Here is a 72,089-nt window from a genome sequence, read left to right on the forward strand (position 1 = left end):
CCAAAATGTCCTAAAGTTGTCCCAAAAATGTCATAAAATTTTTCATCTATTAATTTTAGGACAAATCTACAACCGTGCAACAATAAATTTTTTTTTTTTTTAATTATTTGAAAAACGTTCAAAATTGTCCTAAAAATATTAAAAAAATGTTCCGAAAATGTCCTAAATTTGTCCCTAAAATGTCCTAAAATTGTCCCAAAAATGTTCAATAAATGTTTCATCCATTAATTTCTAGACAAATCTACAGCTGTGCAAAAATAAATTATCTTCTTCAAAATCATTTAAAAACCGTTTAAAATTGTAGTAAAATTGTCATGAAATTGTGAAGTCTTCTGAAAATCTTCAAAAAAATACCTAAAATCTACGAAAAATTACTTAAACGCACTATTTTAAAATTTTTAATTTTTTTTTGAGATGTCCCAAAATTGTCCAAAAAATGTCCCAAATTGTGTCACGTTTGGATGTCCCACGCTTGGGACATTTTTGGGACAATTTTTTTTTACACGGGCGATTTAAGTATGACGATCTGATGATAAACTGCGAATTAATTTGAACTCATCAAGCTTTCAATTCAAGCGTCCTTTCATTTCAATTTTTTTGAAAGTACAGTTTAAAGTACAATGTATTTACTGCAGTTTTGTTAAAACCAAAAATTCCATAATTTTATTTTAAAAAATTTATTTTGCTTGCAATTTTATTTTTAAGTTTGATGAGTAAAAATTAGAAGAAATGAATGATCATAAATCTTCTGATTATAATTAAATGAATGATCATTGAGCCAAGGTTCTCGAAAAAGATCTGGACATTGATCATGCAAATCAAATAAAAAAAGAATCAGGCATATTAGTTGTCTTTTTTAAGAGTAATTGTGTTTACAAAAATAAGATTTATATAGAAAATTTCAAATAGGAATTTCAGAAAATATTATTGGCCCAAAAAATAAATTCTGATTTGACCTTGATGAGATTTAGTTATATTATAGTCTAGTTATTTTTTTTTTTCAGGTCTATAATTAGCAATATGATGATTAATTGCAGATAAAGTTTTTTTTTATTATTTTTAGGAATTTATCAAACATGTTCTTCGGATCTTGCTTGTAAAGACTTCGCCAATACTCATTGTTTCGAGAAAACATGTCAGTGTAAGCCGGGTTTTGACATGAGAGAAGGAAAATGTACTGCGGGATTATATTCTCCGTGTGACACTAAATCTAACCCATGCCAAGGAACCAATCAAGAATGTAGAGGTGGACATTGTATGTGCAATGGAAATTCCTTCCCAGAGAATCGTGAGTGCAAACTTTTCACACAAGGTGAGATAAATAAACATTAAATTAAATATATAGTGATCAATAAAAACATCATACACAAGAAAAATTGTTGAGACGACATGAGACATATTGCAGTTACAAATAAATATGTTATAACAAAGTCTAGGTTATGGTAACGGTCTCTTATTTATCAAGACGAAATTTCTTAGGTCATAATTTCTCAGTAATAAATTATCAGTTAAAAATTTATCAACGTCATAATTAATTTTTGCTTTGTCAAGATTGTTCTGTCAGGATAACAACAAATTTTTTGGTGATTCAATATAAACCAGTCAGTTGGTATAACAAATGTTGTTGTTAAAATAGCTAAATTATTTTCGACTAACTAATTATTTTGTTAGCTAAATTTTCTTAAAAACATTTTTCCAAGACAGTAACTAAATTTTTGAGCTCGAATTTGTATTTTGATCTTTAAGAGCTACTAACTTTGCAACAGAAAAGTTTTTGAGCGTTTTGAACTTTAATATCCCGAGAAAAAATGTTTCTATATAATTATACATAATTGTATATAATCATATATGATTATATATGGAATCACATATATAATTATATACAATTATATATGATCATACATAATTATATATAATCATACATGATTATATATGGAATTGTATATGAGGTTATATATAATTATATATGACTATATATGGAGCAATATACAACCATGCAGGATTATTTATAGTTCCATATACAATTATATATAAGTATATAGAATTATATATAATCATACATGATTATATATGGAATTGTATATGAGGTTATATATAATCATATACAATTATATATGACTATATATGGAGCAATATACAGCCATGCAAGATTGTATATAGTCCCATATATAATTATATATAAGTATATATAATTATATATGCTTATATATAATTAACAGACAAAAATTTTTTCTTTGAAAAAAAATTTTTTTTTGGTAATCACAAAAAGTGTAAAATGATTTTTATAATTACGTTTAAATAATTCTGAAATACAAAATTTGTCACATTTCCTATGGGATGTTTTGGTCTGCTCTGCTATTACCTAATAGTAAAATCATTATTTATTTTATTATTTAAATAAGTGTTATATTATAATGAAATTCGGTAAAATAAATAAATTATGAATAATGACTATCCAAATATATATTAAAATCAATTTTTATATTCCATTTATGATAAACTCATATGATACATTATGTAGATCATAGAATCATTATTATCTACGACAGCAGCACAGCAGACAGACACTTCAAGACGCACGGAGATCACCAAAGTTAAGCAGCATTGAGCAGGGTTAATAGTTGGATAGGTGACCGCTGGTGTTATAGCTATAAAATTATATCTAGATATTTTTTTTTGTATTTTAATTAGTTACATAGAATTGCGTAGGACCATATTAAATATTCTATCCATAAAATTAACCCAATAATTAATTAGATGTAATAAATATATAATTAAATATTGTTATATATAATTAGATATGATTATATTTGGCCATTTTTCATGTATAATCATATATAACCAATTTATATATAAATATATATAATTATATATAAATATTTTTTCTCGGGATAACAGAAAGTTTCGGGGATAGCTTGCAGAGTTAACCATATCTAGAATTTTTTAACTGTTACAATAATAAACAAAATTGTAAATTATAAATTTAATGATAATTTTGGAGAAAAGCTTCTCAGAATTTTACAACTATTTTTGGCAACTAAATCATTTTTTTTACAGCAACAAAACTATTTTGTTACTAAACCAAGATGAGTAATGGTAGCAGAATCGTTCTTAGGCGTGCAGTTATAAGCTTAAATTTCCTTTTGATTTCAGCTCTCAATAATACCTGTTCCCATTTCCGTGCTTGTGAAAGAATCAACCATGCAATTTGTTTCAATAATAAATGTCAATGTAATTGGAATTATTTTGAAGATGAACGGAGAAATTGTGTTGGGGGCTTGCATGCTATTTGTTCAGATGGTGACTGCCAATCACCGGCTTATAAATGTGTAAAGGAAAGATGTACGTGCGCTGATGATTATGTGGAGTCCGTAGGTAAGTGTGTGCCAAAGCCAAAAACTACAACGTGAACCTAAAAATTAAATAATCTCAAAAAAATCTTTTTTTTTTTTAAAAAAATGATTATCATTTTAGTCTCTGAGACAAGAAATAGTAGATATATATATTATAAAAAAAATCAATTTTAAAAATATTCTATTCCATATTCTGTAGAATGTCAATAAATATGCATTAAAAGAAAAATTATATTTATTTGAACTTTTCCACTGAAAATATTTTTCCAAGTGTTGGTTTTAATGTTTTAAACTATAATTGATCAAGTTTCTTACTACTACTCTGTGATTAGAGTGGATAATCTTAGTGCCTGCTGCCTTCCATGGATGTTGCCTTGCATCCGTTTCTCAGGCTTTTTCCCTAGTAACCTTAAAATCTCCAATCTTGACGATCCTGATCAGGAGAATGTATCAAATTTATTGAATTACTGTATTAGCATCGATTCTTGATAAGTATCGTTTCATTTGAATTCGATGTTCTGAAGTCGGCACTATCAAAAAAGTCCCAGTAGGTTTGTATAGGAATTTATATAAGGTATAATAAAGTATTGATTATTATAGGAATCCATAAGATTTAATGTACACTAAGAAAACAGTTTGTCTAATTTAAATTTGTAGATTTATTTAAAATAACTTAAAAATACGTATTTATTATGAATAAATTTGTTTCATTTAAATTTGGATCACTTTCAACTAAATACTATTTTATTTTGGTTTATTTGATTGAATTCGCCCGTTTATTTTCATTCAAATAAGATTTGTTAATAGTTCACCAATCTCGTTTGAAATAAATCATAAGACGTTTGTGTCGCTACTGTCGCTATTTGAGTTATCGCAATTTCAATACCTTTATCCTTGCCTGTTATAATTGAGTAATTTTGAATATATACATAAATTTTTTATAAATTTAATAATGGAGAAAAAAAACTATCAAAATCCAACTCGGATCTGATAATTATAGTTTATTAGAAGTTACCCCAATCTAAGTTATATAAATAAACTCATCCTCATTGCTTTGATAACCTTAAAAATATGTCAGATATTATTTACTATATTACAGAGCATGATTTCTTTATCGACATTCAAATATCACATTTTATTATAGTCAACAAATCTGATTTGACTGAAATTAATGATTTTAAAGTATTAAAGAAATATTTGTTAACTATAAACAAATAAACACACTTAATAAACCATATCTTTGTCTCAAATAAATTGATTTAATTGTGTCAAATAAGTATTAGTTGGTGATGTTTAAATAAACGATTTCTTTATAATAAACGAGTCTCATTTGATTCAAATGAATTGTTCTCTCAGTGTAGGAATACTTGGATTTATCCACTGAAAAAAAAAAATTAGGAAAACGGTTGACCCTAAAGGCCATCCCTGCAACTTCCCGCTAATTGCATCATACTTAAGCGCTCAAAATTGCATTTACTAAGTTTTTGAGCTCTTCGAGCTCAAAAATATAATTTTGATGTAATTTTATATAAATAACTTATTTTTATAAATTTATAATTTATATTATAAATTTATTTTTATAAATATAAATAATGCTGTGAAGCGGGAAAGAATAGGAAAGAATACAAATTTACAAAGAAAAAAAGAGTTTATTTCTAATGTATTTTTAATATTAAGTAGCAAGTAACAAGTAGCAAGTAGCAAATTTACTCCTAATTTACACCTAAGTTACACCTAAGTTACACCTAATTACTACTTTTTTGCTACTGACCGTATACCTGTCCCTGCATGAAAACACACCGCACGGGAGGGGTATACTGAGGTGGACCTACAACCCCGCTGTCCATCTTACAGCAACAAAGGTGGAGAAAAAAAAAAAAAGAAAAAAAAAAAATTATAATATTTTTAGAATTGAAACTTTATTGTTATTATTGTGAAGTTAGCAACCCGCTTATATAAGAAGCACAGTGCTACTCCCGTGTATGCCACGCACGGTTCTTTTTAGATAAGATGACACGCAGGATGACACGCAAAATCGTGAAGCGTTCCACATTTTTACAAATATAAATAATGCTGTGAAGCGGGAAATAATAGAAGTTACGGTAATTATTACGTGAAGCGTTCCACATTCACGTAACAGGATATTGGTAGGAAAGGATTGAGAAAGGAATGTGGAGAGGATCATCTTAATGTGAGTATAGAATATGCGAGAAAAAATTATTAGATAGCTCGGACTGGGATTCGAACCCAGAACCTTCAAGAATATGTCGGCTACTCACAACTTTTGAGCCATCTCGGTCTATACTAAAAGCAATGGCCACATTCGAGAAAAACAATATATTTTAAAGAAAAAATTAGGAAAACTTGGATTTGACCCTAAAGGCCATCCCTGCAACTTCCCGCTAATTCCATATTTAGGCGTTTAAAATTGCACCAATGATGTTTTTGAGCTCTTCGAGCTCAAAAATACCTTTATAAGTTATTTTTGAGCCTCTCCAAGCTCAAAAAGAGATTGCTTTCTATGCTTTTTAAAGCTCTTCGAGGCTCAAAGTACTGATAGGAGATTTGATAAGACACTATTTTAGATAAGATGACACGCAGGATGACACGCAAAATCGTGAAGCGTTCCACATTTTTACAAATATAAATAATGCTGTGAAGCGGGAAATAATAGAAGTTACGGTAATTATTACGTGAAGCGTTCCACATTCACGTAACAGGATATTGGTAGGAAAGGATTGAGAAAGGAATGTGGAGAGGATCATCTTAATGTGAGTATAGAATATGCGAGAAAAAATTATTAGATAGCTCGGACTGGGATTCGAACCCAGAACCTTCCGAAGACATGTCGGCTACTCTACCTTTTGAGCTATCCGGTCTATACTAAAATACAATACATTCGGAAAACAATATATTTTTAAAGAAAAAAATTAATATTTAATGAAGTTTGAAAGAAATATATTTATTCTCAAGTTTGTAGTTACCAATTTCGGTCAGTCGCTTAAAATGAGGCTAACAGCATGGAGACCTTTGTGACGTATCTCAACTTATTGCGTAGATTTCAACCGATAACAGATTGCAAACTAAGATTGCACATTCATTTATAAATTGCCTTCTAAATTTAAAATTGCCTCAAAGTTCGCCTGGGGTCCACTGGACCCCACGTGTCCTCAACGGGTTAATCTTTTCAATTACGAAGACGTGACAAAATGCAAAATTTTTCACTTATCTGCTGGAAAACAGTGCGTGACAAGTGACATTGAGAGTCAGTGCTAGCACACCAGTGGCTGGTACCTATTGTAATAGCTTTTATCACACTCCCCACCGATTTGAAAGATTTTTAGTATATAAACAATCGTTTTTTAGCACAACTCAGTATTTCCTGCCAAATATTTCAGGTAAGTTAATTTAAAATATTTACTAAGTAAAAATATCAAAAAATTGCTAAAATCCAAAATTTTGCGGATCATCACGTTCACTTTTTGATAAAATCTTGCTCTGATTTTTTAAAACAAATTAACTACCTCGAACACAGTCCCTGCAAGTTTCTCAAATTTTTAACAAATTTAATATTTTATTAGCAATTTTTCCAAAATTTTTTCAGCTTAATATCCCGGGTCGAAAAATTTAAACTGATTTTAAGCTAAATGATCTGCATTTGAACTTATTGATCTGTATTTGAACTTTTAAAAACATTTTCATCTGTATTTGATCTACTATTTAAATTATTGTTGATCTGTTTTAAGTCTAAATAACCTTTTAGTAAAATAATTGAGCAGCTATGAATATTTTATGCTGTTTCTAATCTGATGAGACTAAAAAGTTTTAAAATTTTGATCGGTTTTTAGTCTAGTTAATTTGTAGATGGACTTTATGTATTGTTTTTAAATTCAATATGAAATCTTTTACTGTTTTTGATCTACAATTTTTACTCTAAATGTTCGAAGGCCAAAAGTCGACTAAGATGGTGACATAATTTTTTGGACTCAAAAGTATCTCATTAAAAATTATAAGTCGCATTTACTTGAAAATAGTATATTGTGTGACTAGGGATAAACAAAACGATTCCAGACCAGAGTGAAGTTGCCTGCCCGAGCGAAGCGAGGGCTGGCATCACTAGGTCTGGAATCGTGTTTCATCCCGCGTTACACATTATATTTTTTATATAAGTTACATTAAAAATGCTAGTTTCAATGTCTGGAGCCAACCAGAACTCGATAGTTTCAGACTAATAGCGAAAATACCATTTTATTATAAAACTTATAATAAAATAGAAAGTAATGGTTTATTTTTTAATAAATATTATTCGCAATTTGAATAGTTTTCTTTTTTCATTCTTATTTATGCTTAGTAACAGAATTATAATATGTCAGTACGGTTAATGGTTAGAATGACAATTATAAAGGTATAAAATAAACAAAAGATACTCTGATAGGATTAAAAATAAAGCTGCAGCTTCATCTCGCGGGCATAAAATCGTCATTTTCTGTCCGCCGGGAAGGAATGAGCGGTATTCACTATTTGGTAGTGCGAAGAATATCGTTTGGTATACATTGCATTACGAAATAGTGAATGGTCATTATTTCAGTTTCAGAGAATGAAAAGCCGTGCCCTGTAGAGGATCTTCGGGGACATGAATAAAATAATAATAAATAAATATATTATTATTATTTTTATTATTATTATTAATATTATTACTATCTAATTCGTAAAAGGTCTGTTTTTGATCTACAGGCGATCAAAAACCGACTAAAAATTATGCAACGTTTTGGTCTGTTTTTGACCTTGATGCGATCAAAACCAGTTAAATGTGATAAAAGTCTAATTTTGGTCTCGAAACAATAGAAAGCAATTTTACTATAACATAAAAAATGATCTGAAATTAGTTTGAATTGGGAATATTACGGGCAAAAACAGATTAAATTCTTATATAAAATAGATACACATAATACAATTAAATTGAATGAAAATTATTAAAAATTTTTATTAATCATAAAACAGACTAAATTTTTTGACCCGGAATCTCATCATCGCAATCAACAGAATTTTTTTCTCTGATGGCAACAAAATGCACACTTACATAATAATTTTGCTACTTGTGGCTTGCTTCTCAGTACCATCGGTTCCGGCTGAAGACACTATTCAATGCGGAGCCGGCGAAGCTCTTGTCTATGGCACGTGTGTCAAATACGCGACAAGTAAGAAATTTTGGTACTAAGTGATGAATTTTTAATGAGGAACAGTTTGAATATCAGTTTTATAAATAAACTCTCTTTTATGTTCCAGAACTCGGTGAATCTTGCGAAAAATCATTCCTAGCGTGTAAAGGTATTCCAAACTCTTATTGTTCCATTGATAAAACATGTCAGTGTAGATGGAAATATATTGCTGTCAGTGACAAGTGTTACCCCAGACCAAATGCTCCTTGTGATTTTACAAAATTTAACGAATGTCATTTTGCCGGTGCAAAATGTTCAAACATTACTCACAAATGCGAATGCGACTCGCAACGATACTACTACCAGGGTTATTGTCTAATTTACGCAAAAGGTGAAGTATTTCCATATAAAATTCTCTGTGGACAGAAAAGCTTTGATCAGATCAAATTTAATCGAAAATCTTTCTTATCTTCATTTAAATTCACGGAAACAAAGATATCACTCTCAGAGCCATACCCGTGTAAAAAAAAAATTTCCTGAAAAGTTCCGGAATAGTTCCTGGTCCGGAACGTTCCTATGATAAGACAATCCGGAACATTCCCGGAATACTTCTGCAATGTTCTCGAAATAGTTCTGGAACATCCGTGGAACACTTCCGGAACATTTCCGGAAAATCTCCGGCAGATTTATAGAACATCGCTGGAATACTTCCAGAATAAATTAGGAATACTTCCGGAACATCTCCGGTACACTCCTGGAATATTCCCGAAATACTTCTGGAACAAATCGGGAATAGTTACAAAATATATCGGGAATACATCGGGGATATGTTTAAAATATTCCTGGAAAAATCCTCGAATACTTCTGAAACATTTCCGGTAAACGTTTGGATTATGTTCCGGAAGTATTCCTAATTTATTCTCGAAGTATTCCAGCGATGTTTTATAAGTCTGTCGGAGATTTTCCGGAAATGTTCCGGAAGTGTTCCATGAATGATCCAGAACTATTTCGAGAACATTGCAAAAGTATTCCGGGGATGTTCCGGATTGTCCTATCATAGGAACGTTCCGGACCAGGAACTATTCCGGAACTTTTCAGGAAACTTTTTTTTTACACGGATACTCCACTGCTATAGTAGTCATCCCCACTTAATTATCTGTTGGATTGTTACTGGAGCCATCTACTAGATCGCTCTGACAGCAATACGTTGGATGGCTAAAATAGCTATCCGGGATTGCTGGGAGAGCAATACGGGATCGCTCTAAAGGCTACACGCGTCACTGTAGTTTCGGGTCGCGCGCACATTCTTGCGTGTTAACATATTTTATAAGCTCCAAAATTAAAATATTTATTTATTATTGTTATCCACAGATTCGGTAGAATCTGGCGCCAAGTTCCGTTCAAAAATCCCGTTGTAAACGGAGCGCCAGACTACCGACTGTGTTTACTGTAAGCAGAACGGTATTTCGAGGTTGCAAAATTTTATTTAATTATATGGTTCTCCTTTTTCCAAAATGATATATTATAAAAGTAATTTATACTTTATTTTACTGATATTAATTAATTATAATCAATTATAACACTTAATTCACTTAAAATTATTAAATTTTATCAGCACAAACTATAGTAAGCCCAGAAATTTCGATCCTGACTTTTTTTCGATGGGGAATATCAGCGCCACAGACTAGATAAAATGAATATGTGTAGTAATCCTTCCTATAAACACGCAACTACAGTAAAAAAAAGTGATTCGTAGCTTGCATCTATGGCCGCCAGGGTGCACTGGAATTACATCTACATAAACTGTAGCTTCAAGGGGATAGTTTGCAGTAAAAAATGCAGTCAACACGAGATTTAAGTTGTTATCAATTGTAAATTTTCATTATAATTACAAAAAATACTAAAATCCGAACAAACAGTTTCACTGTAAAAGTCAAAAGTCCACGTTCATAAGACTATTAGAAAAAATTTTTTTTCTTTACAAAGATACAAAATAAAAATTAAAAATCCAAGTAACCGATATGATTGTTTATGATTTTCGGAAATTAAAAAAAATTTTATTGTAAATTTAAAAATTAAAAAAAAATTTTTAGAACGTACTTGGTGTGCGTCATTGTGTATTTCAATTTTTTTAAAGTCCTAGTAAATAGATTTTACGAATTTCATTAAAAGTAAAATATTTTGCAACCACGCACACTAAATACGTTCTAAAATTTTTTTTTTATTTTTAAATTTACAATAAAATTTTTTTTAATTTCCGAAAATCATAAACAATCATATCGGTTACTTAGATTTTTTAATTTTTTTATTTTGTATCTTTTTGTAAAGAAAAAAAAAAATTTTTTTTTCCTAATAGTCTTATGAACGTGGACATGGCGCGACTTTTTTACAGTGAAACTGTTTTTGTTCGGATCATTGATTTACTAATAACTATTGTATAGAAATTCATGGATATAATTTCAATATAGCTTTCTTTAATAGTTAGATTATCATATAAATAATCGTGCAAGTGTATAATAGGTAATTTAAATTTATATAGAAAAATAATATAAATTAAAGGAGTAAGAATAAGAGTATGAGTAATAAAAATTTATTTGCACAATGTTTTTCGAAAGAACAAAATTTTTAAAATCCAAAAGTTACTTCTTTTAAATTAATCAGCATAAACAACAACACGTATCACTTGATTTAGCGGGGAAAGGAATGTTTTTTCCGGTAAGAGGGCGTTGTAAGAAGACTGTTGAAAAATTTAGTATGGCTATTCTAGCCATCTATCAGATCGCTTCAGTAGCCATACAGTATTGCTTCTGTAAGAATACATTTTGCTACGGTCACAATCTACAAGTAGGTGTCTAATAGATAGCTCTAGTACAGCAATGTTTTTTTTCCGCGGATTCGGATTAAATATGATCTGCACCAATCTTCTTTGATCTAGACAAATCTGAACAAAGTTCAGATCTGATTTGATCTGAATTGAGGTTTCCGGAATGTTACAAGGATAAATTTCTTTTTACTTTGTCTATTAGAGCTAGATAAAGTCTGTCATCATGATTATGCTTGTCAGAGGATCAAAAATTCTGAATGTGTCGAAAAAAAATGTAAGTGCAGAGAAGAATTTCAGCAAGTGGGTAGAAATTGTGTTGCGCGCTTACATGCTCCATGTGAATTAGATCAAGATTGTAATTCGTCGATACTGAATTCGGAATGTTCGAAAAGTAATCATAGATGCTCATGTAAGATACATTTTATAGAATATATGGGTGCTTGCCATAGATCCATGTTGGGTGAGTTATTTTAACATAAAAATTATCTACAAATCGAACATTTAACAAATCGCGATACAAATGAATTTATTTGATTTTCAGACCTCTATGCAACGTGCACTACTCCATTTTCATGCAAGACCCGAAATTCAATTTGTAGGGATGGTTCATGTCAGTGCGATTGGAACTATGTCAAAAGAGGTATCTATTGTGTTTCGAGTTCACCTGCTCATTAAAAAAATAACAAAAATTTAACAAATAACTTTCCTATTTTTTTTAAAATTTTCTAATTTTCTTAGCGGGAAGTTAAAAATTTTGTAGAATGTTAGTTAGTTAGTTAGTTATTTATTTTTATGCCAAGGCTATAATGGCTGAATGGCAAATACAAAATTACATATTTAATAATATACAGTACAATAAAAATATACATCATTAGTTTAATTACTTATTTTAGAATGTCAATAAATACACATTGGAAATATGAATCAATTTTCTGATATTCTTTTATTGTTATCTTCATTAAAATTGAATTTCAAATAAAATTAATTTCTTTCAAGTTGTGATTAACTTATTATTATAATTAGTTTGTATGTCTTAAGCGCGAAGTTTCTAAATTTATTAATATTATTTAAAAATGCTTAAAAATCAAGATTTTAAAGTATTGTCACATTGAATTGTATCTGACAATGATATTGTACATCAAAATAATATAAAAAGCACATTTGTAGAAAGATAAATAATTGTTAAACTTAATAATATTTTTAAAACTCGATTAATTGCTACTTTTACATAAAAAAGTGGTTTTAAAGGCTTGGTATGGAATATCAAGTTCTTATGGAGGGGCAAACACGATAAATTTTGAAAATATCAATTTTTTAACTCAATCTTTTTTTTAATCTCTTCATTTATCTCATAAAAAGCCACGGATTGTAAATGGAAGCTTGATATTGTTTTGTTTAGTTACAATTAATTTTTTTGGCTGGCAGATCCGAAATTTTCGGTCTTTTAGCAGCCATATGTAATAGTTTATTTCTAAATATAGCTTGAAGACAGCTGATAATATACTAAAATTGTGACGTAGCCTACTTACCGCCGGTAATACAGTTTCCTATTGTTTCCTTTGATGATTTGCTTGAACTGCAAGAGGGCGTTGAATTTGTAAAAAAACAAACACTATTCGCGGAAAAATTTGGATTCAAAGATTGATTTTTGATAGCGATAGCGATGGTCGGAGCTAGAGACGTACATTGGTCACGTGACGAGTAATTTTACAGACTTTTTACCGTCACAAAACGGTTTTGTGACCGATAGTGTTATGACGAGAAGGTCACAAACTATCGCCATCTAGTGGAATTAACTTCAATTATAAACAATAATTCACAGATTCGGTAGAATCTGGCGCCAACCCTGATAGCCACAGTTTCAGACCAACCAAGTTGGTGTCAGATAGTTGCCACCAACTTAGCGACAACTTGCGGTCAACTTCCGAATTTGTAACTGTTGGCGCCAAGTTGGCTACAAGTTTCTGAGAAAAAAGAGACCAATCTACTGCCGCAATATGTCGCCAAATTTCTTGAGAAACTTATCGTCAACTTGGTGTGAAAAAGTTTCAGAGCAACTTTTGCCGACAACTTGGTGACAACTTGGTGAACAAGTTGACACCAACCGAGTTACTTTCCAAGAGTTGCCGCCAAGTTGGTGACAAGTTGCGGCAGTAGATTGACAGAAAGTTGCGGCCAACTTGGCTATCAGGGAAGTTCCATTCAAATCTGCTGTAAACGGAGCGCCAGACTACCGACTGTGTTTACTGTAAGCAGAACAGTATTTTGAGGTTGCAAAATTTTATTTAATTCTACGGTACTTTTTTTTCCTAAATTGTATATTATAACAGTAATTCATACTTTATTTGACTGTTATTAATTAATTATATTCACTTATAACAATTAATCTACTTGAAATTATTAAATTTAATCAGCACAAACTATAGCAACGCAAAAATTTCGATCCTGACTTTTTTTTCGATGGGCAAAGTGATCTGCCACAGACTAAATAATTCGAGAATGCATAGCAATCCTTCATTGAATGGGAATCTACAGTTTAAGATAGACATTTCACAGCTTGCATCTACACCCGCCAGGGTGCGCTGGAATATTTTTACATAAACTGTAGTTTCAAGGGGATAGTTTGCTATAAAAATGCAACCAATGCGAGATTTAATTAAGTTGGTACCAATTGTAAATTTTATTATAATTACAAAAATACTAAAATCCGAACAAAAACAGTTTCGATGTAATCGCGCCAAGTCCACGTTTATAAGACTATTAAGAAAAAAATTTGTTTTTTTCTTTACAAAAATATATAAAATAAAAAAATTAAAAAATCCAAGTAACCGATATGATTGTTTATGATTTTCGGAAATTAAAGAAAATTTTGTTATAAATTTAAAAATGAAGAAAAAAATTTTGGAACGTACTTGGTGTGCGTCATTGTGTATTTCAATTTTTTTAAATTTTGCACCGCGCACACTAAATACGTTCCAAACTTTTTTTTTAATTTTTAAATTTGTAACAAAATTTTTTTTAATTTTCGAAAATCATAAACAATCATATCGGTTACTTGGATTTTTAATTTTTTTATTTTATATATTTTTGTAAAGAAAAAAACAAATTTTTTTTTCTTAATAGTCTTATGAACGTGGACTTGGCGCGATTTTTTTACAGTGAAACTGTTTTTGTTCGGATGTATTTTAGCGGTTATATAGAGTTTATTTTGTCCTAGTCAACTTAAAATTTATGCACGAGGCTATATGAATCAACTAGAAAAATAAGAGTTTTATAAAATCAAATTAATATTTATTTAAATATTATAAAATAACAAATAATTAAAATTATTTTTTTATTAAACCAAACAACTAAGATGTTATGATAATAAAAATATCTAAAGAAAAAAGTATTATTATTTGTTAATTTCAAGCAGTTTTAAATAATAAAATTATTTAATTTTCGTTATTTATCGTTTAACAAATTATATTCATTTTTACTTGCCATTTTATTTTTTATTAAACCTCTTATCTTTCAGTGAAATACTTCCCAAATAATTAAGTCATTCTTGTAAAAAAACCCGTCACGGGACGACTACGTAGTTGTATTTGACGGTAACAATTGTGACCGGGCTTTTGACCGTCATTTGCACAACAAATGTGTTGAAAAAAAATTTGTGACGTTACTTAACGTCACAAAACGGTATTTATGACGGTCTCGTCACATAAAATCAAAATACCGGTAAATGCACATCTCTAGTCGGAGTCCCTATCAAGAGGTTAAGGTTCAAAATTTAATTGGTGTGGGGAGTAACAATATTTTTTGTACACTTTTGGCTCAAAAATAATGGATTGAATAGATCTTGGAAGAAAAATGATTGTAGTAGAACTTACTAAAATTTTTTAAAATCGATTAATTGCTATTTTTACATAAAAAAAGTGATTTTAATGGCTTGGTGTGGATTTATCAAGTCTTTATGGAGGAGCAAACACGATAACTTTTGAAAATATTAATTTTTCAACTCAATCTATTTTTTAATCTCCTCATCTATCTCTTAAGAAGCCACGGATTGTAAATGGAAGTTCGATATTGTTTTATTTAGTTATAATTAATTTTTTTTCAGCTGGCAGATGCGAAATTTTCAGTCTTTTGAGCAGCCATATGTAATAATTTATTTTTAAATATAGCTTGAAGATAGCTGATACTATAAATTGTGACGTAGCCTGCTGACTGCCGGTAATACAGTTCCCTACAAGAGCGTTGAATTTGTATAAAAATAAACACTACACTGAGAGACAATTTTATTCACAGCGAATAAAAACGCGTATTTGGAATTTCTTTATGTTAGTACTACTTATCAATAAATATTAATTACATATAAATATCATTTGTTTTGCAGTGAATAAAATTTTATTAGTATTTAATAAAATTTTATTAGATACTAATATGTGTTTATTAAAACCACCGCCAGTCTCGCTTTAACGGTAGCCATCTTTAATGCTGAAGTCAAGGCGTAGAATTCACAGATTCGGTAGAATCTGGCGCCAAGTTCCGTTCAAATCCGTTGTAAACGGAGCGCCAGACTACCGACTATGTTTACTGTAAGCAGAACGGTTTTCTGAGGCTGCGAAATTTTATTTAATTCTACGGTACTTTTTTTACCCAATTTGTTTATCATAATAGTAATTCATAATTTATTTCACCGTATTAATTAATTATATTCACTTATAACAATTTATTTACTTGAAATTATTAAATTTTATCAGCACATACTATAGCTCGCTCACAAATTTCGATCCTGACTTTTTTTTTATGGAGAAAGGTCAGCGCCACAGACTAGATAAAATAAAAATGTGTAGTAATCCTCCTATAGATAAGCAACTACAGTTAAAAAAAGTAATTCACAGCTTACATTTACGGCCGCCAGGGTGCACTGGAATTACATCTACATAAACTGTAGCTTCAAGGGGATAGTTTGCAGTAAAAAATGCAGTCAACACGAGATTTAAGTTGGTACCAATTGTAAATTTTCATTATAATTACAAAAAATACTAAAATCCGAACAAAAACAGTTTCACTGTAAAAAAGACGCGCCAAGTCCACGTTCATAAGACTATTAGGAAAAAAAAATTTTTTTTTTTCTTTACAAAAAGATACAAAATAAAAAAATTAAAAAATCCAAGTAACCGATATGATTGTTTTTGATTTTCGGAAATTAAAAAAAATTTTATTGTAAATTTAAAAATTAAAAAAAAAATTTTAGAACATACTTGGTGTGCGTCATTGTGTATTTCAATTTTTTTAAAGTCTTAGTAAATAGATTTTACGAATTTCATTAAAAGTAAAATATTTTGCAACCACGCACACTAAATACGTTCTAAAATTTTTTTTTTAATTTTTAAATTTACAATAAAATTTTTTTTAATTTCCGAAAATCAAAAACAATCATATCGGTTACTTGGATTTTTTAATTTTTTTATTTTGTATTTTTTTGTAAAGAAAAAAAAAATTTTTTTTTCCTAATAGTCTTATGAACGTGGACTTGGCGCGTCTTTTTTACAGTGAAACTATTTTTGTTCGGATTCGGAGTAATTGTTTATTAATAGTGAATAAAAATTAAAATAATTATTAAACAGTGAAGAGTGTCTATTAACCAATGGATGTTTTATCAAAAGAAAGGGATTTAGATGCATTGTGGCCAATTTTTTAACGCATATAAAAATTAAAATTTCTTTAAGTAATTCAATGTATATATGTGTATATTTATAACCTGCTTGTGGTTAGCCTTATTTGATTTTTAATTTTAATTTCAGCACAAGTGCGAATGCTACCATTATTATATCATGTAGTGATTTTCAATAAAAGAAAAGTTACTTAAATATAATAAATTCTAATTATTTTTTTATAAATATTCATAACACTGAAGTTAGCCGTCAGCTGTCAATTTAAAAAATTTTTTTAACAAATCAATCACCATAAAAAAATGCTTCTGAAAATTTTCACTTGTAATTTTTATTAATTTTCACATGTAGAACTTTTTATCATATTATTTTTATAATAATTTAATTGCTATAAAATAAAAAAAAATTTTTTTTAATTTATCTGTCAACTTCAGTGTCATAAATATTTATCTTTAAAAATTAAAAAAAAATTTCTATGTATTTTCATTATAAAATTCCATTTCCTGATATACATTTTTTAATTTGAAACTATGGATAATCGTCAATAGTTTAACATTATTTGGTGATAATAGATAGATTTATTATAAAATTTGTTGACAAACATTTTTTAACAAAAAAAAACCGATTATGACGTTTTTATCTTATTTTTCATTGATTTCTAAAAAACTAAGTTATTTTATGTATAAATAAAAACGTATTATACACTAATAAACGCGTATTAAATACTAATAAACGTTTATTAAATATTAATAAATACGTATTAAATACTGATAAAATCTCAAAACTGGTCTTGTGTATTTAATAAATTTTTTATTTTAAAATTGAATTGTAAATAAAATTTCTTATCATTTATTTTTCATCGATTTATTATAATTATTTTCCAATTTTTTCTTATAGTGTATAGCGGATAATTGTTTTTTACCTTTAACCCTTCGTCACTAGCGTCTTTTTTAGTTTCTCGCTCGCACTATAGTGAGTCTCTATAGGTTGAGTAGTTGTTAAGCGGCAATCTGCTTATGGCGCGAGTGACGAAGGGTTAACATAAAATTATCGAAAAATTGAAAGTATGAGCACTTAAGACATGCACATTTGGATTTGTCGAACTTTTGATATTTTTTCTTCATATGTTACTTTTGTATATAAAAAGTCTTTTAGTCGAATTAAAACTGGTGATAAAAAATAAGAAAAAAAAACTGAAAGATGTCGAATTAAAATTTCTAATAAATATTGAAAGGAATAATTAGAAATCGAAAAAACAAAATGTTAAATTTTTATTTATCAGCCGTTTCGTGTACCCTCTCAATTTCTACAAGCAGTTGAGATCCTTAACTGATTTTAGTGGTTTCTCTGCGACTTTTTGACGTTTAACAAGGGCCGACAGCCATTCAAATACTTGTGTTAAACTGCCGGCTTCCCATAACTAACCTCGGGTAACAAAACGACCAAAAGACGCACAGATACAGAATACCAGAGGAGCAGTCTGTTCGGACCAGTTAACTTAAACTCACCAAATAACAAATACATGAGATAAAACGAGATAAAAAAACACTCTCTGTTAAAACATATTCCGCCTTCTGTTTTTCTTGCTACTGATTATTTTTTACGTTTGTAATTACACTTACTGTTATCGTTATTTTTAATAATTTTATCGGTAATTAGTCACAAATAACTGATATTAATTTTTTTATTTTATTTATTGCAGAATAATTATTTAGTTTACATATTTTATCAATAAAGTTAAAATGAAATTAATCTATTCGTACTTTGCATACTTTATTTCTAAAAAAATAATAGACTTACCAACTCTTTGGCTTAAAAACCTTGTAAAAGATGTGTAAATAATTGATTTACTATATAATAATCGTTAAAAACAAATTTATCGAAGATTTTGCAGCCTAATTTAACAATGAAAATTCTAAATTTCTAAAAAAATAATGAACTAATCAGCTGTTTGCCCAAAAATCTTGTTGCATGTTGTAAGATGTGAAACCAATTAAATTGGTTTATCTAATCTATATATTAATTATAAATACTAATTAGTTTGCTGGTTCTATGAATTTGTTCTATCACATCCGTCTATTAAATTATTTGTACACAGAAAGAAAAATTTCTTGACTAGAGAAAAAAATTATCGGCTCAAGAAAATTTTCGGGTACCTGAAGGAAGACTGAAATTGTGTTAGTTGAAGTAAAAATTTTTCTTGAAATTCTATTCTTGGTGGAAATAATTTTTTCTTAATTCAAATTATCATAAATACTTGATACATTAAATTTTTATATTTGATCAAGATTTTTAGATACTTTAGGGAAGCAGCGCTACCTACTTCAGCTGAGAAAAAAATTTTCTCATCTTAAGAAAATTTTTCTCTCGAATATTTGATACCCATTTTGATGTGAAACATCTATAGCCGCACGTAAAACCGATTTCTGACGTAGCGACGCATGCCGTGGCGAAATAATTACTGAAGAAATAATTACTGCTCAAAGTTCATCTGGTTCGGAAAAAATACAACCATCATCCATTCAAAGAAATGATCAAGGTAATGAACTAAATGCTCTCCAAAAAAAAAAAAAAAGAGAACGTCAACAAAGATACAGGGAGCAGAACAGAGATAAATTGAAACAACGTGAAGCGGAAAGAAGGAGGCGTCTACAAAATGCAGATGTGATTACAGAATTATCTACTTCTCCAAACATCGAATTTACAGAAATAATTAACGATCCAATAATAGATGAAATAAGTACAAATTCTCGAAATGTAGCTGGTTTAGAAGAAATGCAGCATGCACAGTGAAAAATTTTGTGTAAAATCAACACAATCCTAGTGTTAGAATCCGTCAACACAATTTTAGTGTTAATTTTCAACACAAAAAATAGTGTTGAATTTTTAACACAAATATTGTGTCAAAATTAACAGTAATTTTGTGTCAACTGTATCTAACACTAAAATTGTGTTGATTTTACACAAAATAAGTGTTAACTTACTTATTATTTGAGTTTGAATATAAAGGTTAGGGAATTATTTAAAAATAAATAAATTTTTCATGGTTATTAAGAAAATTAGTTTATTTCATTTCTTTAAATTTGAGTCAAGTACCAATAGTCTTCAACTTAAATATATGATTTACTCATCTTAAACTTACTTAATGCTTAATTTATTTTTTATAAATTAATAACAATAATTAGTAATCATAACAGAATTTTCGGCATTCAATTCGTACAATTCCCAGCTTTTAATGTATGGTAAATCTAAAACATTGATGACAAATGTCTGACATGTTTGTTCAGTAGCGTAACCAAAACATAAACATAATATTTCGTTGTGAACTATCAGTCATCTTTATAAAAAATAAAACTAGTGTCAGAAAATATAAAATAAAAATGCAAAAGAAAAACATAAAATCAATAAATTTTTTGATATTTTTTTTATGAATTTATTAAATTAACAGAGAAATTGTTCAAAGTCTGTCATTTTTAATAACTATTATAAATTTTATCGTTAAATAATATTTTATTTAGTAAATTTATTATAGGAAAGTGAGGTTAGTTGATCATTTTATATGATTATAAATACAGTAAACTTTTACTTACTTTAATGAATATCAAATTTACTTTTTTTTATTGAAAACAACCTGGTACTTTTATCAAATATATTTAAATAAACTATTTTTCACAATATTTAACACTTTAATTTATACGCACGCGTGGTTAAATAGCTGTCCGGTAATACAATGCGTTTGGTGCGTAAACTGAAGAAAGAACGCGCTAACAACACAAACTTAGTATTAATATTTCCCGCTTAGCACTAATTTTGTGTCATTTAATCTAGTAACACACAAAAAGTGTTGATATCGTGAAAACAACACTATTTTAATGTTAAAATTCAGGTAACACAAAGAAAGTGTCAAATTAACACACAATTTTTCAACACAGACCGTTTTTGACGCAAATACACAATATTTTTTACTGTGTGTAGTAGTTGAAATGTCTCAGCAAATTGGACGAAGTCAATCAAGTGCAAATACTAAGGAAATTCCGAATAACTACAGTCAATTTAGATACCATAAATCAACTCATGAATATTTTAACGATAACTTTAAAAATAATGAATTTGGAAGAATTTCAATTGCAAATTAATAAAAATTCAAGAGAACCTACCACCAGATACGGAACAACAATAGATGCTGTATTTATTAGATATCTTGATAATGTTATGTCCAATACTTTTGTAACATACTTCAGTTACCATCGACCAATTGTCACAGTAATACCGTCCTCAGAGGCAACATCGAATATAACTATTACCGAAGTCACTGATTAAACGAATTAAGTAGTCACGATTTGAAATAAATTCGTAAATTTTTGTATTTAATGAAAATAAATATTTATTCAATAAATAGTCATCGTTATCTGGAAAAAAAAAATCGTAATATTTTATTTTATCATTATGACATATTTAGTTCCTATCACAATCTGTTCTTTTCTGCATATTACTTATACAAAATAATGTCGATGTTTCACATCTGCCAGGCGTCCTATGACGGCTCACATTTTTCACTTCCCGCTAAGAAAATCGAAGATTTTCAAAAATCGGGAAGTTATTGTTTTCACCCCGTTTTGCAAAAATCGAGTTTTCATCAGATCTCGACGTTTGAAGGTCACAGGAAGCTTCCCTGACTATCCCCGCGAGGTTGTCACGGTGTCTGTATGTATGTGTGTGTGTGTGTGTGTGTGTGTGTGTGTGTGTGAAAGTATGTGAACCGCTTATAACTTTTGAATGGCTTGACCGATTTCATCGCGGTTGGTGCCATTCGAAAGGGCTTGACTAAACTTAGATTTTGAAAACTATTTGGACCGATTCAGATCAATAGATTTTGAGAAATCTTAAAAAAACTGAAAAAAAAATTTTTTTCAAATGTGGTTTTTTTGGAATAACTTTTAAACGGCTTAAAGGTTCAATTCCAAAAACTAATCAGCTCTTAACCTTAAAAAACCACGTCGATCGCTACCAGTCCGGTCAAAATCGGTTGACTTGTTCGAGAGATATCGTGCACGATAGAAAACCGAAAAAAGTGTTTTTTCGGAATAACTCCAAAATTCCTAGCGCGATCAATTCAAAATTTAAAATTCTTTGTGAGGCTTAAAAAACTGCATCGAATGCTTCTAACCGCGTAAAAATCGGTTTATTCATTCAAAAGTTATTGTGGTTTAAAAATTCAAAAAATAGTGTCATCAAATCTCTATCAGACTTTTGAGCTCGAAGAGCTTTAAAGCATAAGAAAGCAATCTCTTTGAGCTCGGAGAGCTCAAAATAACCCATAAATTGTATTTTTGAGCTCGAAGAGCTCAAAAACGTCATTGGTGCAATTTTAAGCGCCTAAGTATAGAATTAGCGGGAAGTTGCAGGGATGGCCTTCAGGGTCAACCGTTTTCCTAATTTTTTTTATATTATTTTAGCGTGCAATTATGCATATTGAATGAAAAAAAATGATGAAATATTATTTGATTTTCCCATTTGACATGTTAATCAATAAAAATATTAATGAAAATTTACTTCTATCTTTATATTTAATTTTTTGGAGCAAGAGAGAAATTTTCTCAAGACAAGAAAATTTACTTCTATCAAGAACTAAATTTTTTGGAGCAAGAGGCTAAATTTTCTCAAAACAAGAAGATTTTCTTGACTTAAATAAATTTTCTTGGATCAAGATATGTATTTCTAAAGCAAGAGAATTAATTTTGTTGGAAAAAGTGAAATTTCTTGTGTCAAAAAAAAATATTTTTTTCGCTCAAGAAAATAATTAGAAAGAAAAATATTTTCTTGGCTCAAGTGAACCTTTTTTCCGTGTATGCTTAGAATTATCAAAAAATCACTAAGCCAAAGTTTTTTTCTTGATAATCTGTAAATCTCAGCAGTCACACAGTAACTGTAGACTACTTATAATTTATTATAAATCGTAAAAACAAAATTCTGTGCAAAACATCAAAAACAGTATAAAGCAACATAAAAATAAATAATTCATCATAATCACAATCTCTATAAATACCAAGGATATATACCTGTTCCACGTAATTTTACAAGCCAGCCGGCTTAAGACAAAAGCGGCTGGCGCAAATTCGCGGAATAATTCCGCGGCAAACATTTAAACCTTCACATTTGATACGAAATGAACAAAAGCACATTCTAGCACGCGTTTAAAAAAATCTTTATTCAAAGATTGATTTTTGATAGCGATAGCGATGGTCAGGGCCTCTATCAAGGGGTTAAGGTTCAAAATTTAATTGTTGCGGGGAATAACAATATTTTTTGTACAATTGTGGGTTGAAAATAATGGATTGAATAGGTCTCGGACTGAATGAATTTTAATTATCACCAGAAGAGTCACGAGCCGGGGAAGAAAATGTATAAGCGTATAAATTTAATGAAGAAGTTACGGATCATAAGGGACATTTGAATGAAGAAATAAAAGTGTCTTGTGTTTTTTATCGTGTCTTGTATTTTATTTATTTATGGATATAAATATAAATATATTTGAGCGGGTACTTGTGGTATGGGTATAGCTGATGGTTTGTTTCTAAGATTAAAAGACTGAGATGAGGACGGGAGCGAGAGAGACCGAGAAGGGACGGGGCTCTTTATCTTATGGTTTTATCCGTTTTACCGATCGCTCAAGATTCCGAGAAGCAACCGAACAATATCATAACTTGTCCTGGGTATTTCATTCATTTTCTATAAATAAAAATATGCTGGATTATAAATCGGAGAATTATATTTAGATCTCGCTAATTTTTTGCTGTTTGACGGGTTGTTAGGATTTTTTTTAGAACGTTTGATGTTAATTAAGATTTTTATACTAAATAATAATTATAAAAGTTCTTTATTAATAAATGGCTTTGATTTTTTTTAAAGAGTTTATTGACTTGCAAATATAATTAATTTTTAGTACAATTTTTTTATTGCTATTAATTTTTATGAAAAATTTTCTTTTCTTCTTAAGAAAATTTTTTTTAAAAGTACATAAAAAAAAAATAATTGTTACGGATTTTTAATTGATCTTACGGGCTTTTTATTAGCTTCAAATGTATGTCTGTAACCGACTCTTTTGGACGATTTTGACCCACTTCAAACGGTCAGATTTCATTTAAACTTCGTAGACTTATCGAGGACCGATGGCAATACACTAATTTGATAAGATTATTCCATTATTCAATTTACGGAATAAGATTTGTTAGCTTATATAACTTTCATCTAAAACCAATGAGGCAGAAATTGATGTTAATTATAATTTCCAATCATTATGTTTAACCGATTTATCTAATATTAACAAATTTTCGAATACCAAAGAGAATTTTAATTCAACAAAATAAGCAAGAATTTAAATTTAAAATTTTTGAGGAAAGAGCCTTGTACGCTATTGTAATGAATGGTGATTGAGCTACCGATTAATTTTGCTCTAATAAAAATAATAGTTTAAAAAAAAACTAAAAAAACACGCTTTTATAAATAAACCAAACTAAAAAGTAGAAAATAAATAATAGTTTAAAAAAAACTAATAAACACGCACTGATAGAAGAATTTATTTGTATTAAATAATATTTATTAATAGGTAACAAATCATTTATTAGAGACCACTTTTTAGTATTAAACAAATATTTCTTAGTATTTAAAATGATTTGTTTGTATTTAATAAATCTGATATTCATTTATTAAATATTAATAAATCTTTTTAAATACTAAGAAATATTTGTTAAGAACTAACAAATGGCTCTTAATAAATGATTTGTTAAATATTAACAAATCTTTTTAACTATAAACAAATCCTTCTATCAGTGCGTTTTTATAGAAAACCAAACTAAAAAAAAGAAAATGAATTTTAATAAATTTGAATTAAGAATAGTGTAAAAAATTTCAATAAATATAAATTAACAATAGTGTAAAGAAGAAAAAAACGTATTTTATTTTAAAAATGCGTAGGGTGCTTTTTAAAATATAATCGAAAGGATAATCCTTCTGCTCATATCTTTCAATAAAATATTTATAACCATTGACACCATGCACCCCACGCTTTTTTTTAAATGAAATGAATTTTTCTCTTATTTGCGCTATTATTAAATTATATAAATATTAATTTTGCTCTAATAAAAATAATAGTTTAAAAAACTAAAAACACGCTTTTATAAATAAACCAAACTAAAAAGTAGAAAATAAATAATAGTTTAAAAAAACTAATAAACACGCTTTTATAGAAAACCAAACTAAAAAATAGAAAATAAATTTTAATAAATTCGAATTAAGAATAGTGTAAAAAATTTTAATAAATATAAATTAACAATAGTGTAAATAAGAAAAAAATTTATTTTATTTTAAAAAAAGCGTAGGGTGCTTTTTAAAATATAATCGAAAGGATAATCCTTCTACCCATATCTGTCAATAAAATATTTACAACTATTAACACCATTCACCCTACACTTTTACACTATTATTAATTTATAATTATTAAAATTTTTTACACTATTCTTAATTCAAATTTATTTTATATTTTTTAGCTTGGTTTTCTATAAAAGCGTAATTTTTAGTTTTTTTAAACTATTATTTATTTTTATTAATTTTTTTCACCAAAATATTTATCAATAAGTAAATTGCAACGCTCTTCAACGAATAAAAGACAACCAAAATAAAAGTTAATTGATTAATCCAGTCTCATACTCCAGCGGTTGCATTAAATATTCCCCATCTCTCTAAAATCCACGCTAATAAATAAAATAACCAAAATATCTACAGCATTGTTAAGTAAAAATATGAAATATGTCTCCATGCTATTAGCAGTTTCTGAAGTTATTCTTCAGCCTCTTTATTCTCCTCGAGACTTACCGTGTAGCACACACTTTAATTCATATTTTTACATTGTGTACCACTCTTTTAAGTCAAGACTACCATTTAACATAGCTTTAACACGGTGGACGCGATAAATTTAATAAATTTTCAGTTCACCAAAGTGCGACGTTAAATTTAAAAAACTTTCGTCTCGGATTATATTCTAAAGATACCGGGAGAAAAGTTTACCTAGTTGATAATAAGTCGCGTAAGTAGCCCCTGGTACGTACCGAAAACAAAAAAAAAATAAATGATTAACGCTCCTTTTTGATCCTGAATCCCGCGATGAATTATAGCATTTTTGTTTTATCTCTTTTTAATTCTCGGATAACTTTGCATTTATTGAAGCTTCAACATTTCAACTCCAGAATTGAGTCATCGATGAGACGGATGGCTGATGGTGAGTTATTTGACTTCTTTAAAGGACCACCTGCTCGGATAAAGCCATCAATGATCGAGTTTGTCTCAATTTTTTCTTTTTATAGCGCTTAAAAATCAAGATTTCAACTTTTTGTCACTTTAAGTCGTATCTAACAATAATATTATACACGAAAATGAAATAAAAAGCTCATTTTTATAAAGAAAAATGATTTTTGAACTTACTAAAATTTTTAAAAATCGATTAATTGCAATTTTTACAAAAAAAAAAGTGATTTTAATGGCTTGGAAATGATTTATCAAGTCCTTATGGAGGGGCAAACACGATAACTTTTGAAAATATCAATTTTTCAACTCAATCTATTATTTAATCTCCTCATCTATCTCATAAGAAGTCACGGATTGTAAATGGAAGCTTAATATTGTTTTGTTCAGTTATAATTAATTTTTTTCGGCTGGCAGATTCGAAATTTTCGGTCTTTTGGCAGCCATATGTAATAATTTATTTCTAAATATAGCTTGAAGACAGCTGATACTATACTAAATTGTGACGTAGCCTGCTAACCGCCGGTAATACAGTTCCCTATTGTTTCTTTGGATGATTTGCTTGAACCGCAAGAGGGCGTTGAATTCGTATAAAAATAAACAATATTCGCGGAAAAATTTGAACGAACTTTAAAATTGAATTGTAAATAAAATTTCTTATAATTTATTTTTTATTATCTCATTATAGTTATCTTCTCAATTTATTCTTATAATTTTTTTACTGACATGTAAAGCCTTAATTTTTAAATTTTATGACTTAATTTAGGCTCTGTAAAAAGAGTGATTTTCAAGCTATCCAACAAGACCTCGACCATCTTTAAGCGATAATTAGACTCTGAGTAATAGCCAAAATAAAAACACCTACTTTCCTCTTGTAGGTATGTCACTTTAGCTTTGACAATTTTTATCTCGAAAACTATTTGTCGGAACTGGGTGCCGTCAAAGTGAAAGTTGTAGATCTGGGTCCGATCTATAACTATGTAAATTTTGAAATTTTTCTATAAAGTCGTTTTTGAGTTCTTGACTTTTGAAAATTGGAAAATTCAAATTTTGTTTCGAAAAAAATTAATTTTTTTTTATCGATGAGTATTTTTAAGAAAAGAGTTTAATTTCAATTTAAAACGATGAAAAAAAGCAATAATTTTATTTTTAAAAATCAATGTCGACCCATATCAATTGGAAGCCTGGTCAATAGTATAATCCCAACACGGCAGGTGATCTATGCCTCGGAATATTTAATACTCGTCTCATATATTATTTTAATACCCAACACATCGGAGATAATCGAGTATCGGCGATTAGGGATAGGAATTTATTTAAACCTTTTTTTAGTTGTCCACCGACTGGACATAATTCAAATTAATTTTTGACATTATTCATAAAATGCAGTGTCTCCGATTCCCTTTCACTTTGACCTTGTTTGCATGCTAATAATAATAAAAGCACATCGAAAAAAAAAATTACGGTAATTTTTATTATTAAAGTTCGCTTCTGGGATGAGAAAAAAAAATGTGGGAGAAAAAGAGTTTTAATTACAGAGTGAAAAAAATTGTTAATTTTGTTTTAGAAAAAAATTATAACATCGATGATTGACGTCGGTAAATTAGAACTAGAAATTTTTTTACACACGTCAGTCATAGGTGATCTCGGTTGTTTGATTGCCGGTTAATCGATTTTGGATTAAAAAGTTTTGAAATAAATTCTCAAATAAATCTTTACTTTTTTTTCTGACAATGAAAAATATTAGGTAATTTTTCAGGCGAGCAAAACTTGGGTTAAGAATGTCGTTCTATACCTGAATCACAATGTAAATTAGTTGGTTAGGGTAACATATTAAATTATACAAGAAAATTTGGAGCAGAGTTTTTTAAACCTGTATTGTTTCCGAAAAAATATAATTTTTTAATTCAAACCAAACAAATTTCTATGGAAATTTCCAATGCAATTATCGTAATGCTGGACAACAATTGTAATACTGGTAAGTTTCAAATATTTTATACAAAAATAAATTGTTTAAAAAAAATTTTTTACAAATTACTATCGTAATTTTATCAAAAGATTATTGTATTAAATTTTATGAGAAAAGAATAAGTAATAGTTTAAAAAAAATTAAAAAACACGCTTTCATAGAAAACTAAACTAAAAAAAAAAAAATAAATTTCAATGTATTTGAATTAAGAATAGTGTAAAATATTTCAATAAATATAAATTAATAATAGTGTAAATAAGAAAGAAATGCATTTTATTTAAAAAAAAAAAAGCATGAGGTGCATGGTGTCAATAGTTATAAATATTTTATGACAGATATGAGTAGAATTATTATATAAGAAGGATTATCATTTCGATAAAATCTTAAAAATCACTCCACGCTTTTTTTAAAATAAAATACATTTTTTTCTTATTTACACTATTATTAATTTATATTTATTAAAATTTTTTACATTATTCTGAATTCGAATTTATTAAAATTTATTTTTTATTTTTTAGTTTGGTTTTCTATAAAAGCGTGTTCATTAGTTTTTTTAAACTATTATTTATTTTCTACTTTTTAGTTTGGTTTATTTATAAAAGCGTGTTTTTTTAGTTTTTTTTTAAACTATTATTTTTATTAGAGCAAAATCAATCGGTAGCTCAATCACCATTCATTACAATAGCGTACAAGGCTCTTTCCTCAAAAATTTTAAATTTAAATTCTTGCTTATTTTGTTGAATTTAAATTCTCTTTGGTATTCGAAAATTTGTTAATATTAGATAAATCGGTTAAAGATAATGATTGGAAATTATAATTAACATCAATTTCTGCCTTATTGGTTTTAGATGAAAGTTATATAAACTAACAAATCTTATTCCGTAAATTGAATAATGGAATAATCTTATCAAATTAGTGTATTGCCATCGGTCCTCGATAAGTCTACGAAGTTCAAATGAAATTTGAGCGTTTGATGTGGGTCAAAATCAAGTCCAAAGGAGTCTGTTACAAACATACAGGTGAAGGTAATAAAAAGCGTGTAATAAATAAATAATAGTTTAAAATAACTAGAAAACACGCTTTTTATAGAAAATCTAACTAAAAAATAGAAAAGAAATTTTAGTAAATTTAAATTAAGAATAGTGTAAAAAATTTTAATAAATATAATTTAATAATAGCGCAAATAAGAGAAAAATTCATTTCATTTAAAAAAAAGCGTGGGGTGCATGGTGTCAATGGTTATAAATATTTTATTGAAAGATATGAGCAGAAGGATTATCCTTTCGATTATATTTTAAAAAGCGCCCTACGCATTTTTAAAATAAAATACGTTTTTTTCTTATTTACACTATTGTTAATTTATATTTATTAAAATTTTTTACATTATTCTCAACTCAAATTTATTAAAATTTATTTTCTACTTTTAAGTTTGGTTTATTTATAAAAGCGTGTTTTTTTAGTTTTTTTTTAAACTATTATTTTTATTAGAGCAAAATTAATCGGTAGCTCAATCACCATTCATTACAATAGCGTACAAGGCTCTTTCCTCAAAAATTTTAAATTTAAATTCTTGCTTATTTTGTTGAATTAAAATTCTCTTTGGTATTCGAAAATTTGTTAATATTAGATAAATCGGTTAAAGATAATGATTGGAAATTATAAGTAACATCAATTCCTGCCTTATTGGTTTTAGATGAAAGTTATATAAACTAACAAATCTTATTCCGTAAATTGAATAATGGAATAATCTTATCAAATTAGTGTATTGTCATCGGTCCTCGATAAGTTTACGGAGTTCAAATGAAATTTGACCGTTTGAAGTGGGTCAAAATCAAGTCCAAAGGAGTCTGTTACAAACATACAGGTGAAGGTAATAAAAAGCGTGTAATAAATAAATAATAGTTTAAAATAACTAGAAAACACGCTTTTTATAGAAAATCTAACTAAAAAATAGAAAAGAAATTTTAGTAAATTTAAATTAAGAATAGTGTAAAAAATTTTAATAAATATAATTTAATAATAGCGCAAATAAGAGAAAAATTCATTTCATTTAAAAAAAAAGCGTGGGGTGCATGATGTCAATGGTTATAAATATTTTATTGAAAGATATGAGCAGAAGGATTATCCTTTCGATTATATTTTAAAAAGCGCCCTACGCATTTTTAAAATAAAATACGTTTTTTTCTTATTTACACTATTGTTAATTTATATTTATTAAAATTTTTTACATTATTCTCAACTCAAATTTATTAAAATTTATTTTCTATTTTTTAGTTTGGTTTTCTATGAAAGCGTGTTCATTAGTTTTTTTAAACTATTATTGATTTTCTACTTTTTAGTTTGGTTTATTTATAAAAGCGTGTTTTTTTAGTTTTTTTTTTTAAACTATTATTTTTATTAGAACAAAATTAATCGGTAACTCAATCACCATTCATTACAATAGCGAACAAGGCTCTTTCCTCAAAAATTTTAAATTTAAATTCTTGCTTAATTTGTTGAATTAAAATCCTTTTTGGTATTCGACAATTTGTTAATATTAAATAAATCGGTTAAAGATAATGATTGGAAATTATAATTAACATCAATTTCTGCCTTATCGACTAGATGAGAGTTATATAAACTAACAAATCTTATTCCGCAAATTCAATAATGGAATAATCTTATCAAATTAGTGTATTGTCATCGGTCCTCGATAAGTCTACGAAGTTTAAATGAAATCTGACCGTTTGAAGTGGGTCAAAATCAAGTCCTAGGGAGTCGGTTATAAACATACAAACGAACATGCACTGTAAAAAAAGCAGTGTTAAAATGGACTCATTTTAACACCGCTATGTAAGACCTGTGTATTAACACCGGTGTAGCGGTGCTCTTTTGCGGTGTTAAACTGGTGTAACCGGTGTAATACCGGTGTAACAGTAGAATAAATTTACACCGTATCGGAGTATGAATATTACATGATCCATAAAACACAATTAATATTCAATATTTATCAAAATGAGACAAGTAACATTTATTTAAGAATTTTCAATTTATAAAATTACTCAGAAATCGATTTAATGAATGTTATACAGCAAGTTAAATAGTATTTACAATATTAAATGTTTAGGAACAATATAATAATTATTTTTATCGTAACCATGATGTTTCTCATAATATAATGGATGTTTTAAACATGAAAAATCTACAGTTGTGCAAAAATAAATTATCTATATGAAAATCATTTAAAAAACGTTCAAAATTGTCGTAAAATTGTTCTAAAAATGTTTTAAATTTGTTGTAAAAACACTCTAAAACTGTCCAAAAAATGCTACAGAAGTGTCTCAAAAATATCCGAATAATGTCTCAAATGTATTCAAAATTTGTTCTCAAATAGTTAAAAAAATGTTTTAAGATTATTCAAAAAAGGTTCCACATAAGATTTAAGGACAAAATTTCAACTAAATTGTTTCAAATAAATTGCATTGATTCTAAAATTATCTTAGAAGTATTCCGAAAATCTTAAAAAAAATACTTAAAAGTTATGAAATAATTATTAAAATCCACTATTTTAGAGTTTCCGATTATCTATATGATGTCCTCAAATTGTCCTTTAATAATGGTGTTAAAGTAACACGGATCGAAAATTTACACCGAGAGAATTTCACACTACACGGCCGTGTAAAATGCTCTGAGTCCATTTTTACATCGAAATTTTTTACAGTGTATTTATTTTAATCAAAAACTTTTATCTACTTTATATTTTATTATTTTAAACTTTCTAAAGTAAATATTAACTTTTGTTGATTATTTATCTTTAATTATTAAACATAAAAAGTTTAATTATAAAAATTGTGTTACTTAAAATATTATCAACATCGGAAAATTTATAACACCGATTTAACACCGAAAAAAAATATTTACACCGCGACCGGTGTTACTGCTACACCGATTTCGGTGTTGAATTTAACACCGTACACCGCATGGACTCACACCGGTTTTTTTTTACAGTGTGTAAGTGAATCTAATAAAAGGTGTGTAAAAAAATATCATTCTTGTATTCATTTTTAAAATTTCCAGTGCTGCTTCTGTATCTTTCCAATAGAAGTAACAAATTTAACGATAGTTGAATTGGAATATTTCCCAATTAGAGTGTTGGCCGTGCACAGAGCTAGACAGAGTTTATGTAAGTGCTGAAGGTCATTCGTAGTAGTTTACCTCGAATAGCGTAGCGGGAAAGTCTCTGGCTACCGACTAAGAGTTCTGGGTTCGATTCCCGGTCGAAAATTCCGAATTATTTTATCGGTTACTGCAAAGTTACCAACGAGTCCAACCTCCTATCCTTCTCCCTCCCTAAAATTTCATTTAAAAAATCCGACTGTCCATTTTTACGATAGTTGAATTGTAAAGTTCACGAACACGTCCTGTATAATTAGCTCTACAGTATTGATCTTTTTAAGGCTCTTGCTAGTATTATTTGCTGAATAAAATTTACGGTAGTAGATCTTATAAATTATTAAATGACAAGTATATAGTCCTCCGTTACTATTCTATTTAATAAAAATTACGATAGTAAAATATTAAAAGTTTGGAAAATCCAAAAGTGCACGACTCATAATGCTCATTTAATTATGAAATATAAAAAAAAAAAAAAAAAAACTTAAGTCGTTCAAAATTAATTGCCGAAAAAACAGCTGTAGTAGGAAGGTACTGCACAAGCGCCCCTGGTGGAATAAAATGTACATAATATCTATAGATATAGATATATCACCATCCATGTTAATTTTACATGGATATATATAGATATACAGTCTTGTAGTTTTAGTTTTTTATTAATTGCAATTAAACGACACTGAATTAATTAATTATTCGCATTCAGTGACCTACAATCGTCGATTAGAATTTTTTTAAAAAAAATTTAACTCAAATAATGGATTTTTTCACAAGTTACAGTGTTTCCAGGTTTCACACATGACGGACAGGAAAATTTTTTGACCTATTTTGGTGTTTTTTTCCAATTCTATTGCAGTAAATCAATTTTTAAAAAGTATGAAATGATTCTCCATTAAATTATCTCGACAATAGTATGCAAAATATCTTGATTCCGTGAACTAACAAGGCTATAATAATAAAAATAGCCGCCAAAATGAGGCGAAAAAAATTTTTCGATCGTAAAGCACTCTCTGATGCTTCGCATCATGAGTCGTGCAAAAATTCTTTTAATTTTCTTACTATGTAACCTGATAGAAAACTTGATTCAGAAAAATATTTTTGAACTCAAAATTTGGAAGAAAATGATTTTCTTGAGTTCAGAAAATTGATTCTTAAGCAAAAAAATTATTTTTAAACCAAGAATAAGTAATATTAAAAATTGTTTTAATTTTCTTACCTTGTATACTTTTCAGCAATAATTAATTTATTATAATTTTTTGAAGTAGTTTATTAATTTAATTTCTATATTACTAATTCGTAATCGAAGAATAAAAATCTTTATTTTTTGTACAGCAGGAGCAAAGCAGAGTGTGTGAGTAAATAAATATGAAGAAATAAAAAAGATAAATGTGTATAAGAAAAGCGAGAAATGTTTAAGTCGCGTATCGAGTGAGCGTAGCGAAGAGTAAAGAAATATATAAAGAGAGACTGATCTGAAAGAGTCTTTCGGAAATCTTCTCTGGAGTTCTTCCAGTCTCGGTAACGTCTAATGGACGTCATTAGCTCGTGTAGATTATAGGGCGGCGTAAGGTAACGATCACTTCTTGTAGGGCAATACCGACACTCACAGCCTCGTGTATTCTATAGATACAGATAGTAAACAAACACATGTACAGTTAAATACGTGGATTATCAACGCGGATACAAAGGAGTACTATTTTCTGATGGCTTCTGATTTTATCGGATTAGATACTTCTTGTGATAAGTGGAATTATTATATAGAAATATTATTTATGGAGTCATTCTAGTTCCAGTGGTTGAAAAAAAGCTAATTTTCATGACTTTTTTGCACAGAAACTATTGTAGATATTAATATAAAATTTATTCAGCTCAACGAATACACTCTTGAATAACACAAAAAATATCTAAATTTATTTTTTTTTATTTTTTATATAAATAAGCAACGGGTGAACGGAGCTCTGACTTGATAACGGCTCATCTAAAACACAAAAACCAAAATTATTTACCTTCAATATTTAAGTAGTTATTGCACCAGCGAAGGAGATTAATATTTATTGATAAAAAACAAAATGGCGGGCTTTAAAAAAAAATTAAAAAATGAGGCTTTTTTTCGCAGTTTTTAGTCCTAAAAAAATAGTAAAAATCAAAATTTTGATTTGGTTGGAGCTGATGCAATAGCTACTACTATGTAGAATATGTGGTTTAAATTTAAGTAAGATCGGGTCAGTGGTTCCGGAGATATCATGTACGTCAACCAGAAAAACATAGTTCTGAGATAAACGCGATTAAAGTTTTTTTAATTAAAAAAAAAACTTACCTAAAGTCAATCAGCGAGGCACCATACAAAATCCCTTCAGCCTTTTCAAAAATTTTATTTTCTTCCGCTCGAACATCCACATAAACATTGAAAAATAGTATAGGTAGAGTTTTATATTTTTTATCCCATATGACCAGCTATATTAAATATATCTGTAAATATATGAATAATTTCAAATATTAGGTGCATTCCATGCGAAAAGCTAAAATGACTAAAATTTTAAGATTTCTCTAATTCATTCGAATTTAGTCCTAATTTATTATTAAAAGTTTATATTTTACTAATTTGTAAAGAAAATTTTTTTAATCAATAAGAAAATCGATTTTTCTCTCCTAGTAACTTTTCAGCCGTAATAACTTGTATCCGGGTGAAATGTTGTTTTAATAGTTTCAACAATAAATTCATTTTATGTTTGTTATTAACTAACATATTTATTTTTATAGTTTTAAGAACAAATTTTTTTATGCTCGTTATTAATTAACACCTAAGTTTATCAAGATCGTGTTGTCAGCATGCTAAATCTTTTATTTGTATTTTTTAATTAGTTTTTTTTCTAATTTTCCAAAATAATTTATAGTTATATATATAAACACTAATGTTTCTAAGGTTGAAATAATATAAAAGTCTTTTTAATAAATAACTTTATGTTCACATTTTGTACTTGTCCCACCAGTCGCAAGAAAAAAAATTTTGTATGCCTTAAGCGCGAAGCGCGCACGTATGCTCGACTCTCGCCTAAAAATCGTGATTTCGATTAAAACGTGATTTTCATAATTTAAACGAAAAAAATTATGGATAAAAAGCATATTGAAATAAATAATAGTAACTACAAAACATGTTAAAAAAATTTTCTTATCGATTAAATAAGATTTCTCAGAAAAAACTCGTTTTTCTGATGAATTAAATAAATAAGAGCGTGGTATTCGCGGGAGCACTGGGCTTGATAACACCACAACTTTGTCAAAAATCACTTTCACGATTTAATTTTTTTTTGTTTTATTCCTGAGGAAGTTTATCAAAACCCTTGTGAAAATTGCGTGTCAAAATAATTCCGTGTCGATACAGTTAATTTTTTTCGATTGTCAGTTCGGTGACTTGTTCTGCGATTTCGGCAGCCATATATCCACAGATTCGGTAGAATCTGGTGCCAAGTTCCGTTCAAATCCGTTGTAAACGGAGCGCCAGACTACCGAGTGTGTTTACTGTAAGCAGAACGGTATTTCGAGGTTGCAAAATTTTATTTAATTCGACAGTACTTCTTGTTCCTAAATTATATATTATAACAGTAATTCATACTTTATTTTACTGATATAAATTAATTATATTCAATTATAACCATTAATTTACTTGAAATTATTAAATTTTATCAGCACAAACTATAGCAAGCTCAAAAATTTCGATCCTGACTTTTTTTCGATGTAAAAAGTGACATGCCACAGACTAAGTAATTCGAGAATGCATGGTAATCCTCCAATAGATGGGAAACTACAGTTAAAAAAATAAATTTCACAGCTTGCATCTACACCCGCCAGGGTGCGCTGGAATTATTTTTACATAAACTGTAGCTTCAAGGGGATAGTTTGCTATAAAAAATGCAGCCAACTTGAGATTTAAGTTAGTACCAATTGCAAATTTTTATTATAATTATAAAAAATACTGAAATCCGAACAAAAACAGTTTCACTGTAAAAAAAATCGCGCCAAGTCCACGTTCATAAGACTATTAAGAAAAAAAAATTTTTTTTTTTCTTTACAAAAAGGTATAAAATAGAAAAATTTAAAAATCCAAGTAACCGATATGATTGTATACGATTTTCGGAAATTAAAAAAAATTTTGTTGTAAATTTAAAAATTAAGAAAAAAATTTTGGAACGTACTTGGTGTGCGTCATTTTGTATTTCGATTTTTTTAAAGTCCTAGTAAATAGATTTTACGAATTTCATGAAAAGTAAAATATTTTGCAACCACGCACACTAAATACGTTCCAAAAATTTTTTTTTAATTTCCGAAAATCGTATACAATCATATCGGTTACTTGGATTTTTAAATTTTCCTATTTTATATCTTTTTGTAAAGAAAAAAAAAAATTTTTTTTTTCTTAATAGTCTTATGAACGTGGACTTGGCGCGATTTTTTTTACAGTGAAACTGTTTTTGTTCGGATATTATTTTTCATAAACAGAATTGAAATAACTATAAACAAGCAGAAATTATTCATACATGATGGTATAATTACTAACTCTTTTATCATCTGTTAAAATTTTTCTTTAGCTCGACCTACACAGAGGGGATAATATTACTCACGGGAAAATTCAAATTAAAAACGAATAATTTTTGTTATGATCTAAATAATTTATGTATGACATGAGCGTTTAAGGCATGCTCATTTGGATTTTTCAACTTTTTTTTAATTGTTTCTACGTAGGTAATCAGTCTAATTCTTCATAATATTGAATGTTTGTAGAATAAATTTTGTATTGAGAGGGAAGTATTTTTTAAAAGTTTAGTGGTCGAATTGAAATTCGACTTTAAGTATACCGCGGTAAGAGTGAAGGATTTTTCTTAGTCCCACCAGTCAAATGATAATTACGAGAAACTTAAAAAGTAATCGAGGTTTTTGACCAAGGGATGTTGTTAATTTTTGGCCTGCGTGTTCTTTGAATTGTTATCAACAGGCGAACCAAGGTTTCTGCGTGATTTATTTATTGAAGAAGACCCTGTCATCAGACTATCGCAAAGAATAGCCAATAGAAATAATAATATCACTTTCAAAATACCCAATTTTGTTACCACAACCTACGAGCATTCATTTGTTATGTCAGCTATACGGTTTTGGCAAGATCTACCTCCTGAAATTTCAAATTCTCTTGGATTAGAATCCTTCAAGACAAGAGTATTCGATTTTCTTATAAATCTCGAATAATAATATAATAGTGAGCTGGTTATTATGATTAAAAACATTATGTCCACTTAATCATTATATAAATTTTATATTTTAAGCTATCATGTAAATTTTTATTTCCATTATGTACATATTAGCGGTACTTATGTGAATTATAATTTTATGTATATCATTTTTGCCATTCGGCTTTGTGCCTTGGCATTTAAACCTAATAAATAAATAAATAAATAATTAGTTACTCTTAGTTACTTTTCTATATTATAAGATAAATTTTACTGTAGTATAAGTTTCAGTCACATAATTATTTATAATTGATGGAATTCCAGAGTCAAATGTCCGACCAGTTACTATGGAATGCCCCATATACTTATTTTTGGCTACAATAATAATAACTAATAAAATATCAATAATTATATCTAATTAAATTAGATAAATTTAACATAAATTTTTAATATTTTCTGTTACAATTTTTAAAATTCGATGCTTTTCTCACGCAATATTTTTCAAAACAATTTCGCATCTTATTTCTCAAAGAAACAAACAAAAAAAAAACACAAATGAATGTACAATTCAACAATTGTCGGCACAAAAAGACGTTAGTTAGATAAAAAGAAATATTTTGAAAGAATAACCGGCTATTTAAAAACCGTAAATTATAATAGCCACATCAATGCGTTCATTGTATAGAATAGTCGACACTATATCTATACAGAGAAATAAAGGTACAAAAAGGAGGTAATGTGCAAAGAAAGCGTAAGTAAGATAGAAGTCGAGCTGGAGAATATTAAAGATGGATAAGAGCGAGTGAGTAGCCTGGTGGGGTAAGGGGGAGGAACGGAGGAGGGGAAGAGGAAAAATAAGGGGTGCATTTAAAGTTATGGGATTTTAGTGGAGATGCTATAAATTTATCTGCCATAACTTGTTATATGCGCTCTTACTTTTATATACCTATGTATATATTTTTGTAAATATGTTTATATAAAATTTTCATTGTGGCCACACACAAGCGCAAGACCTCCCTTACGCGGTTATTTTTCTTGGCTTTTTTGTGTGTAGAAGTGCTTTTGCTTTTACAGGGTATTAACTATTTATTGAGGTTATTTGTAAATTCCAGGTTTTCTTTTTTTATGGCTAAAACTTTATTTTTATGCCCGTGAAATTGATTCTTTGTTGCGTTACTCGATAAATCCTTTTAGTTCTCAGGGAAATATTGACTGTAAATAAAATTTAAGTTTACAATTTTTTTTGACGTTTTATATTTCTCCGGACGACAGTGTTTCATTATTTGTAATCAGAAAAATTTTTTCGTATTTGAATATTATTTGATGATAATGTCCAAAGGTTTAAATATTTGACATTTCATTTTGTTCGTTTGTAACGTCCACGTTTTCAAAAATATAAATAACTAATTAGTCCCCGGCTCGAAATTTGCTCGCCGGAGTCCAGGGACATAAACGGGGATCACATTATCAATAACAAAATATAAACAAAACACTTCATTTTAAATAAATCAAAAAAAACGGAAACCTCTTTATTGGCCTGATCATATTAATAAACGATATAAACAATATAAGCAAATTAAAAAATATAAACAATTAGAAGAAATATAAACAATACATTAGAACACTCTTTTCAACGAATATCAAAAGCTTAAGTGATAATATGTACAAACTTTATGTCAATATTCGAACATAACCCGCACACACCGTTTGTTTTTCCGTTTTCGGTGCCACCTGGTGGCTAAACTCTGTCTACTACCTTTACAAAGTAGTATTCCTACCGACGGTTACACCCTATCCGACCCTACTTTCCCCTAATCCCGTTCGGGTGCTTGGAAAGCAACCCTTTCCAGCTACGCGGTGGCCAAATTTCTTCCACATGGTCAAGTCAGCACTTTCACCCGGTCGGTTCACGACACTTACCTGGGCCTTGGTCAGACTCCAGGTAGAGTATCATCCTCTCGAATTACTTGGTGAAGAGTATTCAACCGAGTAATTCTCCCGAGAAAGAATTGCTTTTATCGAGCCAAATTTTGGCGTTTATCATTTTTCCCCTAACTCTCTTGTAACGAACCGGAAGGGTCGTTTTAGACACCTGTCCGGTGTCCTCGAACTAGCATTAAAAAATAATTATTTATTATTTTAATCGTAATTTCCTTCATTTTCTATCCATTCGTCTCGCCAAATTCTAAGTTTTTATTTTCGAAACTCAATTCTTTATTATTTTAATCGTAATTTCCTTCATTTTCTATCCATTCGTTTCGTCAAATTCACAATTCTTTATTATTTTAATCGCAATTTCTTTCATTATATATCCATTCATCGCTTTCCCATACTAAATCTTGTTCGGAACTTAGAATAATTTTCCCAGTCTTTTAATTTCTTTTACAATTAATTCGCTCGGCTTCGTAATAATTTCTCACACGCTTAATTTCTTAATTTAATCATACCTTCGGTAACAATAATATAAAATTATTAACTAAATAAATACAATAATTAAATAATAATCACCGCACTAATAACAATAATTGTTTCTATTAATTTTTAAGTAATTAACTAAAATACTCAAATACAAAAAGTAAAATCTGCGTCATACGTTATTTAAAAAAAAAAAAAAACTAACCCCATATTTTGGACAACATTAATTCCGTACCAGCATTAATTAACAAAATTTCTAAATTTTGAAGAAACCGATAATTACACGTTACTATCCCATTTGATGAGTAGGTTTTACTCTCCATATTTTTCTCATACCGGGCGCCTTATATGAAAATCGATTCTTAAGGAGCAAACTCCAAAAATTATTCGCCAATAAGTCTATGTAACATTTTAGTTATAAATTTCAAGATTATATGGCAACGAGGAGGCTGTTACAAATCTTAAGTATCTTACTATTGCTATAACAATTCAACCTGTGCATAGATATTTAAAAAACGGTAAAATTGGAACTAATCATGTTAAATTGATTGGCCATTTGAAATAATCAAAGCATTAAGTGTTTAATCACATCAATGCACAAGAGCAAATCAAAAGTATCTCAGACATACTTCAACAATTTAATTATAGATGTATACATCTTATATTAAACTTTGTCTGGACAATTTCCAAAAAAATTAGTCGTACCGCAAAAAAAATATTTAGAAGCTTGGAGATGATAGCTAACTGATGTATTGATAACTGATCGAATTATTAATGAAGTTTTTCCAATCTTTTCTGTCATAAATATACTTATTAATAATATGAAACAATGTAAGTTAAAAGTTTGTAACATATATCCAATAAAAAATTACAATCTGTTATAATTTTCAACCGGTATTTAAATACTCGATCTACGACTCTGCAAGTGAAAACTTTTAACGACCTTTCGCCATCTAGCGGCTGTAAGGGAACTTTGAAGTAATATAATGTAGAATAAATATTAAGTAGTCTAATTTGAATAATAAAGGATGGATCCAATGTTTGGGAAATTAGATCTTATATAATAACTCAGCCTTTTAGATTTTACGAACGTTTAAAATAAAAAAAAATAATTTTTTAACAAATTATTCTTTCTAACATGGAAAATCTTACAGATAAATGGTTGAAGATCGATGCAGACATAATTGATCACGATTTCAATTAAGCAAACTTTTATTAATACCATCATGGAAATCGTGTCTGAAATTTTGTAAAAAAAATTAGGAAAACGGGTGACCCTGAAGACCATCCCTGCAACTTCCCACCAATTCTATACCTGAATGCTTGAAATTGCACTTATGACGTTTTTGAGCTCTTCGAGCTCATAAATACAATTTGTGTGTCATTGTGAGCTCTCCGAGCTCAAAAAAAAGCTGATGTAAGCTTAAAATCACAACATAACATTAGGAAGATGTGAGTTTAAATTACCTCTTATCAACAACAAAAGTTAAAAATTGGATGATCAGGGTATAGTGATATAAAAAAAGGAGAAAACTAATACCATCGACATTTAAGATCGAAATGATATAATCATAGTAAGAATGAAATTTTGTCAGGAAATGATTTACGAAAATTTATTGTGAATGTTCCTTTAAAAATAATTAACAATCATTGAGAAATATTAAAATTTTCGCCCAAATTTGAAATTTTATGACAAGATAAATTCCGACATGCATGACGATCGGAAATTTTATTGGCAAGCCAAAAATTCGAACAACAAATTTATGTATCCAAGAAGCAGAGAGTTAAACTGTTTTAAACCGCATCCATTCAATTTTTACTAACGAAGTCTGCTGAATAGCTATTATTAATAATAAATAAAAATTCTCGATCACGAAAGCAATTGTTAGCTATTTAATAGTATATTACATACCTAGGCCAGTAAAATAAGAAAAGTCTCAGATCACATGTAATTGTTGGCCGAGGCGAAGCCGAGGTTGACAAACATGTGATCTGAGGCTTTACTTTTTACCGGCCAAGGTATGTATACTATTTTTCTGCTCGACGTAGCCGGAATGTGGCAACTTTGTTTAGCGCAGCGGCCAGAAAGTTGCCACTTTCCGGCCGGAGGGCAGAAAAATTTTTTAACATCAGTACAATTTTAACTTGTAAAAAATTTTTTAATCCATCAAGAGAAAATCAACTAACTAAAAAAAATCTTTGAATGATACTTGATAACTTTTTTCCACATCTCTATAAATGAAAACTTTAGACTACCTCTCGCCACCTAGCGGCCGTTGCGGAACTATTGATGGACCTTTTTTACTATAGAAAAATAGTAAGTTTTTTTTTTCGTTTTTAATCTTAATTTTAATTGAAAAAAGATTTTTTTATTTTGTACTATTAAAAATTACTTGATAAAGCTATGTTGGACAAAGTGTCCATGTAGACGATATTTGCTAAATTAAGAAACTTCTTAGCTTAATTAAAAGAAAACTTCGATTTTTAAACGAAAATTCAGAAAGGTATCGTAAAGACAATTTCATTGAACAAAATATTAGCGTAATCATAAAATATAATCACTGGAAAATTATTTGATGTTCTCAAATTTCGGTCAAACTTTTCAAAGATCCAAAAACCGCAGAAAAAATTGCGAAAAAAAATTATTAATGAAACCCATGTTGAGGAAACGACTGTAACAGGAGTCGAAGAAAAGATTTATTACTTGAAAATGATTGTGTACATTGACTACGAGGCATTAACAGAAATAGATTTCTGTCCACAGAAAATTTTAGGAAAAATTTAGATTTTTAATTTAACGACAGAAACTAATAGTGAAACTGTGCTTAATTTGTTTAAGTTTGTTTTAGGCCAACTTATTGTGTTTATTTGCTAAATTCAGTCCTTTTTCAGTTCCGACTTTTCGACCTTGCAGTTACCGGCTTCTGATTCGCATACACTGCTTTGCTACGCATAATCCGCTTATTATTTAACAGAAACCAATTACTTAATACTATAACTAATTTTTCAATTTCTCCAGAAAAATAATGTATCCAAAAACAAAGTCAATAAATAAATTTCATCTTCGAGAACGGATTTTATGTAACGCATAGAATGAAAAATTTGAGTTAAATTAGACCAATACAATGTATCAAGCAATATTTGAAACGGTCTGAAAAAATTTTTGAAAAGAAAGTTTCGTTTCGTACTTTGTCAGTTTTAACTAAAAATAAAATAGATTATCCTGAGCGTTTGGCGTAAATATTCAACAGGAACTTGAAAATTTATAAATTTAATAATCCTGGAATAATGTCGTTGATAGACAACTAAGTCACGCAAGACGAAGATAAGTGGACTTTAGTTCATGCAATTGGTTTTTTGTTAAAAATAGATAATTCTTTAGAGAGTTTCTTGGTTTGTTAGATTGAATGATTTTCCAATGCAAATTAGAATAAAGTAATAAAATTCACTCATACCTAAAATTAATAAACCCTTAAAAACAGCGAAACCATCCACATCCGAGTCAAATTTTGATATAGTAGCAACTTTAGACCGATCTTTGAAACTTTCTTTACCAAAGAAATTACGATATTACAATTTTTAGAGTCACCAAATTTTGGTTGTTGTGAAAATTTTTCATAAAATAATTTATAAGATTTCTAAAATTTATTTATATAAATAAAGTATTTTTAATTAAATCAAGAAAAAAGTACTATTGAGTATGATTATTTAATGGTGTTTAATTACTTGATGGTCCGAACCACAAGCGAAAATTTTAGAAAACTTCTTGCCTCCTAGCGGTAAAGCTGGAACTACTTTATGTAAATTCAATAATAATACCCTAAAAATAAATATGTTACGATGATACTTTTATCATTTTTTACAAATAATTAGGTTTACATAATTGGGATAACATAATTGTAAACATGAAAAAATTCTAAAAAGAATAATGAGTCAGTCCGACATTTCAGTTACAAATTTCAAAATTATCTAGAACCAAGGAATATTGTGATTTTAACGTGTCTTTCTGCTACTGAAAGTAATTCAAAATAATTCAACCGGTTTATGAAAATATAAAAAACGATTGAAACCGGAAAAACAAGTAGTATTGAATTGATTGTTCATTAGGGTCTATCCAAACTTCGAGTGTTAAATCACCTCATTGGACAACAACAAATTAAAAGTATAATTAAAAATTATTAATTGATAGCTAACTGATGCAATAACTACCAACGTAATTATTAATGAAATTGTTTTAATCGTTTCTGTAATAAATACACATTAATAAAATGGAACTACGTGAGTTAAAAGTTTGTAACATATTTCCAATAAAAAACTACAAGTTACTATTATTTTTGAGCGGTACTTAAGTACTCGATTAACTGCTCTATAAGTGGAAACTCTTAACGATCTGTCGCCATCTAGCGGCTGTCAGGGAACTTTGAGGTAATATGAAGTAGTCTAACTTGAATAATAAAGGGTGAATCCAACGTTTGGGAAATTAGATCTTATATAATAATCCAGCCTTTTAGGCTTCACTAACGTTTATAATAAAAAAAATCCGAACAAAAACAGTTTCACTGTAAAAAATCGCGCCAAGTCCACGTTCATAAGACTATTAAGAAAAAAAAATTTGTTTTTTTCTTTACAAAAATATATAAAATAAAAAAATTAAAAAATCCAAGTAACCGATATGATTGTTTATGATTTTCGGAAATTAAAAAAAATTTTGTTACAAATTTAAAAATTAAAAAAAAAATTGGAACGTATTTAGTGTGCGCGGTTGCAATAGTATATTACACACCTAGGGAAGTAAAGTAAGAAATGTCTTAGATCACATGTAATTGTCGGCCGAGGCGAAGCCGAGGTTGACAAACATGTGATCTGAGGCTTTCTTATTTACTTCCCGTGGAGTGTATACTATTTTTTTGCTCGACGAAGGCAGGAAGAGGCACTTTCGTTTAGCGCAGCGGGCCGAAAGTTGACGCTTCCTGCCCTTTGAGCAAAAAAATATTTTACTTTTAATGAAATTCGTAAAATCTATTTACTAGGACTTAAAAAAAATTGAAATACACAATGACGCACACCAAGTACGTTCCAAAATTTTTTTCTTAATTTTTAAATTTATAACACAATTTTTTTTAATTTCCGAAAATCATAAACAATCATATCGGTTACTTGGATTTTTTAATTTTTTAATTTTATATATTTTTGTAAAGAAAAAAAAAATTTTTTTTTTCTTAATAGTCTTATGAACGTGGACTTGGCGCGATTTTTTACAGTGAAACTGTTTTTGTTCAGATTTTAGTATTTTTTGTAATTATAATAAAAATTTACAATTGGTACCAACTTAAATCTCGCGTTGGTTGCATTTTTTATAGCAAACTATCCCCTTGAAACTACAGTTTATGTAAAAATAATTCCAGCGCACCCTGGCGGGTGTAGATGCAAGCTGTGAAATATCTTTTTTAACTGTAGTTTCCCATCTAATGAAGGATTACTATGCATTCTCGAATTATTTAGTCTGTGGTAGATCACTTTGCCCATCGAAAAAAAGTCAGGATCGAAATTTTTGCGTTGCTATAGTTTGTGCTGATTAAATTTAATAATTTCAATTAGATTAATTGTTATAAGTGAATATAATTAATTAATAACAGTCAAATAAAGTATGAATTACTGTTATAATATACAATTTAGAAAAAAAAAGTACCATAGAATTAAATAAAATTTTGCAACCTCAAAATACCGTTCTGCTTACAGTAAACATAGTCGGTAGTCTGGCGCTCCGTTTACAGCAGATTTGAACGGAACTTGTCGCCAGATTCTACCGAATCTGTGGATAATTCGAATGATTCATATGTTACTGGAAATATTATTAACAGTTTTTGATTACTCTAAGGAATATAAATACTCCTGTAGAGCCAACAATAACTGCAAGTAAAATGTACTTGATGTATTCAATGGTCAACAACTGCATCCAAGTAAATTGAAATCAATTTACAATTATCATAAAGAAATTAACTAATTGATCCATACACCGAAAATTTTACAAATAAATATTGAATAAGATCGATGCAGATATAACTTATCACGAATTTAATAAAAATAGTTTTTATTGAATCATAATAGAAATCAGATTAAAAATTTTCTAAAAAAAATTTTACTCAGAAAATTGTTGCGAAATACATTTCGTATAAAATTAATCATATGTATGATACAATTGTAGACATTGAATGAATAACTTTAATGCAGAACATTTACGATTTAAAAAGTAAAGTTTTATTACTACTTATCTTATTTTCTTTACCAGAAGGGAAAACTAAAAAACTTGAGTTTATGTTTGAGGTTTCAGAATCCTATATTGTTATTTCATTCAATAATTTATAAAAAATTTTATTACATTGACAAGCAAAATCGAATAGAATATACCTTAAAGATACAGTAATATTAAAGATTTGGATTTACTTAAAATGTGTATAAAAAACGTAACAAAAGTTCCGCTTGGTGATTAAGAAATTTTGTTGAATACGCGAGCAACAATAATCCGAAGGATCACGAAAATAAGATCAGTGGTTCAAAACATCATAACGTCTTTAACTTAATTGTGTTAAACTATGGCAGATTCATTCCAATTTAGAACTATTTTCTAAATGAATATGGCAATTGAGAGGAAATATACGTCGCATTATCAAAACAATCCTGATTATAGGACAATTATTAATAGGTAATCTAAGCCCTGTAAATATATGTAACTTACATAGTAAAAAATTTTGCATTATTGTATAAAAAAACTCAGTGTTAAAAATTTTTGTGTTAAATATTTAACACTTTTAACTGTAAATTTACCATTTATTCTGTTAAATCACCACGTGTATATATAATTGTAATTTATGCAATTGAACATTAATTAATATGTGAAAATTTAAAGATGTATCATGTAAAAAAATAACTATCTTATTTTTATTTTTAAAAGGTACTTTTTAATTACTTTACCTCCCGTTCTGCAAGTGAGAATTATAGACGACTTTTAGCCACCTAGCGACTGTCAAGGTACTTTGGACTTGATATGTTTACTTTAGTACCAATAAAGAATGATTTCTTTTCGACATAATGACTCTTATAACTTGCTTAAATTTAAACAATACAATTTTGTTACTAATTATCAAAACAATTATTTAAATCTGGTGCTGTCAAACTGAATTAGTGGCTTTGTAACAGCATCACTTGGCAAATTATCAACTTAATGGCGTTAGTTGTGTGCAATTGCTACAATTGTTATAATAATAATAATTATTATTTTTTTTTCTTTATTTTTGTCAATTATTATTATTTTTTTTTTGGGTTGCAATTGTTGACAAATCAATGGTCTACTCATTTAGCAGTCTTTCTATTAAATTACTGTACTATTTATAAGTCATCTTGTTATACATTACAAATTATTTATATACTAATTGCTGTTAATATCAATTCTGTTAATGGCTTAAGCTGTTGGGTTTGTTTAAATAAATAAATAAATAATAAGTTACTTGTTTTGTATATAATGCTAATAAAGCTCAATTTTACAAATGTGCTTGATCGTTAAAATATTTCTTATTTTCTAAATCGATTTGTCTGATGTCCATTATAGCATGTGTCATCAGTTGTCGGCGAATACTAATGAAAACTAAACAAAAATGAGCTGGACCTAAATCACAACATCCATGAACAAGGCATGAGTTTAAATGATCCCAATCGACGGGTTTGAGTCGATGTTTAAAATATTAAAGTTTAGTCAAATTTTAAAGTTTCCAAGTTTTGTTTTATTTTATGGCTAAAATTCTATTTTTAAGCCTGTGAAATTGGGTTTTTGTAGTGTTACTCGATAAATTCTTTTAGTGCTCAGGGAAATATTGGCTGTGAAAAAATTGAAGTCTACAATTTTTTTTGTCGTTTTACATTTCTCTCGACGAGAATAGTACATTTAGAATAGTACATTTAGAATTATTGAATTCGGGCAAGACGTGCGTAGAATTTAATTGAGAGATATATTTCAGATAATAATTGATAAGTGTTCTCAGTATTCTTGATAATTCAATCATTTGACTCGGAAAACTTTGATTTTTATAGCTGAAAACTTCCTATAATATTTCGTACAGAAAATTTTTTTCCTACATTTAATAAGTATCACAATTTTTGTTGCTAAGATTTTGCAACAAAAAAAATTTTAATCACTAAAATTTTATTTTCAATGTTACCCTAGAAATAACTTTAATGTCCGTTCAAATTTCTGAATCACAAATTTTCAATGAAAAATTAAAATTGTTTCGATTAACAAAACTAAGTTTGAGTTAAAAACATTATCTGTTTTTGTCAAGCATGGTATGTAAGTTATAATATTATTACATGTGCGAAAAAAGTACAAGTTTATGTAATTTTAATTGGTACTTAATTACTCGAGCTACTGTTCTGCAAGTGAAAATTTTAAACTACCTTTCGCCAACTAGCGGCCGACGCGGAACTATGTGGTCTAAAATAGCAGAAAAAACTATTGAGATCGTATATAAGTGAAGGTATTCTAATCTAAACAATTTTGCAAGTTATTCGTTACAAAATAAAAGATGAGTGACGATACGTATGCGCAGATTCTATATATCTCAACATATTAAGCTTGATAATTTATGTGTTTAAAACCTTAGCTGTTGTATTTTTCAATTCAATTCCATATTAAACTTTATCAATAAAATTGAAAGATTCAAAAATGACTTTAACATTAATATTGATTTAAATAATAAGCCAGATAAATTTTAACTGTGAAGATAATGCAATTTTTCACAAAAAAATTTATAGGATCTCTAAAATTTATTTAGATAAGTAAGATCTTTTCAATCAAATCAAGTAAAAAGTACTCTCGAATATTATTATTGAATGGTATTGAATTACTTGATCTTCCAAACCGCAAGCGAAAACTTTAGACGACATCTCGCCATCTACCGGTAAAGCTGGAACTATTTTTTGTAAATATGTTACGATAATTTCTTTATCATTTTTTACAAATTCTGAACATGAAAAAATTTGAAAAATTTCTGATATGTATCAAAATTATTCTTGTAAACTTGAAAATTTTATTGGATATCACGTTTTTTTTTTTTTATTTTATGGCTAAAACTTTATTTTCATGCCCGTTAAATTGATTCTTTGTTGCATTATTCGAAAAATCCTTTTAGTTCTCAGAGAAATATTGGCTGTAAATAAAATTTGTCTACATTTTTTTTTGACGTTTAATATGTCACCTAACGTCAACATCGCTTTATTTTTACTTAGAAAAATTTTTTGACATTTGAATATTATTTGATGATAATGTACAAAGGCTAAAATGTTTGACATTTCATTTTGTTCCTCATTTGAAAATAAGGTTTTCATATTTTGGACGATATAAATTCCGTATTAATTAATAAAACACTTTACTAAAAATTATACAGCTAAATGTCCCGATCTCTGAATTTTGAAACCGATAACTTCTAGGTGAAAAATATTCAATAAATAATGTCAGGGAGTAAACTCTTACAAAAGCTGTTAGATATATTGAGCTGATGATGAAATATTATTGCATTTACAGAGAAATAACAATAAGAAATTAAAACGTTATTCAAGTCCTCTCTTCTGATCAATTTTTATTGCGGATAAATTTTTCGAAAGTTTAAAATGATTATAACTTCTTGAACTAATGATCGTATACGAAAATTAAAAATATTTCAATATTCATATATTTGTATACTACCAAAAAAATACGCAGTTTATAGTACAAATTTTCTTAATTGAACATTTTTAACCCACGATTTTTATAATTTCAATTTGATCTACTGCAAAAAATATTGATAACAAGGAAAACAATTATGCGTTACAATAAGTTAGATTATACGTAAATAAATGTATAAGTAAAATAAAAATGAGATCAAAATAAACATCGACTTACAATCAAATAGTCATTTAATATATTTTCTTTGTTACTTTTATTTTTTTAAATAAACCTAATATTTAATTAAATACTTTTTTTTGTTATTCTGTAATATTAAATCAGCATAAAAAACATCAATTTATCTATCAAACGTAATTTTAGTCAGTACTCAATTACTTAATCTACCACTCTGCAAGTGAAAACTTTAGACTAGCCTTCGCCACCTAGCGGCTGATAGGTATCTAATAAATTGTATTTTTAAAAGTAACTCAAGCAAAAATTTTTTTCTCATGAAACAAATTTTGATATTCTTCTCAGTTTAACATATCAAATATAGAAAATTGATAGAAGTACTGGCAAATAATGCTTAATAGTCTTAAATAATGGTCATTTTGAACACTCAATTAATTCTGGAGTATAATTTTCAAGACTACAAGTGTGTATAATCTTTTAAAAATGTTTTATTCGTATTAGAAAGTGAAAATTAATTTATGATTATCAATAAGAAAAAATCAGAGATTGGAGGAAATATTTTCTTAATACAAATATCAATCTGAATAGCTAAAAATAAATTCTGTTGTCACATCCTTAATGCAATACAAAGGGAATAATTATTTCTAATAGCATCAACCTTCTTAATCCTTGGTAATTCAAATACCCAAGAAGAGTAACTCAGTAAAATAATTTTCGGATTGAAGATCGCAAAATTAATCCTCATTCCTGAGAAGGTCATTTTGAAAAGAAGCATATTGCAATATTAAGTCATTTATTTCTAATAACACTGATGGTTTTCATAACTAATAGTACAAGTGATCAGTTGCTAGAAGAATACTATCCAAATAATTAGCTACGAATTAGGTATATGATGAAAGCTAAAATGGACAAGATGTGTTAGAAGTTATTTTTTTTTATTGTTTGCTGGAATCGATTTTTCTCCTTTTTGCAAAATTATATACTAACCCAAGTAAGTTAGAGATATTCATAGAAATGAATAATTATTTATCGACTGATTTTAGGAAATTTGTCTTCAGAAAAGAGTGTTTGATAGAATTTAATTGAGAAATACATTTCAAAATAATAATTGACCGTAAGTTTTTTCAATTTTCTGAATGATTCAACGAGTTGAATTAGACTCAAATTTTTATAGATGATGACCATCGATCATCTTACATTAAAACAGTTTACAATAAATAAGTATCACAACTTTTGTTTTCAACCTTATGAAACTCACAAAATTTTATTTTCAATATAAAACTTACGAAGATTTCAATGTTGAAATTGTTTCAGTTTACAAAATTAAGTTTGAATTAAAAACATTATCTATTTTTATCAAACATTATATGTAATTGATAATATTATTACATATGCGAAAAAAAATACAAGTTTATGTAATTTTAATTGGTACTTAATTACTCCGGCTACCGTTCTGCAAGTGAAAATTTAAGACTACCTTTCGCCACCTAGCGGCCGAAGCGGTAATATCTGGTGTAAAATAGCAGAATAGACTATAAAGGTCGTATGCTAGCGAATCTAAATATTATTTTTGGTTAGCACATACAAAACAAAAGATAAATGACGATACATATGCACAGATTTTAATAATCCGAACAAAAACAGTTTCACTGTAAAAAAATCGCGCCAAGTCCACGTTCATAAGACTATTAAGAAAAAAAAAATTTGTTTTTTTCTTTACAAAAATATATAAAATAAAAAAATTAAAAAATCCAAGTAACCGATATGATTGTTTATGATTTTCGGAAATTAAAAAAAATTTTGTTATAAATTTAAAAATTAAGAAAAAAAGTTTGGAACGTATTTAGTGTGCGCGGTTGCAAAATTTAAAAAAATTGAAATACACAATGACGCACACCAAGTACGTTCCAAAATTTTTTTCTTAATTTTTCAATTTATAACAAAATTTTTTTTAATTTCCGAAAATCATAAACAATCATATCGGTTACTTGGATTTTTAATTTTTTATTTTATATATTTTTGTAAAGAAAAACAAATTTTTTTTTTCTTAATAGTCTTATGAACGTGGACTTGGCGCGATTTTTTTACAGTGAAACTGTTTTTGTTCGGATTTTAGTATTTTTTGTAATTATAATAAAAATTTACAATTGGTACCAACTTAATTAAATCTCGCGTTGGTTGCATTTTTTATAGCAAACTATCCCCTTGAAACTACAGTTTATGTAAAAATAATTCCAGCGCACCCTGGCGGGCGTAGATGCAAGCTGTGAAATATCTATTTTTAACTGTAGTTTCCCATCTAATGTAGGATTACTATGCATTCTCGAATTATTTAGTCTGTGGCAGATCACTTTGCCCATCGAAAAAAAAGTCAGGATCGAAATTTTTGCGTTGCTATAGTTTGTGCTGATTAAATTTAATAATTTCAAGTAGATTAATTGTTATAAGTGAATATAATTAATTAATAACAGTCAAATAAAGTATGAATTACTGTTATAATATACAATTTAGGAAAAAAAAGTACCGTAGAATTAATAAAATTTTGCAACCTCAAAATACCGTTCTGCTTACAGTAAACACAGTCGGTAGTCTGGCGCTCCGTTTACAGCAGATTTGAACGGAACTTGGCGCCAGATTCTACCGAATCTGTGGATCTCGAAATATATCACCTTCTATTTCATGAGTTTAAAATCTTAGCGGTCGCATATTTCATTTGAATTCTTTTTTTTAATCTTTGTCAGTTGAATCAAAAGATTCAAGATTGATTATTAAATTAATATTTATCAAAATAGTAGGCCAGAAAAATTTTAACTCTGAAGATGGTGAAATTTTTCATTTTTCAGGTAAGTCGACGGTTTGTCACAGAAGCTAATAAAGAATCGATGCACTAAAAGATCTGGGTTATCAGAAAATTTTTTGTGAATAAACTTAACAGATAAAATAAAAATTAACACGTAGTGAGTTAATTTAACATGACAGGAATGAATTTCATGATTATGTGACAACGCTGAAGCGTTTAGCAGCTAACGTGTCTCACTGTTGCAACTAGAGATCTGCAAATTAATTCAACTCGTGAGTGAAAATTCAACAACGATTGTCTTTATCTTATATTCCTCTTTGACTTTTCCGGATAATTTCCGAAATACTGAATCTTCGCAAAGAAAATATTTAGAAGTTCGAAGATGATAGCTAACTAATGCACTAAAAACCTAGCAAATTACTAATAAAATTGTTTCAATCTTTTCTTTCATAAATACATTTATTAATAAAATAGAAGAATGTGAGTTTTAGAAGAAAGTATTTTATAGTATATATTTATTTATTAAATTGATAATTCAAATGATCAAATCGACAAACTTAAATTTTAGTAGCCGACAATCTTCATCAAAGTAGTTTACATTTAGTTGTTCTAACAATTTTTTTGCCAAGATTATAAAACTCCATGAATACTAGATACCAAAATTTGATTTTCAATATTACCATAGGATAATTTCAAAGAACAGAAAATTACCCACGGCAATTTTTTAATTAACAGTTCAAATTATTTCAGTTTACAAAATTAATTTTGAATAAAAAGCTACCAAAAATCACAACATCAAATTATGAAAACGTGAGTTTAAATTACTTCTTATTAACAAGGAAACTTGAAAATTCGATGAAAAGAACGTAATGATATAAAAAAACGTAAATTACGACCATAAACATCTAAAAATACTGTACACTGCGTTTAATCATAGAGAAGTAATTTTATCAGGTAATAATTCAGAAAAAAGTTGCAAAATTAAGTGTAAAATGATCCTGCTGAAATACTTTAATATCATCAAAAAATACTCATATTTTTGTTAATATTCAAAACAATTTGATAACATAAACTGCAAGAAGTTTGACGATCCAATATTTTATTGGTAAACTAAAGGTTCTAACTTAAGGTCAACAAATTTAGGGCCGTGAAAAATATGATCGTGAACTGTTTTTAACAGCATCGCTTCGATTTTTGTTAACAACGTATGCAAAATAGCTATTCATTATTAAGAAAAAAGTTTCTTAATCACTGAAGATATTGTTACCTGTTTAATTTTTTATTATTGGGACAATTTTAACTTGTAAAAAAATTCTTGTTATCAAGAGAAAATCAACTAACTAATAGGAATCTTCAAATGATATTTAATCATTTTTTTCACATCTCTGTGAATAGAAAATTTAGACAACTTTTCGCCACGTAGCGGCCGTTGCGGAACTATTAATAGAAGTTTTTTACTATCGAAAAATAGTAAGTTTTTTTTTTATTTATAATTAAATCTTTCAATGATATTTTAAAAAATAATATCAAATTAGATAAATCTTTTAGTTTAAATTTGAGAAATATAAAATTGAAAAATTAATATGTTCAGAGAGAATCTTTTATTATCTTGTAAAATGTCTAGAATTTTTAAATATTTTATCTAAAAATATACGATTAGTGCTACCGAAAAGTGAATAATTATAGAAGCTGTTGGGTATTCAAGTCTGACCAATTTTTATTGCGGATCAATTTTTGAAAGTTTAAAAGGATTATGACTACTGAATAAAATGTTTTAAATAAAAATAAAAAATATTTCAATACTCAAATATTTTTAAGTTACGATAAAAATACGAATTTTATAATTGAGATTTTTGGAAATTGAACATTTACACCTGATTCATTCTTAAATCTGATTTACACCAAAAGCAATTAAAGAAAACACCAATGTTAGTGTTATCCAACAAATTAAATTATATATTTACTAATGTATAAGAAAATTATGAACTAAGTCACAATAGATATCGAGATATAATTAAATTGTATTTTCATGTATTCTCTTTGATCCTTCAATTTTTATAAATTAACTTTACATTTTATTAAGGGGGAACACCACTGTGACAATCGAAAAAAAGAGGTGATTTTCGGGAATTTTTTTGACAGGGAAAATAAAGGAATTTGGGGATCGGATTTTTTTTATTTTATTAAGAGTACATTAAAGATTATTACCCTAAATTTTTATTAAAAAATATTTAATTATTACAAAGTTATTAACAATCTCGTAGAGCACTAGAAAAAATTTTCCCCTTCATGGTCGGTTCGATAACTCAAAAACGGATTATCTCAACAAATTTAGAAACGAAGAAAACGAGAAATTCTTATTAACAACGTCTAAAAAATTGCTATCTATCGATAAGAAGGAAAAAAAAAATTTCTCAATCACTGAAGCAAAATTTTACATGTTTAAAATTTTTATTATTAGTACAATATTAACTTGTAAACAATTTTTCAATTTATTAAGTGAAAATCAACTAACTAAAAATTCTTTAAATGATACTTAATAACTTTTTCTCCCCTCCGGGCGGAAAGCGTCAATTTCCCTCCCGCTGCGTTATACGAAAATGCCGCTTTCCGCCTCCGTCGAGGAGAAAACTAGTATTCTCACCACGGACAGGAAATAAGAAAGCCTCAGATCACATGTTTGTCGACCTCGGCTTCGCCTCGGTCAACAATTACATGTGCTCTGAGACATTTCTTATTTTCCTGCCCTAGGTAAGAAATATACTATTTCCACAGCTCTATAAATGAAAACTTTAGACTACCTCTCGCCACCTAGCGGCCGTTGCGGAACTATTGATGGATATTTTTTACTATTGAAAAATAGTGAGTTTGTTTTTTATTTGTAATTAAATCTTCAGATTATTTTGTAATGAAAAATATCAATTTAGATAATTCTTTTAGTTTAAATTCGACAAATATAAAATAAACAAATTAATATCTCCAAAAATTACTTCAAATACAGAACAAAATATCCATGTAGACAACATTTGCTAAATTAAGAAACCTCTTGGCTTTATTGAAGGAAAAATTAAATTCTTCAGCAAAAATTTAGAAAAGCATTATAAAGTCTAGTGACAGTTCCACACAATCAGAAAATAATCAATTGGATTATATATATAGTGCAATAAAAAAATCATCGGATGTCTTCAAATCTTGGTCAAACTTTTCAACGATCTAAAAAGCGCAAGACAATTTACGAAAAAAAATTATTAATGAAACCGGTATTAAGGATAACTAAAAAAAAATCACTGAAACGACTGTAGCAGTATTCGAAGGAAACAACGTTTACCTAAAATTAATTATGTGTATTATAGTATGCTGAAAATAAAATGTTAAATATCAATATTTATCAGGAACTTAAAAATTTCAAAATTTGGTAATACTCAAGCATTACGGAAATGAAAACAAGCATCGATAGGCTACAGCATGAAAAGAAGTTCGTCTAATGGGTTTTTCGTGATAATAATTATTAATTTTTAGTTTAATTTAATACTAATGAGTCCCCAAAACCAACGTCATGCTTACCAAAAATTGTATTTGGTGGCAAGCTTAAAATAATCGTTAAAATTTTCTTTACCAAAAAAGTTACAATATCACAATTTTTAGAGAGCTACTAAATTTTGATTGTTTCGAAAATTTCTCACTAAAGAATTCATAGGATTTCTAAAATTTACTTACACAGGTAAGATCTTTTCAATTGAATCAAGCAAAAAGTACTCTCAAATATTATTATTGAACGGTATGTAATTACTTGACCTTCCAAACCACAAGCGAAAACTTCAGACGACATCTCACCACCTAGCGGCAAAGCTAGAATTACTTTTTGTAAATAGTTTGTTAATATGTTACGATGATTTCTTTATCATTTTTTACAAATTCTGAGCATGAATAAATTTGGAAAAATTCTGACGCATCAAAATTATTCTTGTAAATTTGAAAATTTTATTGAAATTCACGTTTCGTTTTATTTTATGGCTAAAACTTTATTGTTATGCCCTTGAAATTGATTCTTTGTTGCCTAACTCGATAAATCCTTTTCTCTCAGGGAAATATTTGCTGTAAATAAATTTAAATACAATTTTTTTTTTATTTTTCATATTTCATTAAACGATAACATAAATCTGTTTGTACTCAGGAAAATTTTTCGAATTATTAATATTATCTGATGATAATGTACAAAGGCTGAAATATTTGACATTTAATTTTGTTCCTTATTCAAAAATAAGGTCGTCTTTTTTTGGACGATATAAATTCCTTACTAATTTATCAAACCTGTTCGTTCTCAAATTACTTATATTAATTTTTATTTCAATAATTCCTTACACATATAACTTATATTAACATAATTTATTATTAACTATCTGGGTTTTTCTTACTCATTGTAAGCTTTATCTAAAAGACCCAACCAGCTATAAATTTGGTTATTTTCTAAATATTCGAAAACAATTTCTAGTTTCAACATCTGTATACATATACTTAATGCTTAAAGAACTAACAATTATTTCTGATGGCATGTACATTCTATATCTCCATAATTAAAGCAGTGAAGAAGAGTAACTAAAATAATTTTCAAATTAAAGAGCGCAAGATTAAACCTCATTTCTTAGATAAATGTTTCCAAAAAAAGCATATCACAAAGATCATAATTCATTTATTTCTAATATTACTGATGGTTTTCATAACTAATAGTACAAGTGATTAGTTGATGAGAATACTATTCACAAAATTAGTGGTCAGTTACATCACAGAAGCTAAAATGGACAAGATGTGTTAGAAGATTTTTTTTTTTATTGTTTGTTGGTTATTATTTATCTCCGATTATTAAAATGATGAACCTACCTAAGTAAATCAAAATTTTTCATGAAAATGGATAATCATTTCTTGACTCATCTCAGGAAATTTGCCTTCGGGAAAGAGTGGTTGGTAGAATTCAATTGAGAAATACATTTCAGATAATAATTGATAGTAAGTTATCCAGCTTTTTTATTAATTCCAATGATTGAACCAGAAGATTTAAATTTTTATAGCTATAACTATTTATCATCTGATGTTAAAACCGTCTACATTTAATAACTATCGCAATTTTTGGTGCCAAGATTATGAAACTATACAAATTTTATAACTAAAATTTATATTTTTCATATAAAACTTACAAACTCTCCAATGTTCACCAAAATAGCTGATTAAAAAATTTTCAATTAACAGTTTCAGTTTACAAAATTTATTTTGAATTAAAAACATTATCTATTTTTATCAAACGTTATATGTAAGTAATAATATTATTATATGTGCGAAAAAAAGTACAAGTTGATGTAATTTTGATTGGTACTTAATTACTCGAGCTATCGTTCTGCAAGTGAAAATTTTAGACTACCTTTTGCCACCTAGCGGCCGACGCGGAACTATATAGTCTAAAATAACAAAATAGATTACAAAGATCGTATATAAGCGACGTCATTCGAATTTAAACATTTTTTCTGGTTAACACGTACAAAATAAAAGTTGAATAACGATACATATGCACAGATTTTAATAATCTCAAAGTATTTCGCCGTCTATTCCATGAATTTAAAGTTTTTGAATTTTAGAAGTTTTTATTTTGTAAAAGTCAAATAATAAAATTGAAAACTTAAAAAATGAATTGAACAAAAATATTTATTTAAATAGTAAGCCAGAAAAATTTTAAAAGTGAAGATGCTGAAATTCGTTATCCCTAAATTATGTCGACTTTTTGCCACAGAAGCTAATAAAAGATTGACCCATGAGAAGATCCGAGTTCTTACGAAAATAATTTTGTATGTTAGAACTTGACAAATGAATGAAAAATTAATACGTCATGAATCAATTCAATCTTTTAGAGATGAATTTCAAGATTATGTGGCAACAAGGAAGCCTTCAGAAATTTAATGTTCCTTAACATTGCGATTTAAAGTAGTCGAAAGTAGTAGTTTAGAATATTAGAGCTGTTATAAATTATTTTGAATGATTGACTATGATTATCAAAATAGCAATCATCCAAGATTTGAGTTATTCAAAAAGTCTTATTATTATCAATTATTAATATTTTTTCTGCAACGTGGTCAGTTGGCTCACATTGGGTAAACGCCAATTTACCACCTGATACTAAACGTTTGTTGATAACATGTAACTCAAATTAGAAATTAGGTGATAATTGTTAATAGTACGAAAATCGTTTGAGAGTGGCACTAGAACGTGTCCCCACTTTCTATGCTAATTTATGTACGCGGAAGCCGCGTGCAGTCAGTCTTTTTTCAACATTCATAATGTATACTTCTATAATTGATATTTTTTGTTAAAATATAATTAATTATATTTCACCGTGTTACAACATAATGTTCGGTATTTTATTAATTTACACCATTTATTAGATAATAACGGCATTTTAAACTATATTAGTACGATACGACTCCGATTATCAGTTAACAAGGAGTATGTCGTACATTAATTAAGGACGTTCCCAAGGAAAACACTTTTCTTGGAATATCGTTCAAATTTTGAATCCAGATACTTATAAGTGTCCTTTATACGTAGAAATTTTTTAAAACCCTTCTTGCGGTGTTAAATTTTGAATAATCGAAAGTTTAAAATCACATATTTAACATGTGATCCCTATCCTAACCCTCATTGTAGCGCACTTTTTTTTTAAATAACTACAGTAATTTTCTTAGAATTTTTATAAAAAACTGAAAATTGTTAATTGAACATATAATAAACATATTTCTCAAAAAATAACAAAAAGGAGCGGTATTCATTTAGTTATAAAAAATGTTGAAAGTGAGTTACTTTTCACTTTTTTTTCATTACTCGATCAAAGAGAGATGGTGGCTTGGCAACGCTGCATTGGGCGGGAAGTTTGAAATACCGTAAAGGCGCAGCAGTTGTAAATAAATGCGAGTTGCTCACAAATAGGTTAACTGTAGGATGTTGTAAAAAAAATGTGATTTCGTAAATCTCTGGAATATTTATTATGAATTATTTTTCAACATTAATACTCCATATGTTAACATTATTAATAATTATAGATTCAAAAATATAATTAACAATATAATTTGTATAAAAACTCTTGTTTCATTTACTAACATAAAATGAAATATTTTAGAAATATATTATTTTTAGACAAGTTTTTTTTAAATTTTTTTTTTTTTGGTGATTTTAATTTCTTTTATCATTATTAAGTCATTATTAATAAATTGTTTTTATTAATTTCTCTTCAAAATAAAAGTAACCTTAAAATATTCAAACTCTATTACACTCGGCTCAAATATAAATAAAAATATACAGAAAGAGATTACAATGTTGCCAGATCGGAAAAACGACGCAATGGGTATATTTTTGGACTTCTGCGCACGTTCGCGCCACTGAAAATGTACAGTGAATCGCAACTTTTTGTTGTTGCATTTATAGTATGGTTTATATGGGGAGACCGTTTTTAAAGTTGAGCACAACTGCTACTTGGGAACGTCCTTAAATAATACGACGCATATATAAGATAAATTCTCTTGGCATGTCGTGTACTCCAGAGGTCTGGAGTAGTCAGCCATTTTGTTGAGGAAAGCGAACAGTCGAGACCAGCTACGTTACATTTCACAAGAAGACTTTTTAATTTAAAAATCTTTATCTATAAAATTAAAAGTCCAAAAAATGAATGTAACATAAATATTTATGAAAATAATAGGCCAGAAAAATTTTAACTGTGAAGAAATGAAATCAATTATTCATAAATTATATCGACTGTTTGCCACAAAAGCTTATAAATGATCGATACATGGGCAGATGAAGGCCTTCACAAAAGTTTTCTTTGTCAGAAAAGATATAAATAATTCTTCAGATTTTAAGTCAATCGAACATTTCAGAAATGATTATCAAGATTTTGTGGCATCAAGGAAGCTTTTAAGAATCTAACGTGTTTTACTCTTGCTACTAAAAGTAATTCAAAATAATTCAACCCCCATGTGACATTCAAAATACGATTGTAACTATTAGAACGAGATTGGATAAATTAAATTGATTCCAATTAAGTTAATTTTTTTAACTTGGGTTGGTCCTCTAAATTTCGAAAGTTTAAAATGTTTATTTTCATTGTACCTTAAACCAAAGATATGCATGACTTACCTCAATACGTCAATTATAAATTATATATTATTTTTAATATCTATTATAAAGAAACTGTAATTCTTAATATATGGTCACAAGGAGCAAAAAGTCTATGATCTATTTTGAATAAATAAAAAACAATTCAATAAATGTATATATTTCATATTCGTTTTTAATTTGTCCGAATGATTTCCGATTAAAGCCTTCTAGCGAAGAAAATATCTAGCACTCAGGAAATGATTGCTTATAGAAGTACTAACTACATACAGAATCATTGAAGAAATTATTTCAATCTTTTCTGTCATAAATACACATTAATAATATGGAACAATGTAAGTTACAAGTTTGTAGTATATATTCAATAATAAATTACAATTTGCTATGATTTTTGAACGGTACCTATTAACTCGACTTACTGCTCTGCAAGTGAAAACTTTTAATGAATTTTCGCCATCTAGCGGCAGTCAAGGAACTTTGAGGTAATACAAAGCAGTCTAAATAATAAACAGTCTAATTTGAACAATAAAGGATGAATCTAATGTTTGGGAAATTAAATTTTCTATAATAATTCCGCCTTATGGGTTTCACTAACGTTTAAAATAATAAAAATAATTCAAATGGTTCATGTAATTGGATATATTATACAATTTTTGATTACTCTGAGGAATATGAATTTTATTGTAGAACCACCAGTAAGAGCGCATTTATTCAACTGTGTGTTTTAAATAAGCAGCAATTATATTCAAGTTAAATGAAATCAATTTACGATTGTCAAATAAATGGAAAAATTGTTTCTAACATAGGAAATCTTACAGATAAATAGTTGAAGATCGATGCAGACATTTCTACCAAGTTGATACATTAACTTTTGTTAAGATCTCGAAAAAAAGCGACTCTAAAATTTTGTAAAAACAAAAATTATAATGCAAAATGTTACGAATTATGCTTCCTACAAAATTACATGTATGATTTAATTATAGGTTATATTGTTTAATTTCTTCAATGGAGAAGATTGACGACTCAGATAGTAAGTTTTTACCCTAACAGATAAGAGAAGCGTAGGAAAGCTTAAGTTAATATAAAGCCGAGATGGGACTAAGTGAGCCGCGTGGCACCGGAGTAGGGAGCGTGTAAAGTAAATGTAGAAGGGGGCGTTTCACCAAGAGTGGGGGAAACGCCCAGAAGCCTCAGAGGGTTAATATTAAAGATTTAATTTAATTCAAGATCACGAAAAATGTTTCGAAAGATCCAAAAAAAAAAAAAAAAAACAATGGAAATTCAAAAACGATTGTAACTATACGATCGGAATGAAATGTATTAAATTGATTGGCCATTTAGATTTCGATAGTTTTAAGTGCTTAATCTCTTGATTACACAGCATATCAAAGATATGCTTGGCTTACCTGAACATATCAATTATAAATGTCTTTATCTTATATTCGTCTTTAACTTTTCTGGATAATTTCCAAAAAACTGAATCTTATCGCAAAGAAAAAATTTAGAAGTTCGGAGATGATAACTAAATAATGCACTTACTACTTATCGAATTATTAATAAAATTGTTTCAATCTTTTCTGTCATAAATACATTTATTAATAAAATGGAACAATGTGAGTTAAAAGTTTGTAATGCATATCCAATAAAAAATTACAATTTGCTATGATTTTCGAGTGGTACTTAAATACTCGATCTATTGCTCTGGAAGTGAAAACTTTTAACGACCTTTTGCCATCTAGCGGCTGTCAGGGAACTTTGAGGTAATATAAAGTAGTCTACATATTAAGTAGTCTTATTTGAACAATAAAAGATAAATTCAATGTTTGAGAAATTAAATTTTTTATAATAATACAGCCTTATAGGTTTTACTAAAGTTTAAAATAGAAAAAATAATTCGAATGATTCATTCAATTGGAAATATTATAAAGTTTTTGATTACTCTAAGGGATATAAATTCTCTTGTAGAGCCAACAATAACTACGGATATATTCTATTATATCTATTCAATGATCAGCAACTGTATCCAAGTTAAATGAAATCAATTTAGGATTATCATAAAGAAATTGACGCATTATTTCAAACATCGGAAATTTTACAAATGAATATTGACAATCGATGCAGATATAACTTATCACCAATTGAATAAAATCAATTTTTACTAAGATCATGATAGAAATCAAGTCTAAGATTTTGTAAAAAAAATTTTTTTTGTACAGAAAATTGTTGCGCATCAATTTAGATTCAATCATAATAAGTGTATGGTTTAACTATAGATTATAATACAAATGCTTTAATATCGAACATTGACAATTAGAAAAGTTTTTCGTATCACAGATCTCTATCAGGAATTAGCAAGTTAAAAACTTGAGTAAATATTTGACAGTTGAGAATTTTATTTTATCAAATCATTTAATAAATGTCATGCAATTTTATGACGTTGACAAGTAGAATCTTATAACATAGATCCACAAGGCACGGTTTGATAGATCAGAAGAACTTTTTAAAATATGATTACATCAAAAATTATTTCCTCGAAAAATTTAGCCATTAAAAGAAAATGCGTGGGACATGCATGTAGAAAAACAATCCTGATTATATGAAAATTATTAATAGATTATCTGAATCTCGTAAATGTATGTAACTTATTTATAATTGTAGTTTATACAATTGAACTTTAATTAATATGTGAAAATTTTAAGATGTATCATAGAACAAAATAACTATCTTATTTTTATTTTAAAAAATACTTAATAACTTGACCGCCCGTTCTGCAAGGAACAACTATAGACGATTTCTCGCCACCTAGCGGCTATCAAGGTACTTTTGACCAGATGTGATTAGTACAAATAACGTATGAATTTTTTACGACAGAATATTTTGTCCACAGAATATTTTAGGAAAAATTCCAATCTACGCCGTAGCGAAATAAACTGATAGTGTAATCAAGTACTTGCTAATATAACTAATTTTTCAATTTCCTCAGAAAAAATAAAATATAAACATACAATAAAACTTATCAGTCAAAATTCTTTTTCGGAAATTAATTATATATAACGCATGAAATGGAAAATGTAATGTAATTAGATCCACACATTGCATCATAGAACAATACTTACAATTGTTCAAAATATTTTACTAAATAAAAGCTTTGTTTAATCCTTCGTCAATTTCAACTAAAAATAAAATGTAATATTCGAAGTGTTTAACATAAATATTCAACAGGATTACCCCAAGCGAGGAATGAATCATTCAGTTCGTGCAATTGGTTTTTTGCCCAAAATAAATAATCATTTAGAGAGTTTGTTAAATTGAATGATTATATAAGACTAATCAGAATAAAGAGTATATTACACTATTAGGGCAGAAAGTTTGAGATTTCTGCAATGCGCGCCATGATGCTCGAGGCGTAGCCGAGGGCATCACGGCGCGCAGTTCAGAGGTCTCAACTTCTGCCCGTGTAGTGTATACTATTTTTCTTTATATCCGGTCGAAAGTACGTAAAATATTTCGTGTAGGGGAGAGGTGCTGCAATTGTAACAAGGGGCAATTGTAACACTCAATAGAAAACTATTAAAAAAACTAAAAATTATTATTATTCTTTTATTAACTTCTTCAAAATAGTAATTTATTGATTAGATCGAAGTTTCAGTTATTAATCTTGATCCGGTATCAAAATATTGAGAATTGTTGAAAATACGCGTGAAAACTTTTTTTTGTGCGCTTCAAAATTTTTTTAATAACAAATTTGTTTTTTAATGTTATGATGTGAGACTTGTATTAATACTTTAAGAGACATGTCAAGAGTATTGTAAAATCGAATTTCATATCAATTTACTGATTTTTGTTATTGTAATTAGATTTTTATTAACTGATCAGCGTGAGCGTCAATTGTAACACTAGAACGAGTAGCAATTGTACCACTCAAAGTCATGTACAGAATCTGCGCAAACTGGATGCGCCACAAATCTACTCTGGAATAGTGTAATTTGTGTAGTTTTGTAAATGTTTAATAATTTATATTAAAGATCCAAATATATGATGTACTATGAGTTTAAATACTTGACTTTAAGAGAATGAAGTATAATAGTACGTATTAAGATTATATAATAAAAGCAATTTGATGAAAAATATCTATTTCGTTTCGTGTTACAATTGCCCCTGCACTGTGTTACAATTGCAACCCATGCGCGCCGCCATCTTGGTCCCTGACTTTAGTTAAATAAATTAATTTTTTAATAAGTTAACATTGACTTTTTACTAATTAACTAAGTCAGTTACATAAAAGATACTATCAACTAACTTTCTGACAGTTTTTAAGTATACCATCTTAAAAAAATCTCATAATACTTTTTAAAATGATCAGAATTTGTTAATTCAAATTTTAATTAAAAACAGATTTTTTGTATCGTGTAGTAGTAGAAAATGCTTGAAATAAAGGACAAAATATCTAGGTAGAAGACATTTGCTACATTAAGATACCTCTTGGTTTTATTGGAGGAAAAATTCGATTTTTCTACAAAAATTCAGAGAGTTATCATAAAGTGTATTGACAGTATCACTAAAAAAAATATTAGCAATCCCATAAAATATAATAATGAGAAAATTATTTGATGTCTTCAAATCTTGGTTAAACTTTTCAACAATCTAAAAAGCGCAAGAAAATCTACAAAAAAGATTAGTAAAATAACTCCATTTGAGGATTCCCAAAAAAAAATAATTGCAGTAGAAGAAGAATTGTATTAGAAGAAAAATGACTGTAACAGAAATCGGAGAAAACAAATGTTAACTCAAATAAATTATGTGCATTGACTACAACCCATTGAAAAAAATGCACTGCTCACAAAAAATTCTAAAAAAAATTTTTATTGACATCCATTTTCACTGAATGACAGAAACTGATAGTGAAACCAATTGCCTAACAGTATAACTAATTTTTTAAGTTTTCTAGACAATAGACAGTACCAGTAAAGCTGTAATTAAATCAATTAATGTATCAAATAATACTTGATATATAGCTGAAAATAATTTGCGAATCGAAAGCTTAATTTAAAACTTCCATTATTGACAAAAATACTATGGATTATTTTAAGTGTTTAATAGAAATATTCAACAGGAACTCAATAATTTGCAAATTTGATAATAGCAAAATACTTCAACAACACAAGCAAGGGTCAATCTACCAAAATGTGAACACAAGTTCGTCCCCCTTATTTTCATTATAACAATAATTAATTTTCCCTATTAATCTAACATCAATAAGCCCCCAAATTGACCGAATTTTCATATAAAATTTCTATTCAGTGGCAGGTCTACACCAATCTTTCAAACTTCTTTTACCAAAGAAGTTATATCACAATTATTAAACGAGAGTTACTAAATTTCGATCGTGAAAATTTTTCATAAAATAATTCATAGGGTTTCTAAAATTTATTCACAAAAGTGAAGCCTTTATTGAATCAAGCAAGAAATATTCGCAAGCCTGACTATTGGACGGTATTAAAATACATGATCTTCCGAACTGCAAGCGAAAACTTGAGACATCTCGCCACCTAGCGGTAAAGCTGAAACTACTTTGATTAATTTCTAATATCACTGATGATATGACGATCTTTAAAATTTATAATACAAGTGATCAATTGATAAGAAAATACTATTCAAATGATTAGATATGAATTATACAATAAAAGCTTAAGTAGACAAGATGTCAGGGTAGTTTTACTTTTTTAGTAAAAATTTATTTTTCTTATTCTTACGAAATGATAAAGCAATTGATTATTATTATTATTTTACTTATTAAAGAATAATTAAATTCGAAGGAGAGTAAGCAGTAGAATTTAACAAAGAGTTACCTTTCAGATCATAATTGATAACATTTCTTTTTATTATAAACTCAATAATTATAATAATCGAATCAAAAAACTATAGCTGAAAATCATCGAGAATGATTTATCAAAATAGTCAATATTTAATTGGTTTAATTTTTTTGCCAGGATTATGAAAGTCCATCAATATTATCACATGCTAAAATTTAATTTTTAATACTACCATATAAAAATTTCAAGGAACTCAAAATTACACAGGAAATTTTTCAATCAACAGTTGAAATTATTTCAATTTATCGAATTAATTTTGAATTAAAAACATTATTTATTTTTATCAAACATCGTATATGAATGATAATATTATTACATATGCGAAAAAAAAGTACAAATTAATATAATTTTAATTGGTACTTAATTATTCGAGCTACCGTTCTACAAGTGAAAATTTTAGACTACTTTTCGCCACCTAGCGGCTGACCCGGCACTATCTGGTCTAAAATATCAAAACAAACTATTGAGATTGTATATTAGTGAAAGTATTCGAATCTAAACAATTATTCAAGTAAACCCCTTCAATATAAAATATGACTGATGATTTATATGCACAAACTAGCTGATACCCGCCCGCTTCGCTGGGCATGCAATAACATTTTATTGTGTAACCCAGACGAAAAATATAAACAAAATGATTAATATCATCAATTTTAACGAAATTATATCGCTTTTTATCTATAAAATAATTGTTTTTACAGCTCTGAATTTGTTAATAAATTACATAAAAAAAAAATATGTTATATTATTATTTTGTCTGAGCGCCAACTTCAATAACGTAGTTAAGATTGTTAATTCAGATTATTATTTCTTATCTCAGCGCCATTTTTTATAAAAATATGGATATTAGTAATCAAGATTATGAAATAAATCACATATTAATTGAAAATATAAACAACAATGTTATCATATTAATTTGACTGAAAATTAACATCGATAAGTTAAAGAATAAATTTATTTCTGCGTATAAATATAAAAATGAATATTTTTAATCTTTGTTATCAAGAAATTCATTACAAATTAAGTGGTATTAAAAAATATATTTATAATTATTCATTTTACTAAGAATTAACTTAAATCGACCTTTTTTTTTATAATAATTTATCGATATCGTTGTGAAATTTTAGAGAAGATACATCAGACACAATTTACCATTTTAATTTTAATCATTAAAATCAGTATAATCATTTAACAAAATCAACTAAATGAATTTATATTATATTTAGCTGTGTTATGATATAATGGAGTTCATCCTTTATGATCATTACAATACATATTAGCTATTTCAGTTATTAATGCTTTAGCTAGTCTTTCTTAAAAAAAGTATGATTATAAATTCCTACTGTCCCAACAATCAATCGATAAAATTTGAAATCAAAATGTATTTGCCTAACGTATAGAATATTAGTATTTAGTAACTTTCTACTTTTTTTCTAATCATTTCTCTGAATTCAGTTGACACCCGAATTTGTTATTACAATTTATTTATTTTGACAGTTATTATGGTAACATTAACCATGGTGACGGTGACCATAGTAACGGTAACCATAGCAACGGTTACCATGGCAACGGTTACTATGGCAACGCTAACCATGGTAATGGTAACCATGGCAATGGTAACCATGGTAATGGTAACCTTGGTAATGGTAACCATGGTAATGGTAACCATGGTAATGTAACCATGGTAATGTAACCATGGTAATGGTAACCATGGTAATGGTAACCATAGCAACGGACCATTTCTTTTATGAGCGGGGGTCAATAAGAGAAAATCCATTTCCGATAGGAATTCCGTAATATCGCTTCTTATCTCTCATCTATGGTGAAAAAGGAGTACCTATGCTAAATTTTAATTGAATCGGTCCAATAGTTTCGGAGATCTGGTGATGAGTCAGTGGTATTTCGCTTATATGTATAAAGATTTTAATCATCTTAACATATTCCACTTATTTTATGTGTCTAAGACTTTAACCGTTGAATTTTTAATCTGACTTTCATGTTAATTTTTATCGATTTAAAAGATTTCAAAATGAGTTCACATCAACATTTACTTAAATAGTAGGCCAAAAAAATTTCAATTATAAAGATAATAAAAATTTTCATGCCTTAAATTATGTCGACTATTTGTCACAAAAGCCAAGAAATAATTATCCTATGGAAAGATCCTAGTTCTTAAGAAACTATTCATGCAACAACTTGACGGATGCAAAAAGAATTTTTCCATAAAGTTAATCTGACAGTGATGAATTTAAAAATTATGTGTCAATGAAGAAGCATTCAAAAATCTGATGTGTCTCTTATTTAACAAGAAAATGTAGCAAAGTTGTTTCTATGTAATCCAAAATAATTCAACCTCGACTTGAAAATTAATTCAACAATTTTAACTGTTAGATCGGAACTGAACATATTAAATTGATTAGCCATTCAAATTTCTCAAAGCATTGTATTTAATCTTCTCATTGAAAATCAATTCAAAGATATGCATGGCTTTTCTGAGCATGTCAATTATAAATTGATATCTTATATTCGTCCTTAACTTATCCGGATGATTTCCGACAGATTTTATAAGCCTTCTAAAAAAAAAAATATATGCCAATCCGGAGACGATAGCTAACTAATGCACTAACTACTTATTGAATTATATATGAAATTATTTCAATCATTTCTGTCATCAATAAACTTATTTATAATATGAAAGAATGTAAGTTAGAAGCTTTAAACATGTATCTAATAAAAAATTACAATTTGATATAATTTTTGAGTAATACTTAAATATTTGATCTACTAATCTGCAAGTAAAAACTTTTAACGACTTTTCGCCATCTAGCGGCAGTCATGGAATGTTGAGGTAAAGAAAAAAAATATTAAGGGAAATGAGTATAACAGGAGTCGAAAAAAATAATTGTTATTTGAAATTAATTGTGTGCATTGACTACGACGCTTTAAAAGAAATGGATTACTGTCCACAGAATATTGTAGAAAAAATTTTGATTTTTTATTTAATGACAGCAGCTGATAGTGAAACTAATTACTTTATAATCTAACTAATTTTTCAACTTCTCCAGAAAAGAATATATCTAAAAAATCATTAGTAAATCTCATCATCGAAAACGAATTGAATATAATTCTTAAATAAAAAAATTCAATGAAATTAGAGCAATATAAGGCATCAATAGATACTTGGAACTGTTTAAAATATTTTACTTAACGAAAACTATGTTTAATACTTTCTCAGTTCTTAATAAAGATAAAATAATATGAATATTCAACAGGAATTTAAGAACTTCTGAATTTGATAATCGTGAAAAAATTCCATTAATAAAAACAAGTTCATGCCAGATGATCACAAGTGAACTTCAGTTCCTCTAATTGGTTTTTTGTCAAAAATTATTTAGAGAGTTTCTTGGTTTAATACATCAAATAATTCTCTGATATTGGTTAGAATAAAAAATTAATTTTCAATCATACCCAGATAGACAAACCAGCAGAAAAAAAATACCGATCTAAATCTTTAAGTAAAATTTTTAGTTAGCTGCAATTTTTAATACATCTACATAACTTTCTTCACTAAAGGAGTAACCATATTGCAATTTTTAGAGTCCATAAATTTCAGACGAAATGCAAATTTTTCATAAAATAATTTATAGGATTTCTAAAATTTATTTATATAAGTAAAATTTTTTTATTTAAATGAAGAAGAAAATACAGTCGAGTATGATTATAATCATCTTCAATTACTTCTTCAATAATTATTGAATGGTATTTAATTACTCGATCTTCCGAACCACAAGCGAAACCTCTGACAGCATCTCGCCACCTAGCTCTGTAAAGTTTAGTTTAGTTTATTAACAAAATTATGTCAAGGCAGTTGCCGAATGACAAATAGTTAGTATACATATAATTTTACATTATTGTGCAGTTTAACTTATAAATATTTAGTGTTTTACACAATAATATTTTTAGATAGGTGATAATATTATATACTACATTAAAAATTAATATAAAAATTTAATTTATAAAGAATTAACTAATAATTTTAAGAATCTTTGATGTTACTAAAGAGACAGGTAGGAAACTTTAAATTAAAAAGAAAAGCTTTAAATTAAAAAGTAAAGCTGAAAATACTTTTCGTAAATTTTTCAAAATACAGTAAAAATAAATATGTTATAAGTAATAATTATTTCTTTATCATTTTTTACAAATAATTAGGTTTCATAATTCTAAACATGAAAAAATTCTTGAAAAAAAAATCGAGTTAGTCCGACATTTCGTTTATGAATTTCAAGATTATGTGGCAACAAAAAAATGTTTGAATCTTAACGTGTCTCTCTATTTCATTTAAACGAATACAAAATAATTTAGCCTTCATATGAAAATATAAAAAACGATTGAAACTAAACGTATTAAATCGATCGGTGATTGGGGTTTTTCCAAAGCTTTAAGTGTTTTATCTCATCACTACAGAATAGTAAATCAAAAGTATATCAAATCTACTTTAATATGTCAATTATAAATGTATATATCTTATATTTGTCTTTAATTTGTCCGGATAATTTCCGAAAAACTGAATCTTATCGCAAAGGAAATATTTAGAAGTCAGGAGATGATAGCTAACAGATGCACTGACCACTAACTGGATTATTAATGAAATTATTTCAATTTCTTCTGTTACAAATACACTTTTTAATAGTTTGTAAGATATATCCAGTAAAAAATTACAATTTGCTATGATTTTCCAACGGTACTTATTAACTGAATTTATTGCTCTGCAAGTGAAAACTTTTAACGACCTTTCGCCATCTAGCGGCTCTCAAGGAACTTTGAGGTAATATAAAGCAATCTGAATATTAAGTTGACTAATTTGAACAATAAAGAATGAATCCAATGTTTGAGAAATTAAATTTTCTATAATAATGCAGTCTTATAGGTTTTACCAACATTTAAAATAATTCCAATGGTTTATATAATTGCAAATATTATACAGTTTTTGATTACTCCGAAGAATATGAATCCTCTTTTAGAGCCAACAATAAGTGCGCGTATGTTCTTCTATGTGCATTAAATAAGCAGCAACTTTATCCGAGTAAAATAAAATTAATTTACTCAAATATTCTCTAATATACAAAATCTTACAGATAAATGTTTGAAAATCAATGCAGATATAATTGATTACAAATTGAATAATAACTTATATTGACATCGTGGTAGAGATCGAGTCTAAAATGTTGTGAATAGAAAAAATTACATTTTTAAAAATGTCACGAATTATACTTTGTACAAAATTAATTACATATATGATTCAATTGTAAATATTAATTTACTAATTTCAATGGA

The sequence above is a fragment of the Cotesia glomerata genome, linkage group LG9 (assembly GCF_020080835.1).
Source record: "Cotesia glomerata isolate CgM1 linkage group LG9, MPM_Cglom_v2.3, whole genome shotgun sequence".
NCBI classification, from domain to species: domain Eukaryota; kingdom Metazoa; phylum Arthropoda; class Insecta; order Hymenoptera; family Braconidae; genus Cotesia; species Cotesia glomerata.